The sequence below is a fragment of the Ixodes scapularis genome, unplaced genomic scaffold (genome assembly GCF_016920785.2).
Source record: "Ixodes scapularis isolate PalLabHiFi unplaced genomic scaffold, ASM1692078v2 ptg001158l_1___fragment_3__unscaffolded, whole genome shotgun sequence".
NCBI classification, from domain to species: domain Eukaryota; kingdom Metazoa; phylum Arthropoda; class Arachnida; order Ixodida; family Ixodidae; genus Ixodes; species Ixodes scapularis.
Genome location: NW_024610108.1, coordinates 1,385,890 through 1,452,386, shown reverse-complemented (window position 1 = coordinate 1,452,386; position 66,497 = coordinate 1,385,890). Strand labels below are relative to the sequence as shown.

The following is a 66,497-nucleotide window of genomic DNA, read 5'->3' as shown; positions in this document are numbered from 1 at the left end:
GCGTCCTCGTCCTTGAAGGAGGAGGGATCCCTTCATTTCTAAGCCGACAGTGTTGAAGCAGCTGCGCGCCCGCCAGACCGGTTATCGCCTGCTCCGCTCTCTGCGCGTAGTTGTGGGAGGGAGCGTGATCACGTGACTAAAGCCAAACGTGCGATTGGTTCACCGAACACCTTAGCTTCCTCTTCACTTTCAGCTTAGGAGTGACGCAGTCCAGCCCGCGAAGCACACACACACACACACAAACGCACGCACACAAAAGTGGGATCGCGTGAACCAAGGCCTAATGATAAGGTAGGGACTGGAAGACGGTGGGGACGGTCCCCATGTCCAACACGCGCATCCGCGAACTGCAAAGGGGCAGATGCGCTTCGCAATTTATGGAGTGTTTTTTTTTTCTTTTTTTCGGCAGAGATAGCTCTTTTCAAGAATGGCAAGATCAACATGTTCATATCAGGACACCGTGGTGTCAGCTTCTAAGTTGTTTGAGTGCATTTCATTGCTTAGCGGACATCTTTTTTATCGGGCGAAGCGGCTCGGCATCTCCTTTATCCACGCTACCCTTGCTGGAACCAACAAGAACGATGGTTTAATGCCAAGTGCGATCTTCAAAATGCGGATTGTCAAGACCTTGGATATTCACTCGGCAGCGCCTACACACCGGTGATCTTCCTTTGTTGTGGCCAACCATACATGTCACCACTGGCTTCCGCGGGCCGAAGACACGACGGACCGCTTTCTTTTCCACGTGAGTGACAGTGAGATGATCCTCTCCTTCCTCTTGACCATCGGGGACATGTGTTCTTGCTGCGCAGTGTACGTTTTGTCATGATCCGATGAGTTTGAACCGTGTCTAACTCTGGGCCGGGAATCTCCGACGAGTCCGCGTGTAGTCCACAGCGATCGGCCCGAAAGGTCCAGTACAGCGTTATTTGGAAGTGCTTTTTATTCTAATAGTAATAGTCAGAATGTCTCTGATTGGTTATTTTCGTGTTTGAAGTCATTTTTAATTCATGTTTTCTGTTAAAATATGGCTGTTTCTTGACGGTAGATCTGTGCTGTAGTAAAGTCCTCCCAGTATGTCCAAAGCCGAATTCCACGGGCCGCTGAGTAGTCCTTTGCCAAGATTCAGCTTGTCGGGTGGTTGTGGACTGTCAGCTATGTCGCCGCGCTATGCGAGTGTGTTTTCCAGTAATCGTCTTTACTCGACAATTTTTTTTTTATGTGAGTGATTTACTAATTTAAGCATCATGTTCCGCTCAACTGTCATATTTTGTTTGTATAAGAGTGGACTGATAATTTAGTAGCACATTTGACACTGGTGAGCTGAAGGGGAGGCCAGCGGTTTGATTTATAACTTGTAAATAACATGGATGTAATATGGGCACATTTATAACTATATGTTTCTGCAACGCAAACACCGCAATTCTTAAAACTGTTTCTTTTTTTTTTCTTTTCAAATCAACGTAGAAATATAGGTGTGAACTTAAATGTCGAGATTGCAATAAACACGTCTTAAGGCTAGATGAAGGCTTGAGGGACACTGTGATGTTGCAAGAGTAGGGCTAAGCAATTTATAGATTGACCTTTCTACTATTTAAAGAAAAAAAAAGCTCTAAATTCGACCTTGCAATGCATGTGCCTGCCCCCGCATTCAGAGTGGTGCAACCAGTTCATCCGCGTGCAATAAAAAACATAGAGCCCACATCTATAGTGCAGCAGCACGATACCCGTCAATCTTAATTTGTATGTTCTTGGTTTGGGCTACTTTTAAATTTCTTTTTCGTCTTGTTTTGTTTTGTCTAGAATTCGTGCATTTTAGCATGTATAATTGTTTTTTTTTATATTAAGGTTGAACGGTACTTTTTTGCGAATTGGCCCATTGTAGAGCTGTAGTTACAATATTTAATGAATGGCCTCCCCAAACTTAGATGTTACTTGCATTCGCTAGCTTCCTTTCTAAAGTTGTAAAATAAACTATAACATACGGCAGTCAGCACTGAAACCCAATAGGGTGTTCACACTAATTTATCTATAAAAATGTTCCTAACATATCGCATGCCACTTGGACAAATGCAGATGTTAAGAAATTGCATTCATCCCACCCCTCAGATTCTCGTCTATATAGAGCTATGTCTTTCACCGCTATGGGCAGAGGCCAGCTGATTTGATACAGTTTGGAAGGTGGAGAAATGATGTGCAGGGAAGCTAAACTCTGTCCCTCTCTCCCATATTGCCTGCTACAATTGTTCCAAAAGTCAGAGAGAAGGAGGGGGGGGGGGGGACTGCCCCCTCCCCTTGCCCCCTTCTTCCGATAGGGTACAAACTTGGGGATGCCATAAATAAATGCAACCTCTTATGGCTGCCATTGCGTACAAAGGGGGAAAAATAGAGAGAGAAAGGGATGTGGTTTATCTTTATCTTAGGTGTTCATATCAGAAGTGATACGAACGGTTTTGAATGATTCCGGCTGGGCGAGCTAGCAATGAGTGCTGCCTTAGTGTTCGGTTGGGACTCTTGTTCAATCGGCAGGAAAGCGAGTCCCAGCCAACTATTGGAGCGGATCCTATGAATGGCTCTTGGAATTTTCGCAAATGGTCCGTTGTCTCGCAAATGAGTGCACTGGTATTAGCTAAGGGAAATAACGAGCTGTTTCCTCTCTTTTAATATTGCTGACTCTACATTTAAGCATTCATTCTTCACAGGAGGAGGGACACGACCGACCAACCTATCTGGTGATGCGAATCGACGAAGAGGACTCAAGTGCCATAACTGTGGTCTTGGAGGATCACTCCTTTGAGGTGATTGATATTGTGGCTGGTGAAGCGCTCGTTCTTGCAGTGCACGGAGTCCACGACATTTTTTACCGTCAAAAAGCAAGCCAGTCGCTCGCAATGATTGGGCACTTCATTGGTTCGAAGTACAGAATAAAGTCCGTCCTGGCTTTAGACTTGATCACAAAGTTAAAAACTTGTTAGCCAGAGGAAATTTGTGCGCCACTTTTGCCTTTTTTGCCATGTTCTGAAATTAAAATCTTGGTTTAATAAACTCTATTCTACTGTTTTCTTTCTATGCTGACTTTTCATGAGATCGTATTGCCTGCCTTTGTGCAGGCTCATATGCTATATATTTCATGTCATTTTTGAGCTGCAGTTCCACATTTCCTTTTTTTTTTATTTTTTCAGCAAGCTTTTTTCCAACAAAGCCAATTTTACACTTCCGTTCTTCTAATTCTGTTTTCAAGTGTTTCCGTTACTTTTCACTGGGTTAACTTACACTCAACAGCACACTAAAAACAATATTTAACAGCATAATTGAGCGGAGTTTGTGTGACCCCTTCCTGAAGAGGGTGCTAATTCTCTTATACAGAGTTTAGGCAACACATCAAATGGTGCTGTACTTACTGTACACAATTCCTTCTGTAGAGTAATTACAGCCCCATTCTAAGTGTTGCCTGAACTCTGTATTAAAGCGTTAAGTACTCTCTAAGGCGGGGTCACACAAACTGCTCAAGTGTGCTGTTATGTGACATTAAATCTTGCTAGAGAGCATAGTTAACTCACTAATACAGACTCTAGGCAACACTTCTAACGGAGTTGTATTTACCCCACAAAAAGGTTATAACAGCTCTTCCTGGAGAGCGTGCTTAACTCTTAAATACAGAGTTCAGGCAACACTTCTAAAGGAGTTGTAGTTACTCTCCACAAACAAGTGAATTCAACTCTTCCGGGAGAATATGTTTAACTCTTGCATACAGAGCTTAGGCAACACTTCTAATGGAGTTGTAGTTACTCTAGACGATAGAGTGAGGGTAACTCTTCCTGGCGAGTACTCGTAACTCTTGAATACAGAGTACAGGCAACATTTTAACAGAGTTGTAGTTACTCTACACGAAGGAATGAAGGTAACTCTCCCTGGAGAGCATCCTTCACTCGTCAACATGGAGTTTTGGCAACACTTCTGATAGAGTTATTGTCACTCCACACAAAAGAGTGAAATGTACTCTCATCAAAGAGTTTAGGCAACACTTCTCATGGAGTTATAATTACTCTACACAAAGGAGTGGGGTTAACTCTTGCACTTACACATCAAAAGAGTAGCCCTTACTCTCTCAAAAGTATTAGAGTTACTCTCTGTGGAAGAGTTAAGTGAACACTTGTATGGAAGAGTTAAACATACTCTTGCCTCCGAAGAGTTATAGTTACTCTTTAAAAGAGTGGATTCTGTGACAAGCCACTTACACTCCAAAAAGGGTTAAATCGACACTTTTTTTTTTTAGAGTGTACCCAGAGAACACCTCCCAGTTTCAGCATGAATGCAATAAATCAATGCAGACTAGACCTTGTAAACTATAATCCACATGAAAATTAATGTTTGCCACATAGTCATGTATGAGTCAGTGGCTCAGATCTCTAAATACATTTGTATTGAGGAACATTCTTGAATAAAACTTCTGGGCTTCGAATTCAACAGTTTGTACTTCCGTAAAGAACACTGTATGGCACTGATTTTTTTTTGTGACACATCAGAAACAGCACAGCACTGTCATCCTCGCATACCTAACAAGAATTTGTATTTTTTTTAGCATGGCATGTGCTATTCTAACGCCCATAAAGCATCCTTTAACAAAATTTCCTTTGTAGAGCTTTTTATTGGTTCTTATTTAGCTCGCACGACAGATTCGGTACCTTGAATTCTCACTCGGCATCAACAGTTTTATATATTAATGTAATAGCGAAAGACAAGATGTATGGACTTGAGTACGGCTCAGCAAGCACAGATGTTGAAAAAAGTACTGAAGAAAACTCAAATGTCAAAATAAAAATAAGCTGGAATGTGGAATTATGGACATGGACATGAATACAGTTAGCAGATTCAATATGAAGAATATGTGTTAGACGCACGCTCAAAGAAACCTGTTGCATCTATATTCATTCAAATTACTTTGCAGAACTCAGCGCTGCAGTCTGAGGTGGGAGTTCGATGAATGAGTCTACTGAAAATGAGTGTAGACGGAAAAAGCAGTTTGCTCTGCGATAATGAACATTACATAAGTGACATGTCATTATTACTGTTACAGTGCCGAATGTTCCAAACTGTCAGTCGCATCATTCTGTGAGTTCCCTCCGTACATTACAGGGTTTGGCTCTCTCGAATGCTTTGCGAGAAAAATGATGAACTGGAAATATCTAGAGTAGTTCTAGAAAAACTATTTCCAGAATCTTATCTCAGCATCGCAAAGAATATAAAAAGTTTCTAAAGACAAGGTTAGTGCAGGAGTTGAATAAACTAAATACTTTGTTTTTCGAAACCATCCTGCCGTAGTAAACGTATGAAGTTCCCCTAGGTAGAGCTAGTCATTACGGATGATTGTGCCCATTGCGTACCATAAAAATTTAATTTGCGACCTACAATATTTACAAACTCAATTAACTCTGAATAAGTGGACCACTTGGCATTAAGGATTGGCCTCACCATGACTGTCTGCCAACATCTACATAATAATTTCCATGAACCTATGTATTTCAAGAAAATATTTGGTGCGAGCTGCTTAAAACACAATAGCACTTTTTAGCAAGTGCTGATTGTTGGGCAAGTTGGTACGGTACGTTAGAAAACATGATTGTGCTTTGAAGACGGGGACATAGGAAGGACAGACACCACAGAGTGCTAACTTTCAACTGATTTAATTCAAGAACCTCGGCGTAGAAACACACTGCGTCACCGCACCACATCTCAACCAATCCGTGGCCCTGCCACGGACCGCAAGTACGCCAACTCCTTATCCGCCAAGTCAATTGACGCCACACTGACACAACACGTGCCGGAACTATTTATAGCATCAGCCTCCATAATCTCTCTAACAGTCATATCTTTGTGCCTAGCAAGAACAGTAGACTGAGCAAATAATGGTTTGCACTCGCAGTCATGATCTGTCGTGTCACTGTCATGACTGCGGGTGCAAACCATTATTTGTTTCGTCTATTGTTCTTGAGAGGCACAAAGATAGGACTGTTAGCGAGATTATGGAGGCTGACACTATAAATAGTTCCGGCACAAGTTGTGTCAGTGTGGCGTCAATTGACTTGGCGGGTAAGGATTTGGCGTACTTGCGGTCCGTGGCAGGGCCACGGATTGGTTGAGATGTGGTGCGGCGACACAGTCCGTTTCTACGTTGAGGTTCTTGAATTAAATCAGTTGAAAGTTAGCGCTCTGTTGTGTCTGTCCTTCCTATGTCCCCGTCTTCCAAGCGCAATCATATTTTCTACCGCACTTTTTAACACTAATAGAAAGCCTGTAGTGGGCCACAACTTAAGCAGTTTTCACTTCATTATAAAGAGCAATTACACATATGTGAACCATGAATATAGGCCTGCACTGAATTTTTTTCTTAAGCTGAACGTGCTATGCTCTGTTTACTATATAAATCTTTGCAGAGCTGACAATGTGCAAGTTCCTGTTTTTTTATATTTCACATGTCCCGACTGGTGAGTGTGGTAGGGACATAAGATTGATGACACCAACGAAACACAATGATTATTTTAAGAATTTGTTTGGGTATAGCACGAGCAAGGAGATCTGCGGGAAGTTATTTCTGTGACACCGTCGAACCTACATCCGCGGGCTTTAAGTTCACATGTTAATCATGTCTGCAGACTCCTTTTTGTAATTGGAATTTCATCCAACCCAAGATTTGAATATGTTTTTTTTCATTTTAGGCTTAGTAGTGCTTTTGCTGTTCTATTAATAGGTAAGAAAAATGCTTATTTCAAGTGGCATACCTAACACCTGGTGGCACGAGGACTCCCCTGTCGTGACGCAGACCGAAAGTCACAGCCAGGGAGATACTGCGATGCTCTTGTTGCTAGGATTACCTCCCCCATGGTCCTGCCCAGACCACAGAAAAAGATTGAGTCCAAGCTTGTGGCCACTAGGATCTCCAGATCTTGAGGCACCCAAGTAGCTGAAAATAAAAACAAATCACAATCAAGTACTTGGCAGAGCTACATTAGAATGGCTAGCATATTCTTTCGTGATCAGCACATAGATCCTCTTATTTTAGTCATAGTCACCCCCCAGGACAAAGCTACGTAGGCGTTAAAATGATGGGTACCGAATTTAGGTGAATGATCAAATGCATTCATTTAACCCCCTTTCGCCCCAACCTGAGACTTCTGTCAAATATTCACATTCAACTGTAAAGACTACAAATAAAACTACTACTGCAATGCAAAGCCGTATAGTGGGAGAGTTTAGCCAGCGGGTGTGGCAACGAAGGCGCCGGAGAGGAGGAAAGGGAGGAGAACGCCGAAGGAGGGAGAGAGAAGGCAGCAGAGAAACAAAGAGGAGACGACCACCATTTTGACGCAAAGCTGTCTGCACGGAGCACTGTTGAGGCTACGTGTCGTCTGCTACGGGCTTATTTATTTTTTTTGCCTAAATAAAAGTGCGTTCAAACATGGAGGAACTTCTTTCTTTAGGTTTTTAAGCCACCGAGGAATAACACTATATCATTTTATTGCCAGAGCCTGCCAAATAAAAGGAAAGAACCGAAATTTGAATATCGATCCCATGCCGGGCGAATGAATGAAAATGGCGGCCCTCCCCGCTCAGCTGGGAGCAGCCTAGAGTTCACGCGCATGCGCTCACGCCTCTTGCTCTGTGCCGCGGGCTGATCAGCTCACTCGGAAGGGAGACGTTACGGCAGCGAAATCATAGACTGCCAGACTCTCCCCATATATGGCTCTGCTGCAATGGAAAGATTTTCCTACCCTCGTGCTCAGCGAGTGTCGACTGTGGATACAACTCTGGTTCATACACTCGCTGAACATGAGGGTAGAGTGTACCAGCAGAGGGCAGGTGTCTGTATACAAAGAGTTTAGTTGGCACACCAAGAGGCTAACGAATAAGAATGGGTACCACTCTGAGCAAAATGCCAAAAAAGCGTGGATCTCGGCTTGACACTAACAGCGGCACACAGTATCTATTTTAGTGACAAAGGGGTACTAAATCATTATTTTCAGCTTCCTAACTAAACTAAATATTCTTCCCGGCTTGCTTTTTAGGAAAATCTCCAAATTTACAAGAACTACTAAGACAACGTCTAAAAAAAAAAAAAAAGAAATGGCAAAACCAGCAATTGAATTCGCCTGCTCTCCAGTAGCAGGACATCTATGGCAGGCAGACCTGCAGAATGAGCAAGCAGTTTAAGAAACAGAGTATGTCCTATGTATAATTTTTTTTATGCTGCAAAGCAAGCGCTGGAAGGAGGTTTCACGACATTAACGAAATTTCTTGCAATCAGTTGAGAACAAATTAGAGCAGTGAACTTGTCCTTGCTTCTGGCATAACGTTTTAGTGTTGCCCATGGAAACTCACATAAATTTGAAAATAAAAACAAAAAAGACTAACCTTCATAAAAAAATCTAACTTTGGCAAAGAAAAGTTACCTTGGAAAAAATATGTACAATACAGTTGTACAGCGTGCATTTGTGTGCTTAACCAATTTTGAGGCAAATCGGCGACAATGAAAAGAAGACGTTTGAGTACAATTAAGGGAAAGACAGAAAGGATGCATACCTACAACAAAAACATTTAGAACGACCACGGGCAGGAAACTGGTGAGGCTCTCGGAGTGACTCCCTCATATGGGCCTGCGCAGACCACAGAACAAGATCGGTCAGAGCTTGCAGCCATAAGGTGCTTCATACCATGAAGTTACAGAAGCGGGTGCAATTGGAAGCAAAGTGCATTTCATTTCTCTGAAAAACGAAGAGTTTAATAGGTAGCTTGCATTCATAAGGTGATACAGTCATGAATGCACAGACTTTTCAATGCAGCGCTATATCACCAACTTGTTAACCATGCCGGGCAACACTAAAAACTGAGAGCATTATTTTAAACTATCTCGGCTTAAAGTTAACCACGACAGAAGCTTCAAGCCATCCTTGCAAATTCAGTGCACAAAGCAAGCCATGTGACCTTCTAGTTGGACGCCATGGTACGTCGAGCTTATAATCATGCGTCATGCTGTTTTTGCTGCAAAGGCTTGTAGTTTCAAAAGTGGTCCAGCTTAAAGAGACTAAAAGTATAGACGTTTATGAGTGGGGCCCTCATTTAGTCTGCAGCTACATTGCGAAATAGGACGTTCCAACCGGGATGTTTGCTGCCTGTAACCACACGACCAGCTTGTGCCCAGCGATTGTTCGAGCTGAATACATGTCCTCGACAGTGCCATTATTTGACAAGCATTTCTATGACTGTTAAACATGAGTGACTTACAGAGAGACTCCACCTCAACGACTAATGACTTGGGATACCTAACTGAATACTGATATATCAACTAAATGCAAAACAATTACCTGGCAAGCATTACATTTTTCAAGAGGCTGGGTCGACTCCGCATTAAGTTGAAGGAGTCGATGCGTAATAGGACAATACAAACAAAAATATGCCTTAGAATTCCTTTTGCACCCCCAAAATGATGTGTTTTTGAAGGTAAGGTACACAATGTTCTTGATTTAGAAAGTGCCTCAGCTGTACAAATGCATATGCAATAAGGGCACTTGCCAAGCCTATTCTACTCAGCTCTGTGCAGGTTAAGCTAAGTTAGAGTATAGAAGTACATGCTCACTGACACCATCAGAAAGGCAGGGAGAAGTCTCCGTTGTTCGACCTCCAGCCCGTCTGCTACCTTCGATGACGTTTCAGCGCCTGATGAGCCTGGAGCGAGCACATCTGTCTAAAGCGGGGTGAAAAGCACAAGCATGTGCTGGAGGACGCCCAGCCATTCTCTTTTTGTCATCGGCTATACTACATATTTTTAGTAAGACATATTTTTAAGTGAGGAAAAGTACTGCAAATATGCAGTCCACCTTAAAGATAACAACAGTTGCCATTCAGCATTTTCCAAATAAGTGCTCCCACGTACCGGAACATCTACACATGTGGTGCGTGAGTAGGTTCAGGACTGAGAGGCTAGAAAACGAAGCGCTCGCAAGGCTTGTCTGGCCCTTCCAACCATGCGGGTACATTCGTTGCAAGTTCCCGATTTGTAGACAAAATGATTTAGAATGAGCAAATCTTGTCTACGCCCGAGGTAGAACATTGAATTGCGATTCCCCCATATTGTGCGAACCATCCTTCAAACTGCGGTACCACCTGCAAATAAACTATGTTGTGCTGCGGCACGCGTCCATGCTGCCTGCTTCAGAGGAAAACCACTGCTCGTGTTGAAGACGACATCCCACAGTGGACAGGCAACAATTTTTAACGAACAAAAAAAAAATGATATCATTCAATAGACACAGATAGGCTCACAAAGTGTCGGCACCATGATTGTTGTTGTTGGTTTTACTCTTGCATACAAACAAAGGTGACTTCCTCTCTCCTCCATGGACAGTAAAACCCCCTTATCTTGGTGGCCCCTATTTCTTCTTGAATCGGTCACAGAGGACATAATCGCAGTCACTGAATTCCGCAAAATTAAAGGCTGCGAAAAGTAAAGGTTCGCCAACATTAAGGGGTTTACTGTTCTTCTGAGTGTCACATGATGCTAACATTTCAAGGAGGCTGAAGGTATTGGTTTAAGAAAAAATTGACCTATGAAAAAAATGCCCTTCTCCAGGTTAGGCACGCGAGGTTCTTTTGCACTACCTATAAGGTGGCAAGTTTATTTCGGCAGAGCTTTTGGTAAAACGGAGTCACAAAAGTAGCTATACTTGGCGTCAACTATTTTGTGCTGCATTATAAAGCCAGAGTAGATTCCACAGTGCGTGCTTCAGCAGAGCACTGTTTGTTGCGACAGCATATGTGGTTTAGTGTTGCATCCCATTTGCATAATCTAGAGAAACTAGCGCTGACAGAGTTGGAGCACTCCAAATATTAACAGCCGACTGTAGAAGCATTGAGAGATGCACACATGCGAACTGTGCATTTCTTAAAGGTGGGTCCGAGCAAAGGTAAAAACAATATCTATACTTACGGCGGCCATACTTGCCTTTCCTAAGCATGACCACTTTTCCCTCGGTAGCACCATCCAGTAAGAAGCACCAGCAACACGCCCATGAGACGCCGCCGCCTCCTGGATTGAATGACGACCCGCCTGAGGTCTTGGAAGGAGATCCGGAACACTGCTTTAGGCCAGATGTTGTATCTGGTGGGGCAGAGACTAAAAGCAAAAATTAACAAATTTATCTGAAGCGCTACATTCCTATAGGACAGCAGTATTTTTTTTAGGCCAGTGACTCGCTTTATTTAAACACAAATGGTTGGTTTATATGATGAACCATCAGCCCCTATTTTTCTTAAGTGTAACGCAGTGTCTAACGTTACGTCCGACGGAACCCGAAATAAAAATTAAAGTTACGCCCAACGTAACTGTCAAGCATTCGAGTTACGTCCGACGTAACCCAAAATAAAAATTAAAGTTACCGTATTTACTCGAAAATAGGTCGAACTCTATTTGTTGGACCCACCGAGAATAAAAAAAAAAATCAAATATAGGTCGACTTTTTTTTTATTTTTAAGAACAGGGGAAGTTTTGGGCAAAAGAAAGAAACCTTTATTTACATCACTTCACAGCTTGGTAGACATCCTCGCAAATCCGCCACAATACTTCACTGACACCGTTGTAAAATGACGACAAGAAACGAAAGAAGGTGCGAAGCGACGAAAGACAAACTACAAAGACGCAAACAAAGCCGCCGTGTCGCCATGAGCAACACGCGAGCCGAGACGCCTCAAGCAACTAACAAAAGTAACATCTTTTTTTTCTTTTTTTGTGCGCGTTTGCGAGGATGGAGGACAAAGTGCATGGCGCATCGCGTTCCTCTCCTTCCCCATTGCCCAGCAAGGGGAACGCTAGAGGTGCGATGGCGAAATCCAATGCCCCAAGAGGTGCGCGCGATAGCGGCATCGGCCACCGCTGTTGTTTTCGGTTGTTTAACAAAAGCTTTTGGAAACAAGAAGCGGCGCAGCTCTACGGCAACGCCGGCTCGGTGACTCGATAGCTCCATGCCTCGGGTACGGTCGCAAAATTTGGTCGCGAATGTAGGTCGAAATTCTTTAGTCACGATTTCCGAAAAAAAAAAAAATAAAAGAAAAGAAAAAAAAAGGTCGACATATATTTGAATAAACACGGTAGTCAGCTGCGCGACGAGACACACATTATGAAAGCGATTGGTGCGAGCGATCAAGGTGATGAGCGACGTTTTCTAGAAGCCCAGGAACCGAGCGGCGCAAGCAGCGAGAGTGAGAAATCTTCGTCGCTCGGCGCCGGCACTCGTAGCTTCTCGTCGTCGCTCGTCTCGTTGATCGCTATATTGCTTACATGCTGTTCAGAAAGGTGCTCTAAGTGGTTACTATTGCATTGGGACCAGCCTCGCATCCAACCGTAACCAGTCTTGACTTTTTTTTAAGCCGCCCAGGTAGAAGTTAACATCGTACATACATCGTTTTCAAACATGGCTCCTCGTTCATTGCTCGATTTACTTTTTCGTAAATGACAAACCGCAATGAAGCACAATTATTCTAGTTCAAAATTGTCACGAACACTTGGCACGCATGCTTACACTGTAGCGCACCTAACGTAATTTAAAAGTAGAACGAAAACGGGACGAGATTCGCTTACCGCTGCACGGAAACAGAGTCCTTCGGATCCTAGGCCTAACGGCCGAAATCGGAAGTCGCCTGCGGTCCGGCGATCGGACGAGTTGAGCCGGTAGCTGTGCTGACCCCGGCTGACCACGCCTGGTTGAACCATGAGAGGCGTCGTCGAGTTGAGAGCCAGAGACGCAGTAGAAACGGACCGTAAAACATCTGTCCCGTAAAACGCAGAAGGAGCCAGCGCCAAAACCGCTACGTCTGGCTGCGTCGCCATCTCCACGACGACCGGAAGCGTGTAAACCGGGACTGGCCGGGAAGTTAGAAAAGGCGCTGCAGCGGAAGCCACTGGGCGGAAGCTTTACGTTTCGGTTTCGCTTTTCTCCGACATCGGCCACGGTCGCGGGCTGGTATGTTTGCGGCTGGTTGCGACGACGCGAGGGGCCACGAAAAGACGCCCAGTTGGCCGAGTACGAATCACGGCCCACGATACGAGCAACGGGCCATTTGCCCCTGTCGACCGGCGATGCGGTATCCGCGGCTTAGTGTCACGATCGGTTTGTTGCCGTGCACGTTGACTCAAAGCTCGAAGTTATGCAGTTCCGTCAGTTCCGTTCCGGCACCAGCCGCACCACGTTTTCCGGTGCATCGCACGTGGAGGCCTTTCGACGCATTCAGTGAACGTAAAGATCGCGCCCGCTGTCTTCGGTGCTGTGGAAGAAGTTGGGAGACGGAAGAAGCATCAAAACCAAGGCGTTTAGGACTCCAGTCCGGGCCGCCGGTCCACTCTGAACGAGAGGCGACGTGTGTGTGCACGTTTTGAGGAAGCCTCCACGTTTCGCCGCGCCAGACCTCGCCGATCGCGACCAGACCCCGAGTCCGAGAGGCTCTTGCGCAGCCAGGAACGGCAGCGAGGTAGGAGCTGCTCGTTCTGCGCAACCATGCAGTGCTCTACAGTGATCGGAGCTCTCGGTGTCATGCGTGCTTGCACCGAAGCCTTTGTGACCCCTTCGGACGCGCAAGTCGTACTTCGCAAAGGTTTGGACGGGGCCGCCCTCACCGAGCAGCTCCGCTAAATTCCGCTTACTTATGATCGCAATAAAAGCTTGCGTTTGTTCTCGGGAAAAAAATTGCGGGACCGCTCTCCGCGCCGCCGACGAGGTTGGCCGCCACCATGTTCTCAGCTGTTCACTCGCTCCCGCAGCGAGCGCCTTCCGATAATCCTCCCCGTTCCAAAATGCGATGCGATCTTCGTTTACATGGGCTGAATGAATGCGCACTCGCCATCTCGATCCACCTCTGTCTAGCGACTTTAATGCGATGCGCTTTGCGCATTATGCCGTTTACATGACCGCATATTGAATGCGGCAACTGGATTCAATGCGACTAAGTCGCATTCTTGTAAACGCGGCTTATGTTATTTTTCGACATGTACGATGGATGTAACGATACCGGTGGTAAACGATGGACGTTTTTTTGGAAGATGGCGGTCGTCTTTCTGCATGTATGGTTTAGTTATACCGGTGGTCTTGTGGTATAGGCGTTTCGTTGGAAAGATGGCGGTCGCCTACGTCATCGGACGCAAAATCATACCAGCCATACCGAGTCATATCGGCGAGCAAACCGGCTGCCAGTATAGACAGACCCGGAGCCATAGCGGTGCCGGTATCTCCAGTTATGGAGAACGCAAAACCAAACTAGCTGCATGTATAATAACAATAAATTATGGTGGTGTCATACCAGGACTGTACAAGTAGCAGGTTTGTTTCTTGTACGTTTTTCCAATAGGGACCTGACCATATTGTAACCGAGAGATATCCCAGTTCATTTAAAAAGAAGTGCATCAATTTGTCTAACTGAACCTTGATTTGTAAAACGGCATCATAACAATAACATGCTAATAAGCATTTTTTTTGTGTGTGACATTTTTTTGTTGGTGTCTATTTTTTATGTTAAATTACTTTTTTCTCTTTTATTTTTGAATCCCCCCTGATGTAATGCGTCTTTGGATGCCTCTGATGCGAATAAAATTAAGTAAAACGAATGCCTCTGCATCATTTATCCAATTGTTACTTTAGGTCATTTCATCTGGTCCTACTACTTCGATTATTGTCATTTCATAGGGATTCTTTTTTTTTTATACAACTCCCATGTCGTTCAGAGATAATTACACCACCCAGTTTATCGCTTAAAAAGTAACACATCTGTCTCAAGACATCGCTTTCTTGTATTTCCCTACAATAATTGTAGGTTATAATAATTTTCCTGCGTTCCAAAATTGGTTCTTTCAATCACTCGGCGTTCACAGCTGTCATGTTAGCTCATAAAAAATAAATAGATCGAAAACCCGCGTTTCTACGACGTAAAAGCTACGCGCAAAGCCTTCAGCTCAGCTCTTTAGCGCGGCGCTCGTCAGCCTGCTGCCGTGACGTCACCGGAAGCGTGTGCTTTCCTTCCCCTCTAGGTGGTGTTGTACAGGCCCGCGTCCCCTCTCCCATTTTGAGTGTACGCAGGCTCTCCTCCTCCACCATTTCCGGGGAGAGGAGGAGAGCCCGCGCACACTCAGAATGGGAGAGGGAACGCGGGCCTGTACCTTCCCCTGCATCGCCATCCATCCATCCTCTGCTCCTTCCATAGAGATCATACATACTAACTCTAGAGGAAAAGGTTCTGGCTGCCGCAAGCGGCGGATCATGCAGGCAGACCCTCGGGGTCCCAAACACGGTTACATCATCAGAGCAGTTTCGTGAACTTCAACTATCCACGAACTTACCGGTGGAAAGATATTCGCGTTCCTTTCGAAGCTTTCTTTTTGCATAGCGCGCAGATGTACGGCCTCGCGTTAACGCTAAACTAAACCATATACCCGGCTTCGCCGGTGGGGCGCGGCTGGGCGCGGTTGAGGAATACGAAACTGCGCAACCACCAGATTTCTGAGATTTCGACAGAAAGGAAGTTAATGCAGCCTAATGACTTTATTGCTTTTTATAAGCGTTAGAATAGCTCATAATTTAGTTTACAACGTTAAATTATCCATAGTTTTGTTTAACCCGAGACTGGGGTATTTCGGAAAAGGGACGAGAAGAAAAGAGGCCACAAGGAGGCGACGTTTCAAACACAGCTAAGGATTTTATTCCATCGTATGCACTTTTATACACACCACGTCCACACACCACCAACCAAGTCAACCAATGACAACATACCACCCGGAATACACTAAGCCAAACATAGGCCCAAAACATTACAAACGAAAAATCTTTCAGCCAGACAAAAGGACAAGATAAGCCTCCGACCACACAAAGTCAACAAAGAACCGTTAAAAGTTTTTTTTTTTTTTTTTTAACCCCGCAAACACACGGAACCAAAGGGAAAGAGGGCATACAAGACCCAATTACACAAAGCCAAGCAACAAACCATTAAACTAGCCGGTACTTAGTCATCGCTGTTTATATTGCTGAGAGTTTTCACTCTTCGCGTTTTCCATGGCAACGTTGCTTTCTTTCTCTCGTGTTCTGGCGCTCTCTTTTGCGATCGTTCACTCGGGACCCCGGGTGTCGGCGCACGGGATTTGCCACTCCTCCTCACGCACCTTTACCCCCCTTGCTCCTTCGGAGCAGAGGATGGATGGATGGATGAATCCGGCTGAGCCCTTTGGATCGGGCGGTAGCTTACGCCACCTAGCCAATTTGTTTTATCATTTAAGCTTAGAATATTTAAATGTGAAATCTATATTCACTCCGTACTGCAAAGAAAGTGAGGCTATAAAAACCCCCTTGTCATCAGTTAATAAAAAATACCTAGTTTTCTCTGGCTTTCTGCCACCATTCACTTAATCTTTGCTTGGTAATCTCTACAGTCTTGAAATCCACTATCCCTTCGCTGTCTCTAAACCCAATGACTTTATTAAATCCATGTTGTCTTCGGTAGGCGTAGGGTGAAGCCCTTTACAGTAGAGTATCAAGTGCTCAGCCGTCTCGTCCTCCTCTCCACAAGCAGTGCACACTGTATCCATTTCCTGGTACTTCGATCTGTATGTTCTGGTTCGCAGAACACCTGTCCTCGCCTCAAACAACAATGAGCTTCCCCTAGAATTGTCATAAATGCTTTCTTTGGCAATAACTGTTTTGTTTAATCCATAGCTTTCCAGAGCCGTCTTTGTCTGCATTCCCTCTAGCCACCGATCACTTTCTGTGGCCTTAACTTTCTTCTCAACTGAGACTTGCCCTTCCGTATCTCCACCAAGGTATATGTATAGATGGTAGCGAAGCTTCCATAGAAGCCCATAGGCGCAAAGATGGCGGCTCATGGGGCGCAGCGCCATCTGTTAGTTGCGCGGCAGTGTCATTAGTCATGCTCGCCCGTGACGTACAGGAAGTGACGCTTTATTAAAAAGGAACAAAGAAACACGATATGACGCGTTTTCCTCAAGATTGTGACGTCACGATTGTTTTCGGCGCGAAATTTAAACGATTTTCGCCGGTGGCGCGAAATTTAAAGTTTTTCAGATGTTCTACATGCCTGCTACCGTCCTTCAAACATTGCTTCACGCCTAACTGCCTTGTTTGTATCAATCACTCCCATGTAATCCCTCTTCCAAAAGAACCAGTTTTTTATCAGTTCTGGGAACCACCAATAAGTTACTATCTTCTTCAACTAAGCAATGTGTTACAGCACGCCTATGAAGGCGTACTTATCATTGTAACAACGGCTTGTTCGCCAAGAAAGACAAGAAGGCACAAGCTTGGTTTACACACTTTATTATATACAAACTTACAACACCACCACTGAACACTTGAAGATAGATATGGCAATAAAAACGAAGTGAAATAGGGTCTCGACAACTCTATGCACGCACTTAATACTCTCAACGGGAGGCACGTTTACGCATTTATCTTGCACTGTTTACGTTGAGAGCTCGTAACTAGATTTAACTATATCAATCACAGGTGGAGGTGCGGAGCTATACATGTATTTTGCATTTGAATGTCCACATGAATTAATGTTTCAAGAGATTGAAAATTGAGACGTTTCGTTATAGCACATGCGCTCGTCACACAAACATTGTGCTCCACAGCTTGGCTGTTTATGTGAGGATTAGTACGCAGGAAACCGCCACAAAATGACAGGAAAGAAAGCATCAGAAAAAGGATAATAATTCGCTTTGTGGCAAATTGTTAGCACCATACTGACTCACTGATTTACCTTTCCTCGCAGTTTGATATACTTTTGTATACCTCACACAACCAAACATTAATCCAGGTTTATGTCTCAAGTCGTCGCACTGCACAAGGAAACATCGAGGTCAACGCTTGTTCTCACACACTCCTCAATAATGCACAAGGTGTGTAGGGTGTCTACCAACCTGGAAACTTAAAATATTTAAGTAAGGCGGATTATATTTAAAGAACAGGGTAATATAAAGGAAACCACAAAAGAGTTCCTAATTAGTAAAAATGATAAGCGAAAGTGGAACGGCAGCGTGCAACGAAGCCCGATGATTGCACAAGGATTTCACGGTGGTGCCGCTGCACTGAATAACGTTGCCCGACACGTCACTAGGCAGCGCAGGCCACTAGGCACTCCCTGAACCGAAGTAACGGTCAACATTTTATCGAAATAGAGAGGAAAACCTTGAGAAAATTGGGAAATTTGGAATAAGCGATTTGGTAGACACCCTGTCCCATCATTCAGTGAGCAACGTCATCTAGCACTATACAGCGAGCGTCGAATGAATCTAACATATTTTTGCTTAGAACGAAAAAATTAGTTTTGCATGCTGTGACACTGAAATTTTGATATTGATTCATTGAAAATTCAAGTTCATCTAGCTGAACCTATATGTTGATTGTAGCGTCTGAGCATGCGAAACAAACTTTTACACTTTATTTAAAGTATGCTAGATTCATTTGGTCATCGCAGTAGACAGTTTCGGCAAAGCGTGTGATAATTTAGAGGTATGTACTCGCACAATCCGGTGTGCCAGCGTGATCATTGAATGCAACACATAAGACAAACTAAAGGGACTTCCTGTGGGCATAAAGCAAGTGTTCTCATCTGCACAGCCTCTGGACTCGTTGCTGGGTTTTGCGTCTCACAGCTGCATCAAGGAGCCCAGTATTCTTTTTAGGGGCGAACCAATGAAGCCTCACCCTTGCAAACAAAGCAAATAAATCACCATAGACATCCTCACTGCAGAGTGTCAGCAGCTTTTAGACCTTCTCATGAAGAGTGATGCACAACGCCTTCCCAACGCCTTCTTTCAAAACAAGACTGTCAATTGACGCCACAAAAACCTTCTCACAAGCTTGAACGAAAGAAACAAAGCAAGGTGAAGTGACCGAGAGGCTTCCAAAGTCTCCTTCAGCCGTTCCTTTCACACTCAAATACAACAACACTTGGCTGTCATCAGAAAAAGTGTCATTCTTGATTTGCAATTCACATTGCTGAGTCACGTTTTGACATGTATGATATTTGACAAACCTTGTTACAAGCCATCCAGCAAAGTAAACCATGTTGTTAAGTGATAATAAAGTGGGATAACTACAGGATGTGAGGTCAGCTGCACATTGTGGAAGTGAGCTTCCTAGACTAAGTGAAGCTGAGGGAGCTGAGAAACCAACCGGAAGAGCCGCTAAAAGGGTTGCCATGTCCTCTTCGCAGTTGCTCTTGTCAGACAGTTTAAACAAGTTGCTAACTAGGAGATGCCTAAATGCTGCCTGAAACTGCCGGCAAGAGGAATTGGCGTTCGCACCAGACTTTGACCTTATTACGGAGAATGTGTTTTCGAGTGCATCTTGGTTGAGATGGCGAGTCAGAAGGTATCTGAAACCATACTCAGATGTCAGGTGCTCACAAATCAGCATAATAGACCGAATGGTCAAGGAGAAACCGCGAATGCAAGCAGGCTGCCGTGGGCACACAAGAACGGTAAGGCTTTCGAACATATGAAGGCATTCTTTCAGAAACTCCTTGTGAACAGAGCCTTCGTGAATTGCAGACACATATGCACTCTTCCCGCGTTTCTGTGAGCTGTTCAGGCTATCAAAAAGACGATCCATTTTTTTCAATAAACCGGGCCGTGTGGATAGCTTCAACTGGCAGTTGCTGGGAAGCTACCATGGCAAACATTGCAGCAGCACAGTGATTACTGAATATTTGCGCTGCTAGTTTCACTGACATTTTGGAGGCAAAATTAAAATTAAAATGCTTCTCACTGAGCCTTGGCATGGATCGGATTTCAGGCTGTTTGTCTTTTTCGTAAGCTTCCCCGAGGAAAGAGCTTCTCAACGTGTGGTCCCCAATTTGAAAATTGTACTTGAAGAACATATTTCGTAAGCACTTCAGCAGATGTGGAACATCAAATAAAGAAAAAGTGGCTTCTCATTCACATTTACGTAGGGCTTCTCAGATGTAACAAGGCCATTAAAAAGAGCAACATTTTGATTGTCTTGGTCACATACGACAGCTACTGGCTCCAGGCCGGCTTTCACAAGCAAATTGTGGCACTGGAAAAGAAGGTCACGCAAAATGTTGGCATGTGTTCCCCCATGAGCAAAAAAATAGACAAGTGGCTGCTTCCATGGCGTGCGAATGCCTTTAGCCATAAACACAAGAGCTTTGTTTGCAAGGTTATGGCCTCTTCCAGTGTTACGTTCTTCGAGCCCTTCAAACCTGTCCACAGAGGGGTTGTACGAGAGCTCTTTCGTGACGTGCATCTCGTCAAAGGCAATAATGCATGGCTTGTCTTCTGGTGAAAAAGTAGCTGCAGGTTTTTTGACTAGTTCGAAAACTTCTGGGTAAAAGCCAACCCTCAGGGGAACACGCTGAAGCCAAAGCTGTAACGACCTTACCTTAACAATTGCCTACAGTACCGGTAACCCTTAGGGCTTAAAAGTACAAGCCCAAGGCAAATTCTTTGTTCTGGCTGCACCACCGCCTGCCGAACCTGCTCGCATTGGTCATCTTCAGCTGAGCTTCCACAAGGGCAGCAACGGCTGGAGAGACAAGGCTACGTACACTTTCAACTATCTCAGTGACAGTCAGCATATGACGCCGTCGCTGCAGTCGTTGCTGGAGTCTCTTGTTATGTGTCCTAAGCTGTCGAAGTCTGGCCCTCAACACGTCCATCTTCCCCTTGCCCTCGGTGCGGGTGGCACAGGACCCTGCAAGGGGAAAGCAAAAGCAATTATGAAACATTTCGAGAAATAATGAAATAAACAATGTGCCGCCACTGCAGAAAATGTGGAAGTACAAGTCAACTTTGTGCATCATGACGGACACCTACGTTGGTGAGGAACCGCAGAAGTCGAAGACACCGACGCATCATAATCGGTAGGGGAAGGTTCAGGTACCCCCACATCGTTTCCTCCAGACGGCGGGCCATGTCCATCCATCGCGCCTTGCATCGAGTATGTGTGATCCACTACAAGAAACAAAACAAAGGAAACAAAGTGACAGAGTGGTTGCAAAAAGCTGAACCAGCTATGACTGGTCAAGTACTACGCAACAAAGTAATCTTCAAAGACTGTCCTAAACAACGCACACTATGAAAACTTACCATGAACTCTGGTTGGAGGGCTAGTCTTCGTGCCAGAGGTCAGAGCCGTGAGACTGCTCCCCACATCTGCAAAGCAATGACGAGGCAATTAAAAAATCTGTCAAAAACATCAGTCATTGTATTGTTTCAGGAAATTCCTGCGGCATGTGACAAGCTGTAGCCCGTTGCAACCTAAGAACGAAGGGCGAGGGTAGGACGGGCCGGGGAGGAGGAAGCAAACGGAACGCTGGAGAAGAGAGAGGAAAACCTCCCTCTCTCTTTAGCGTTCCGTCTGCTTCCTCCTCCCCGGCCCGTCTTACCCTCGCCCTTCGTTCTCAGGTTGCTGTGGACTATAGATTAAAATTATGGTCATACATGTTTTACATGTTTCCCAAAGATGGCTACTACACGACAGTCCGAAATATACAAGAAACAAGGTCTGCAACACTTCTCCGCCAATATGCAATTGCTTTTACCTTCTTCTGTAGTGTGGTGCGTGTGACACCGTGATGATGTGTGCCCATCGGTGCTACTGCTGCAGGCCAGTGTGGGCTCGCCCTCGCTAATCAATTGGCCAGGGCTGCTGCTCTGTACGGCATCTCCAGCACCTATGCAAAGTTAAGCACACACGTTATGTACACTGAAACAGTTCCCTGTATCTGCATGTAAAATACTTTCTGAATAAGCTTACTGTCTCAGTAATAATGAAAACAATATTTCGTGCTCACCCTCAGTGGTCAAATATGCTGGTATTGCATCACGACGCAGCCTTTCTCGGTAAAGAAATGCAGAGGGTTTGAAGTGCCTGGAGCATACCGCCCGTTCCCGCAGCTGCTGTGGCGTCTTGTTCCGTAGGCTTGTGTTCCGGCAGAACTCAACCCAGACCCTCCGCCTGAATGTGAAGCAGTGTATTACTTTACATACCCTTGGCTAAAGTGGACACTTAAGAAAGAAACAAGATTACACAATAATGTTCGCGATAAACTAGTGACATCATTGTACTTGGTCTCCCGTCTGGGTCCAGCGAACGCCACGAGCGCGGAGCACACCTCTGTGCCCGTGAGGTTAGATAGGTCCACAACGCAGACGATTACATTACTAGATTCCCGAGCACGACATCCACAGCAAGTAGACCTGATAATCGCCAGCATGTTAGAGGGACGACACCAAACACGTTTCAACCAGAAAGGACGTTTTAGTGTTATTCACACCATATTATAAAAGTTCGTTAAAACTGAAATGTTCAGTCATTGTTTCTTATTAGGTTTTTGGGGTCACGCAGTCGTTCAGCAGAGGTCAAGCAAAGCCGCCACTAATATCTAAGATTAGTTTCGTCTCGCGAAGCTTGGAACGGAGACTGGGCCCAAAAAAGCTCGATCAACGGGTGCTTATTACTAAATGAGCATGCATGAGGGCCCATAGAAGAGGTCAAGAGTTTACCAGACATCACCGGACAACGGACATCAGGACATCACACATATTTGCAGCGGACACAACTGCTACAAGCTTCACCTTGCAGCGTTTACAGGAAAACGATGAAGTGATGCCAGCGGTGCAGTCATCACTTGGGCATCGCGCTACCGCGCAGCGCCTCTTTACATGGGGCAGGCGCATCGTCCCGACGACAGAGCCTTGAACGCGCCCGTCGGGCGCTCGACGACAAAAGCAACAGAACGGCGCAATAGGATTCAACTAGTACAGACCGTTCGTGGGAAAACTTAAGACCGCGAAGTCGTTTTAAACGATTGCAAAGTGAATGTTCGACGGGAGCTACAGAAATATAGGCACACTGGCGAAAGCAAACAATGCAAACACGAGGCGTATCAGGACTGCGAACTTCTGCCGACGGCGAAAAATAGCGACGTTGTAGATGTCGCAACAAGTATGCACAACATAATACATATTGAACATAACCTGAAAAATTCACCACTCTAAACATGTTTAAACTAAGTTATTATTAACAAATAATACTTTGATTTAAAGTCAACTATATATAAGACACCGAAAGTGTGTCTTTAATATTTTATCAGCTTAGTGTTTGGCCGCGCAAAACATAGTCGTACTGCGGTAGCGCGGCCTCCAGGGTGATGACGCTGACGATTGGTTTTGGGCCGCTTTTTGCTCCACTTTCGCGACCTATATGAATTGACCTTGTCTCCACTATAGCCTAAAAACTTTCCTCTTAATTTCCTAGTGCGCTGTCTCCACTTTGTGTCTATACTCCTCGTGTATAAATAGCTGAACACCTTTTGTGCCCATTGTTATCCATCCATTTGCCTTAACCGATCCTCAAATTCTATCTTGCTCCCCGCTTCCCTGCTCTCAAAAGACGCCCATCCCATATCTCCTTGTACTCCCTGGTTTGGCGTTTTGCAATGTGCCCCCAAAGCCAGCCTACCTACTCCGCGCTGTTTTATCTCTAGTCTTGCATGCACTTCGGATTTCATGCATAGCACTGCGTTTCCAAAAGTCAAGCCAGGCACCATGACCCCTTTCCAAATCTCTCTCACCACCTCATACCAGTTGTAATTCCAAAGTGCTGTATTTTTCATTACAGCTGCATTTCTGTTGCCCTTGCCTATTATATACTTTTCATGCTCACTGAGATATTCTGCACCATCACATATCCATACTCCTGATACTTGTATTTACTAGCTCTCTCAACTGTAATATTCTGTATCTTCAGCCTCTCAACTTCATCATCGTTAAAAATCATGACTGCTGATTTTTCACTACTGAATTCTAAACCTAATTCCTCTCCTTCCCTACCACAGATGCTCATTAATTCCTGCAACTCTGTCCTGTTAGCCATTAGTACGATATCATCCACATACATCAATCCCGGTAAGGGTTGCTGAATTTTTTGGCCTAGCTTACTGTACGAAAGGTCGAATCCAATCCCACTCTTCTCTAGTTTATCCTCCAATCCTAACATAAACAACAAAGGCGATAACGGGCACCCCTGCTTAAGGCCTCGTCTTATCTCTATTTTCCCTGTCGCCTTTCCTTCCCATGTTATAATCACCTTATTATCTTTGTAAATGTTCCTTAATAGTGTTGTTAGTCCATCATCTAGGTTTAAGCTTTCCACTATGTTCCACAGGTTCCTTTGGCTCACATTGCCATAGGCACCCTTGATATCCAGAAATGCCAGCCAGAGCTGTCTGTTTTCTTTTCGCGGTCTTTCTATACACTGTGTTAGAGGAAATAAATTGTCCTCCAACTTTCTTTGTTTCCGAAACCCGTTCTGTAACTCGCCCAGTATGCCCTCGCAATCTACCCATTCCTCCAGCCTGTTCTTTATAATCTGCATTACCAACCTGTAAATAACTGGTGTCACAGTTATGGGACGATAATTCCTAACATCAGACTTATCTCCCTTTTCCTTGTATATCATACTCATCCTACTAAGCCTCCATTCATCTGGAATATTTCCTTTTGTTATCATGGTGCTCACTACCTCCCTTAGTTTTTCCTTAGATTTAGGACCCAAATTCTTCACCAGCTTGATTGGGATACCATCTGTGCCTGTCGACGTGCCACTTGCTCTTCGTTCCGCCTTTTCCCATTCTCTTTGTCCAAAATCCGCGATGTCACAAGCTGGACTTCTACCTCCTTCGGTTCTCCTGTATTCCACATGTACCCGTTCCCGACATTTCTCCTTCATCACTGCTCCTATATATCGTATTGCATCATCTCCCTCTAGTTGATCTCCCTGATGCGAGAGTACGAACCTCTGTCTAGCTTGCGTCGTTTCACCGCGTGAGTTCAAGTGCTCCCAAAACTTCTTGGCTGCGTTTCTATCTTTCTTACTTACATTACTCATCCATTCCTCACCTTTTCTCTGAATTTTTGCATTGATCAAACTGGAGGCCTCTCGGCGACATGTTCTAAAATTGTCCCATTTTCTTTTTAGTTCCGTTTCTGGCTCCCCACTACGCTTGGAATACATGTGTTCTCTAGAGGCATCCTGACGTTTTTGTATCGCTTGCTTCACTTCTTTGTCCCACCAGCTTTTTAGTCTATGTCCTTTATTCCCCTTTCGTTTACTCTGAACTTTGTCTAGCTCCAGAGCAAAAAGCCTAGTTAGGCTCTGATAGGTCCTATCTGTATAACGTTGCCCTGAAACTGCTTCCTCTATTCTTTCAGCAACTACTTCCTACTCTTTGACGCTGCAGAAAGTTTGCTTTGAATTATGTTGTCTAGTTTCAGCATTTACTTCTCTGGCAAAATTCAGCTTAATACGTTTGTGATGACTACCAAGACTTTTAGAACCTTCTTCATCTATTTTCATTACTTGTAACTTACCATATATTTTGTGTGACATGAGTACGTAATCTATAGTTGAATGTAGTGTGGGGGGCCGCGAGGCCCTGCCACGTTATTTAAAGTGAGGACATAGAACGAGACAAGCGAACGACGTGTCTGCCTGTGATGGCGGCTTCAGAGCATTCCCTTGCACGCGCTCTACGAGGCGCGTGCGCGTGCTGCGCCTCAAGCCATCTCTTTTATTTTCATGAGAAGAATGGATCTGTGGGTGCGTTGCACCCTACAGATATTTTCTTATATCCTGACCTAATGCAACTCGGTAGGGATGATTATCCCGTCACACTTCTGACCGGTATTACATAAAACTATGTCATTTTTTCCACCAGTTCTAGTAATATGCTTCCGGTCGAGTCCGTATACCCATCCAGACCCTCAGTATGGGCATTCATGTCTCCCATAATAATTATTTCAGAGCCTTCCCCTAGCTCACTAATGTCTCTTGATATGCAATCAATCATTTTTCTGTTTTCCTCTTTAGCACCTGTCCCTGTCCATAAGTAAACCACTCCAAGGACTGATGATTCCCCCGCGACTTTTCCTTTCAGCCACAAACGTTCGGCGCACTCCTTTCTGATCCTTTGAAAGTTCATATTCTTCTTAATAAATGCTGCAATTCCACCTGCCTTCCTAGTTCCCCCCATTCTGTTGCATTGTTCCCACACATAGTCAGGGTTGCAAGGTGGCTTCTCCATGTCGCTGAGATGTGTTTCCACAAACCCATACACCATTAAATCCTCCTTTCTTAGTTGCTCCTCTACCTGTTCCCATTTTAACCTATTTCTACCACCCTGCATGTTAATATATCGAATGTCTGATTGTGCTCTTTGTTTATACCTGTTCTTACGTTTTCTCCTCTTTTTAAACCTGGGTGCCTCTCCTGACTTTGTTGGGTTTTCAGTTGCTTGAGTGCCCCCAGGGCCCTCGGTCCCCCCAAAAAAGCAGTCACCATGCGGCCCATCCTATCCCCCACCCTGTAACCCGTGGCCTCACTGCAGTGAATGCCATCTGCAAAAGGGCGGGAGCCAGCCTCGTACACTTCCCTGTTTACTTCCATTACGTCTTACCGAAGCTGTCGACTCATACATACCCTTAATTACTCTGTTGGCTTTGACAACCCTCCTCTCCGTTACCCCAGACTGCCCCCGAACTTCTGGAATGGTGCACACAACCACGTGCACATTCTTAGACACGTCCCTCAGCTTACGTATTCCCACGTTTAGCTGCTTTCCGAGGCTCTGGCTCCTACCCTTGAGCACATCATTAAGCCCCGCATGAACTATTACTAGGTTCCTCCCCTCCCGGTTATCCCATACCCCCTCACGTGCTGCGGTCATAGCATCCACCATACACTTCCCTGGCTGGACCTCTACGGTTACCCTCTGGTCTCCCTTAACCCTGTTATGTACACCCCTCTTAACCCGTGCTACGTTAGAGCTCCCCACTACCAGTACACTAGATCCCCCTGGTACCTGCGTGCCCTTGTCCTGCGACTTATCTCGTGTTACCTGACTGCCCGACGCCTGCTGCTCGAAGGCGCCATTGAGCTGAGTGTCACTCAGCTCTCCAGCGTCGTCGAGCCCGCCAGCCAGCAGGCTGGACTCCCGACCACCAGTGACCCCAGGCTGCAGACTGGCGGTTCGTCCCGCTAGAACTGACGCTCCCTCCTTTCTTCCCTCGCTACTCTCACTCGCTCGAATTAACCCTTCCAGGCGCTCTACCCTACTGTCACACTCCCTCTTACGCTCCTTACTTCCCCCAGCTCTTCCGCCTGCTTCTCGAGGCCGACCCGCTGCTCCCTCTCATGAGTAAGCTGCCTAGTCAGTTCCTCAATCTGGGCCTCGAGACCCAACCGCTTCTCTTCTTCTACCTTAAGCTGGGCCTCAATCTCCCGAACTCTACCATCCCATTCCCCAGTAACCTGCTCAAGCTTCACACAAAGCCGACACTCAAAACTCATCACCGCCGCCGCCGCCTCTAGACTCCCGAAACCCGTCTCGTCCAGGTAACACCACCTCCCACACCCCTCGCACTGCACCAACTCGTCCCCACCCTTGTCATGTCGACCCAAATCTAGACCCATGTCCAGACCGGGAACAAACCGTCCCTTCCTGCCAAAAATTCAAACAGAGCCTACTTTGCGAAACTAACTTCAACTGCTGCTGTTCAAACCGGTTCAAACCTAATACTGCTACCGCATAGTCACGTCCAATCAACTCTAAAAAAAAAAAGAGAGAAAAATTACTCAGCCTGACCCTGCCATCTGGAGGCAAGCCATTTAACCTTCTTTAACGCTACGCGATAAACAGCGGCTCCGAGTTTGTTCTTTTAATAATAATAATAAAAATTTTTATTTGCACAGATTACGTTATAGTCTCGCGGATTGGTTTTCGATTGCTCCGTGATGTGCGGTTGACGAAAGAATTGTGACTCGAAGAACAGCAAAAGTAAGACGTAAAGGGCGCGAAGTAGCTGGGTACCGCAGTCCAGCAGTGAAGCCGAACACTCACGAGACAATGACCTAATGCAACTCGGTAGGGACGATTATCCAAAGTACTTTCGAGATGCACGGTTGGACGAACAGATCTAGAGTGGCGTCAGGACGGTCGAATGCGAATGCGGGCTCTAAATGAGGTCATTGCCACACTTGTATTATAAGAAAAGTCCGCACGATCGGCAACTCGCCCTTCCAGCAGTGAAGCCGAACACTCACGAGACACTGACCTCATGCAACTCGGTAGGGACGATTATCCTAAGCACCTTCGGGATCTACGGTTGGACGAACAGATCTAGAGCGGCTTCAGGACGATCGGATATGAATGCAGGCTCTAAATAAGGTCACTGCCGCACTTGTATTACAATAAAAGTCCACACGATCGGCAACTCGCCTGCTCCAGCTGTGAAGCCGAACACTCGCGAGACACTGACCCAATGCAACTCGGTAGGGACGATTATCCAAAGCACTCTTCGGATCCGCGGATGGACGAACAGATCTAGAGCGGCTTCAGGACGGTCCAGTACGAATGCGGTCTCTAAATTAGGTCATTGCCACACTTGTCTGACGAGAAAAGTCCACACGATTGGCAACTCGAGTGCTCCAGCTGTGAAGCCGAACACTCGCGAGACACTGACCTAATGCAACTCGGTAGGGACGATTATCCAAAGCACTCTTCGGATCCGCGGTTGGACGAACAGATCTAGAGCGGCTTCAGGACGGTCCAGTACGAATGCGGTCTCTAAATTAGGTCATTGCCACACTTGTCTGACGAGAAAAGTCCACACGATCGGCAACTCGCCTGCTCCAGCTGTGAAGCCGAACACTCGCGAGACACTGACCTAATGCAACTCGGTAGGGAAGATTATCCAAAGCACTCTTCGGATCCGCGGTTGGACGAACAGATCTAGAGCGGCTTCAGGACGATCGGATATGAATGCAGGCCCTAAATAAGGTCACTGCCGCACTTGTATTACAATAAAAGTCCACACGATCGGCAACTCGCCTGCTCCAGCTGTGAAGCCGAACACTCGCGAGACACTGACCAAATGCAACTCGGTAGGGATGATTATCCAAAGTACTTTCGGGATGCACGGATGGACGAACAGATCTAGAGTGGCTTTAGGACGGTCGGATCCGAATGCGGTCTCTAAATTAGGTCATTGCCACACTTGTCTGACGAGAAAAGTCCACGCGATTGGCAACTCGCCTGCTCGAGCTGTGAAGCCGAACACTCGCGAGACACTGACTTAATGCAACTCGGTAGGGACGATTATCCAAAGCACTCTTCGGATCCGCGGTTGGACGAACAGATCTAGAGCGGCTTCAGGACGGTCGGATCCGAATGCGGTCTCTAAATTAGGTCATTGCCACACTTGTCTGACGAGAAAAGTCCACTCGATCGGCAACTCGCCTGCTCCACCTGTGAAGCCGAACACTCGCGAGACACTGACCTAATGCAACTCGGTAGGGACGATTATCCAAAGCACTCTTCGGATCCGTGGTTGGACGAACAGATTTAGAGCGGCTTCAGGACGGTCGGATCCGAATGCGGTCTCTAAATTAGGTCATTGCCACACTTGTCTCACGAGAAAAGTCCACGCGATTGGCAACTCGCCTGCTCCAGCTGTGAAGCCGAACACTCGCGAGACACTGACCTAATGCAACTCGGTAGGGACGATTATCCAAAGCACTCTTCGGATCCGCGGTTGGACGAACAGATCTAGAGCGGCTTCAGGACGGTCGGATCCGAATGCGGTCTCTAAATTAGGTCATTGCCACACTTGTCTGACGAGAAAAGTCCACACGATCGGCAACTCGCCTGCTCCAGCTGTGAAGCCGAACACTCGCGAGACACTGACCTAATGCAACTCGGTGGGGAAGATTATCCAAAGCACTCTTCGGATCCGCGGTTGGACGAACAGATCTAGAGCGGCTTCAGGGCGGTCGGATCCGAATGCGGTCTCTAAATTAGGTCATTGCCACACTTGTCTGACGAGAAAAGTCCAGACGATCGGCAACTCGCCTGCTCCAGCTGTGAAGCCGAACACTCGCGAGACACTGACCTAATGCAACTCGGTAGGGACGATTATCCAAAGCACGCTTCGGATCCGCGGTTGGACGAACAGATCTAGAGCGGCTTCAGGACGGTCGGATCCGAATGCGGTCTCTAAATTAGGTCATTGCCACACTTGTCTGACGAGAAAAGTCCACACGATCGGCAACTCGCCTGCTCCAGCTGTGAAGCCGAACACTCACGAGACACTGACCTAATGCAACTCGGTAGGGACGATTATCCAAAGCACTCTTCGGATCCGCGGTTGGACGAACAGATCTAGAGCGGCTTCAGGACGGTCGGATCCGAATGCGGTCTCTAAATTAGGTCATTGCCACACTTGTCTGACGAGAAAAGTCCACACGATCGGCAACTCGCCTGCTCCAGCTGTGAAGCCGAACACTCGCGAGACACTGAGCTAATGCAACTCGGTAGGGACGATTATCCAAAGCACTCTTCGGATCCGCGGTTAGACGAACAGATCTAGAGCGGCTTCAGGACGGTCGGATCCGAATGCGGTCTCCAAATTAGGTCATTGCCACACTTGTCTGACGAGAAAAGTCCACAAGATCGGCAACTCGCCTGCTCCAGCTGTGAAGCCGAACACTCGCGAGACACTGACCTAATGCAACTCGGTAGGGAAGATTATCCAAAGCACTCTTCGGATCCGCGGTTAGACGAACAGATCTAGAGCGGCTTCAGGACGGTCGAATCCGAATGCGGTCTCTAAATTAGGTCATTGCCACACTTGTCTGACGAGAAAAGTCCACACGATCGGCAACTCGCCTGCTCCAGCTGTGAAGCCGAACACTCACGAGACACTGACCTAATGCAACTCGGTAGGGACGATTATCCAAAGCACTCTTCGGATCCGCGGTTGGACGAACAGATCTAGAGCGGCTTCAGGACGGTCGGATTTGAATGCGGTCTCTAAATTAGGTCATTGCCACACTTGTCTGGCGAGAAAAGTCCACACGATCGGCAACTCGCCTGCTCCAGCTGTGAAGCCGAACACTCGCGAGACACTGACCTAATGCAACTCGGTAAGGACGATTATCCAAAGCACTCTTCGGATCCGCGGTTGGACGAACAGATCTAGAGCGGCTTCAGGACGGTCGGATCCGAATGCGGTCTCTAAATTAGGTCATTGCCACACTTGTCTGACGAGAAAAGTCCACACGATTGGCAACTCGCCTGCTCCAGCTGTGAAGCCGAACACTCGCGAGACACTGACCTAATGCAACTCGGTAGGGACGATTATCCAAAGCACTCTTCGGATCCGCGGTTGGACGAACAGATCTAGAGCGGCTTCAGGACGGTCCAGTACGAATGCGGTCTCTAAATTAGGTCATTGCCACACTTGTCTGACGAGAAAAGTCCACACGATCGGCAACTCGCCTGCTCCAGCTGTGAAGCCGAACACTCGCGAGACACTGACCTAATGCAACTCGGTAGGGACGATTATCCAAAGCACTCTTCGGATCCGCGGTTGGACGAACAGATCTAGAGCGGCTTCAGGACGGTCGGATCCGAATGCGGGATCTAAATGAGGTCATTGCCACACTTGTCTGACGAGAAAAGTCCACACGATTGGCAACTCGCCTGCTCCAGCTGTGAAGCCGAACACTCGCGAGAGACTGACCTAATGCAACTCGGTAGGGACGATTATCCAAAGCACTCTTCGGATCCGCGGTTGGACGAACAGATCTAGAGCGGCTTTAGGACGGTCGGATCCGAATGCGGGATCTAAATGAGGTCATTGCCACACTTGTCTGACGAGAAAAGTCCACACGATCGGCAACTCGCCTGCTCCAGCTGTGAAGCCGAACACTCGCGAGACACTGACCTAATGCAACTCGGTAGGGACGATTATCCAAAGCATTCTTCGGATCCGCGGTTGGACGAACAGATCTAGAGCGGCTTCAGGACGGTCGGATCCGAATGCGGGATCTAAATGAGGTCATTGCCACACTTGTCTGACGAGAAAAGTCCACACGATTGGCAACTCGCCTGCTCCAGCTGTGAAGCCGAACACTCGCGAGACACTGACCTAATGCAACTCGGTAGGGACGATTATCCAAAGCACTCTTCGGATCCGCGGTTGGACGAACAGATCTAGAGCGGCTTTAGGACGGTCGGATCCGAATGCGGGATCTAAATGAGGTCATTGCCACACTTGTCTGACGAGAAAAGTCCACACGATTGGCAACTCGCCTGCTCCAGCTGTGAAGCCGAACACTCGCGAGACACTGACCTAATGCAACTCGGTAGGGACGATTATCCAAAGCACTCTTCGGATCCGCGGTTGGACGAAGAGATCTAGAGCGGCTTCAGGACGGTGCAGTACGAATGCGGTCTCTAAATTAGGTCATTGCCACACTTGTCTGACGAGAAAAGTCCACACGATCGGCAACTCGCCTGCTCCAGCTTTGAAGCCGAACACTCGCGAGACACTGACCTAATGCAACTCGGTAGAGACGATTATCCAAAGCACTTTCGGGATGCACGTTGGACGAACAGATCTAGAGTGGCTTTAGGACGGTCGGATCCGAATGCGGGATCTAAATGAGGTCATTGCCACACTTGTCTGACGAGAAAAGTCCACACGATCGGCAACTCGCCTGCTCCAGCTGTGAAGCCGAACACTCGCGAGACACTGACCAAATGCAACTCGGTAGGGACAATTATCCAAAGTACTTTCGGGATGCACGGGTGGACGAACAGATCTAGAGTGGCTTTAGGACGGTCGGATCCGAATGCGGGATCTAAATGAGGTCATTGCCACACTTGTCTGACGAGAAAAGTCCACACGATCGGCAACTCGCCTGCTCCAGCTGTGAAGCCGAACACTCGCGAGACACTGACCTAATGCAACTCGGTAGGGACGATTATCCAAAGCACTCCTCGGATCCGCGGTTGGACGAACAGATCTAGAGCGGCTTTAGGACGGTCGGATCCGAATGCGGGATCTAAATGAGGTCATTGCCACACTTGTCTGACGAGAAAAGTCCACGCGATTGGCAACTCGCCTGCTCCAGCTGTGAAGCCGAACACTCGCGAGACACTGACCTAATGCAACTCGGTAGGGACGATTATCCAAAGTACTTTCGGGATCCGCGGTTGGACGAACAGATCTAGAGTGGCTTTAGGACGGTCGGATCCGAATGCGGGATATAAATGAGGTCATTGCCACACTTGTCTGACGAGAAAAGTCCACACGATCGGCAACTCGCCTGCTCCAGCTGTGAAGCCGAACACTCACGAGGCACTGACCTCATGCAACTCGGTAGGGACGATTATCCAAAGTACTTTCGGGATCCGCGGTTGGACGAACAGATCTAGAGTGGCTTTAGGACGGTCGGATCCGAATGCGGGATCTAAATGAGGTCATTGCCACACTTGTCTGACGAGAAAAGTCCACACGATCGGCAACTCGCCTGCTCCAGCTGTGAAGCCGAACACTCACGAGACACTGACCTAATGCAACTCGGTAGGGACGATTATCCAAAGCATTCCTCGGATCCGCGGTTGGACGAACAGATCTAGAGCGGCTTTAGGACGGTCGGATCCGAATGCGGGATCTAAATGAGGTCATTGCCACACTTGTCTGACGAGAAAAGTCCACGCGATTGGCAACTCGCCTGCTCCAGCTGTGAAGCCGAACACTCGCGAGACACTGACCTAATGCAACTCGGTAGGGACGATTATCCAAAGTACTTTCGGGATCCGCGGTTGGACGAACAGATCTAGAGTGGCTTTAGGACGGTCGGATCCGAATGCGGGATCTAAATGAGGTCATTGCCACACTTGTCTGACGAGAAAAGTCCACACGATCGGCAACTCGCCTGCTCCAGCTGTGAAGCCGAACACTCACGAGGCACTGACCTCATGCAACTCGGTAGGGACGATTATCCAAAGTACTTTCGGGATCCGCGGTTGGACGAACAGATCTAGAGTGGCTTTAGGACGGTCGGATCCGAATGCGGGATCTAAATGAGGTCATTGCCACACTTGTCTGACGAGAAAAGTCCACACGATCGGCAACTCGCCTGCTCCAGCTGTGAAGCCGAACACTCACGAGGCACTGACCTCATGCAACTCGGTAGGGACGATTATCCAAAGTACTTTCGGGATCCGCGGTTGGACGAACAGATCTAGAGTGGCTTTAGGACGGTCGGATCCGAATGCGGGATCTAAATGAGGTCATTGCCACACTTGTCTGACGAGAAAAGTCCACACGATCGGCAACTCGCCTGCTCCAGCTGTGAAGCCGAACACTCGCGAGACACTGACCTAATGCAACTCGGTAGGGACGATTATCCAAAGCACTCCTCGGATCCGCGGTTGGACGGACAGATCTAGAGCGGCTTCAGGACGGTCGGATCCGAATGCGGGATCTAAATGAGGTCATTGCCACACTTGTCTGACGAGAAAAGTCCACGCGATTGGCAACTCGCCTGCTCCAGCTGTGAAGCCGAACACTCGCGAGACACTGACCTAATGCAACTCGGTAGGGACGATTATCCAAAGCACTCTTCGGATCCGCGGTTGGACGAACAGATATAGAGCGACTTTAGGACGGTCGGATCCGAATGCGGGATCTAAATGAGGTCATTGCCACACTTGTCTGACGAGAAAAGTCCACGCGATTGGCAACTCGCCTGCTCCAGCTGTGAAGCCGAACACTCGCGAGACACTGACCTAATGCAACTCGGTAGGGACGATTATTCAAAGTACTTTCGGGATCCGCGGTTGGACGAACAGATCTAGAGTGGCTTTAGGACGGTCGGATCCGAATGCGGGATCTAAATGAGGTCATTGCCACACTTGTCTGACGAGAAAAGTCCACGCGATTGGCAACTCGCCTGCTCCAGCTGTGAAGCCGAACACTCGCGAGACACTGACCTAATGCAACTCGGTAGGGACGATTATCCAAAGCACTCCTCGGATCCGCGGTTGGACGAACAGATCTAGAGTGGCTTTAGGACGGTCGGATCCGAATGCGGGATCTAAATGAGGTCATTGCCACACTTGTCTGACGAGAAAAGTCCACGCGATTGGCAACTCGCCTGCTCCAGCTGTGAAGCCGAACACTCGCGAGACACTGACCTAATGCAACTCGGTAGGGACGATTATCCAAAGCACTCCTCGGATCCGCGGTTGGACGAACAGATCTAGAGTGGCTTTAGGACGGTCGGATCCGAATGCGGGATCTAAATGAGGTCATTGCCACACTTGTCTGACGAGAAAAGTCCACGCGATTGGCAACTCGCCTGCTCCAGCTGTGAAGCCGAACACTCGCGAGACACTGACCTAATGCAACTCGGTAGGGACGATTATCCAAAGCACTCTTCGGATCCGCGGTTGGACGAACAGATCTAGAGCGGCTTCAGGACGGTCGGATCCGAATGCGGGATCTAAATGAGGTCATTGCCACACTTGTCTGACGAGAAAAGTCCACACGATTGGCAACTCGCCTGCTCCAGCTGTGAAGCCGAACACTCGCGAGAGACTGACCTAATGCAACTCGGTAGGGACGATTATCCAAAGCACTCTTCGGATCCGCGGTTGGACGAACAGATCTAGAGCGGCTTTAGGACGGTCGGATCCGAATGCGGGATCTAAATGAGGTCATTGCCACACTTGTCTGACGAGAAAAGTCCACACGATCGGCAACTCGCCTGCTCCAGCTGTGAAGCCGAACACTCGCGAGACACTGACCTAATGCAACTCGGTAGGGACGATTATCCAAAGCATTCTTCGGATCCGCGGTTGGACGAACAGATCTAGAGCGGCTTCAGGACGGTCGGATCCGAATGCGGGATCTAAATGAGGTCATTGCCACACTTGTCTGACGAGAAAAGTCCACACGATTGGCAACTCGCCTGCTCCAGCTGTGAAGCCGAACACTCGCGAGACACTGACCTAATGCAACTCGGTAGGGACGATTATCCAAAGCACTCTTCGGATCCGCGGTTGGACGAACAGATCTAGAGCGGCTTTAGGACGGTCGGATCCGAATGCGGGATCTAAATGAGGTCATTGCCACACTTGTCTGACGAGAAAAGTCCACACGATTGGCAACTCGCCTGCTCCAGCTGTGAAGCCGAACACTCGCGAGACACTGACCTAATGCAACTCGGTAGGGACGATTATCCAAAGCACTCTTCGGATCCGCGGTTGGACGAAGAGATCTAGAGCGGCTTCAGGACGGTGCAGTACGAATGCGGTCTCTAAATTAGGTCATTGCCACACTTGTCTGACGAGAAAAGTCCACACGATCGGCAACTCGCCTGCTCCAGCTTTGAAGCCGAACACTCGCGAGACACTGACCTAATGCAACTCGGTAGAGACGATTATCCAAAGCACTTTCGGGATGCACGTTGGACGAACAGATCTAGAGTGGCTTTAGGACGGTCGGATCCGAATGCGGGATCTAAATGAGGTCATTGCCACACTTGTCTGACGAGAAAAGTCCACACGATCGGCAACTCGCCTGCTCCAGCTGTGAAGCCGAACACTCGCGAGACACTGACCAAATGCAACTCGGTAGGGACAATTATCCAAAGTACTTTCGGGATGCACGGGTGGACGAACAGATCTAGAGTGGCTTTAGGACGGTCGGATCCGAATGCGGGATCTAAATGAGGTCATTGCCACACTTGTCTGACGAGAAAAGTCCACACGATCGGCAACTCGCCTGCTCCAGCTGTGAAGCCGAACACTCGCGAGACACTGACCTAATGCAACTCGGTAGGGACGATTATCCAAAGCACTCCTCGGATCCGCGGTTGGACGAACAGATCTAGAGCGGCTTTAGGACGGTCGGATCCGAATGCGGTATCTAAATGAGGTCATTGCCACACTTGTCTGACGAGAAAAGTCCACGCGATTGGCAACTCGCCTGCTCCAGCTGTGAAGCCGAACACTCGCGAGACACTGACCTAATGCAACTCGGTAGGGACGATTATCCAAAGTACTTTCGGGATCCGCGGTTGGACGAACAGATCTAGAGTGGCTTTAGGACGGTCGGATCCGAATGCGGGATATAAATGAGGTCATTGCCACACTTGTCTGACGAGAAAAGTCCACACGATCGGCAACTCGCCTGCTCCAGCTGTGAAGCCGAACACTCACGAGGCACTGACCTCATGCAACTCGGTAGGGACGATTATCCAAAGTACTTTCGGGATCCGCGGTTGGACGAACAGATCTAGAGTGGCTTTAGGACGGTCGGATCCGAATGCGGGATCTAAATGAGGTCATTGCCACACTTGTCTGACGAGAAAAGTCCACACGATCGGCAACTCGCCTGCTCCAGCTGTGAAGCCGAACACTCACGAGACACTGACCTAATGCAACTCGGTAGGGACGATTATCCAAAGCATTCCTCGGATCCGCGGTTGGACGAACAGATCTAGAGCGGCTTTAGGACGGTCGGATCCGAATGCGGGATCTAAATGAGGTCATTGCCACACTTGTCTGACGAGAAAAGTCCACGCGATTGGCAACTCGCCTGCTCCAGCTGTGAAGCCGAACACTCGCGAGACACTGACCTAATGCAACTCGGTAGGGACGATTATCCAAAGTACTTTCGGGATCCGCGGTTGGACGAACAGATCTAGAGTGGCTTTAGGACGGTCGGATCCGAATGCGGGATCTAAATGAGGTCATTGCCACACTTGTCTGACGAGAAAAGTCCACACGATCGGCAACTCGCCTGCTCCAGCTGTGAAGCCGAACACTCACGAGGCACTGACCTCATGCAACTCGGTAGGGACGATTATCCAAAGTACTTTCGGGATCCGCGGTTGGACGAACATATCTAGAGTGGCTTTAGGACGGTCGGATCCGAATGCGGGATCTAAATGAGGTCATTGCCACACTTGTCTGACGAGAAAAGTCCACACGATCGGCAACTCGCCTGCTCCAGCTGTGAAGCCGAACACTCACGAGGCACTGACCTCATGCAACTCGGTAGGGACGATTATCCAAAGTACTTTCGGGATCCGCGGTTGGACGAACAGATCTAGAGTGGCTTTAGGACGGTCGGATCCGAATGCGGGATCTAAATGAGGTCATTGCCACACTTGTCTGACGAGAAAAGTCCACACGATCGGCAACTCGCCTGCTCCAGCTGTGAAGCCGAACACTCGCGAGACACTGACCTAATGCAACTCGGTAGGGACGATTATCCAAAGCACTCCTCGGATCCGCGGTTGGACGGACAGATCTAGAGCGGCTTCAGGACGGTCGGATCCGAATGCGGGATCTAAATGAGGTCATTGCCACACTTGTCTGACGAGAAAAGTCCACGCGATTGGCAACTCGCCTGCTCCAGCTGTGAAGCCGAACACTCGCGAGACACTGACCTAATGCAACTCGGTAGGGACGATTATCCAAAGCACTCTTCGGATCCGCGGTTGGACGAACAGATATAGAGCGACTTTAGGACGGTCGGATCCGAATGCGGGATCTAAATGAGGTCATTGCCACACTTGTCTGACGAGAAAAGTCCACGCGATTGGCAACTCGCCTGCTCCAGCTGTGAAGCCGAACACTCGCGAGACACTGACCTAATGCAACTCGGTAGGGACGATTATTCAAAGTACTTTCGGGATCCGCGGTTGGACGAACAGATCTAGAGTGGCTTTAGGACGGTCGGATCCGAATGCGGGATCTAAATGAGGTCATTGCCACACTTGTCTGACGAGAAAAGTCCACGCGATTGGCAACTCGCCTGCTCCAGCTGTGAAGCCGAACACTCGCGAGACACTGACCTAATGCAACTCGGTAGGGACGATTATCCAAAGCACTCCTCGGATCCGCGGTTGGACGAACAGATCTAGAGTGGCTTTAGGACGGTCGGATCCGAATGCGGGATCTAAATGAGGTCATTGCCACACTTGTCTGACGAGAAAAGTCCACGCGATTGGCAACTCGCCTGCTCCAGCTGTGAAGCCGAACACTCGCGAGACACTGACCTAATGCAACTCGGTAGGGACGATTATCCAAAGCACTCTTCGGATCCGCGGTTGGACGAACAGATCTAGAGCGGCTTCGCAACGGTCGGATCCGAATGCGGTCTCTAAATCAGGTCATTGCCACACTTGTATGACGAGAAAAGTCCACGCGATTGGCAACTCACCCGCTCCAGCTGTGAAGCCGAACACTGACGAGACACTGACCAAATGCAACTCAGTAGGGACGGTTATCCAAAGCACTCCTCGGATCCGCGGTTGGACGAACAGATCTAGAGTGGCTTTAGGACGGTCGGATCCGAATGCGGGATCTAAATGAGGTCATTGCCACACTTGTCTGACGAGAAAAGTCCACGCGATTGGCAACTCGCCTGCTCCAGCTGTGAAGCCGAACACTCGCGAGACACTGACCTAATGCAACTCGGTAGGGACGATTATCCAAAGCACTCTTCGGATCCGCGGTTGGACGAACAGATCTAGAGCGGCTTCATAACGGTCGGATCCGAATGCGGTCTCTAAATAAGGTCATTGCCACACTTGTATGACGAGAAAAGTCCACGCGATTGGCAACTCACCCGCTCCAGCTGTGAAGCCGAACACTGACGAGACACTGACCAAATGCAACTCAGTAGGGACGATTATCCAAAGTACTTTCGGGATGCACGGGTGGACGAACAGATCTAGAGTGGCTTTAGGACGGTCGGATCCGAATGCGGGATCTAAATGAGGTCATATCCACACTTGTCTGACGAGAAAACTCCACACGATCGGCAACTCGCCTGCTCCAGCTGTGAAGCCGAACACTCGCGAGACACTGACCTAATGCAACTCGGTACGGACGATTATCCAAAGCACTCCTCGGATCTGCGGTTGGACGAACAGATCTAGAGCGGCTTTAGGACGGTCGGATCCGAATGCGGGATCTAAATGAGGTCATTGCCACACTTGTCTGACGAGAAAAGTCCACACAATCGGCAACTCGCCTGCTCCAGCTGTGAAGCCGAACACTTACGAGACACTGACCTCATGCAACTCGGTAGGGACGATTATCCAAAGCACTCCTCGGATCCGCGGTTGGAGGAACAGATCTAGAGCGGCTTCAGGACGGTCGGATCCGAATGCGGTCTCTAAATTAGGTCATTGCCACACTTGTATGACGAGAAAAGTCCACGCGATTGGCAACTCACCCGCTCCAGCTGTGAAGCCGAACACTCACGAGACACTGACCAAATGCAACTCAGTAGGGATGATTATCCAAAGTACTTTCGGGATGCACGGGTGGACGAACAGATCTAGAGTGGCTTTAGGACGGTCGGATCCGAATGCGGGATCTAAATTAGGTCATTGCCACACTTGTCTGACGAGAAAAGTCCACACGATCGGCAACTCGCCTGCTCCAGCTGTGAAGCCGAACACTCGCGAGACACTGACCTAATGCAACTCGGTAGGGACGATTATCCAAAGCACTCTTCGGATCCGCGGTTGGACGAACAGATCTAGAGCGGCTTCAGGACGGTCGGATCCGAATGCGGGATCTAAATGAGGTCATTGCCACACTTGTCTGACGAGAAAAGTCCACACGATTGGCAACTCGCCTGCTCCAGCTGTGAAGCCGAACACTCGCGAGACACTGACCTAATGCAACTCGGTAGGGACGATTATCCAAAGCACTCTTCGGATCCGCGGTTGGACGAACAGATCTAGAGCGGCTTTAGGACGGTCGGATCCGAATGCGGGATCTAAATGAGGTCATTGCCACACTTGTCTGACGAGAAAAGTCCACACGATCGGCAACTCGCCTGCTCCAGCTGTGAAGCCGAACACTCGCGAGACACTGACCTAATGCAACTCGGTAGGGACGATTATCCAAAGCACTCTTCGGATCCGCGGTTGGACGAACAGATCTAGAGCGGCTTCAGGACGGTCGGATCCGAATGCGGGATCTAAATGAGGTCATTGCCACACTTGTCTGACGAGGAAAGTCCACACGATTGGCAATTCGCCTGCTCCAGCTGTGAAGCCGAACACTCGCGAGACACTGACCTAATGCAACTCGGTAGGGACGATTATCCAAAGCACTCTTCGGATCCGCGGTTGGACGAACAGATCTAGAGCGGCTTTAGGACGGTCGGATCCGAATGCGGGATCTAAATGAGGTCATTGCCACACTTGTCTGACGAGAAAAGTCCACACGATTGGCAACTCGCCTGCTCCAGCTGTGAAGCCGAACACTCGCGAGACACTGACCTAATGCAACTCGGTAGGGACGATTATCCAAAGCACTCCTCGGATCCGCGGTTGGACGAACAGATCTAGAGCGGCTTTAGGACGGTCGGATCCGAATGCGGGATCTAAATGAGGTCATTGCCACACTTGTCTGACGAGAAAAGTCCACACGATTGGCAACTCGCCTGCTCCAGCTGTGAAGCCGAACACTCGCGAGACACTGACCTAATGCAACTCGGTAGGGACGATTATCCAAAGCACTCTTCGGATCCGCGGTTGGACGAACAGATCTAGAGCGGCTTTAGGACGGTCGGATCCGAATGCGGGATCTAAATGAGGTCATTGCCACACTTGTCTGACGAGAAAAGTCCACACGATTGGCAACTCGCCTGCTCCATCTGTGAAGCCGAACACTCGCGAGACACTGACCTAATGCAACTCGGTAGGGACGATTATCCAAAGCACTCTTCGGATCCGCGGTTGGACGAACAGATCTAGAGTGGCTTTAGGACGGTCGGATCCGAATGCGGGATCTAAATGAGGTCATTGCCACACTTGTCTGACGAGGAAAGTCCACACGATTGGCAATTCGCCTGCTCCAGCTGTGAAGCCGAACACTCGCGAGACACTGACCTAATGCAACTCGGTAGGGACGATTATCCAAAGCACTCTTCGGATCCGCGGTTGGACGAACAGATCTAGAGCGGCTTTAGGACGGTCGGATCCGAATGCGGGATCTAAATGAGGTCATTGCCACACTTGTCTGACGAGAAAAGTCCACACGATTGGCAACTCGCCTGCTCCAGCTGTGAAGCCGAACACTCGCGAGACACTGACCTAATGCAACTCGGTAGGGACGATTATCCAAAGCACTCCTCGGATCCGCGGTTGGACGAACAGATCTAGAGTGGCTTTAGGACGGTCGGATCCGAATGCGGGATCTAAATGAGGTCATTGCCACACTTGTCTGACGAGGAAAGTCCACACGATTGGCAATTCGCCTGCTCCAGCTGTGAAGCCGAACACTCGCGAGACACTGACCTAATGCAACTCGGTAGGGACGATTATCCAAAGCACTCTTCGGATCCGCGGTTGGACGAACAGATCTAGAGCGGCTTTAGGACGGTCGGATCCGAATGCGGGATCTAAATGAGGTCATTGCCACACTTGTCTGACGAGAAAAGTCCACACGATTGGCAACTCGCCTGCTCCAGCTGTGAAGCCGAACACTCGCGAGACACTGACCTAATGCAACTCGGTAGGGACGATTATCCAAAGCACTCTTCGGATCCGCGGTTGGACGAACAGATCTAGAGCGGCTTTAGGACGGTCGGATCCGAATGCGGGATCTAAATGAGGTCATTGCCACACTTGTCTGACGAGAAAAGTCCACACGATTGGCAACTCGCCTGCTCCAGCTGTGAAGCCGAACACTCGCGAGACACTGACCTAATGCAACTCGGTAGGGACGATTATCCAAAGCACTCTTCGGATCCGCGGTTGGACGAACAGATCTAGAGCGGCTTTAGGACGGTCGGATCCGAATGCGGGATCTAAATGAGGTCATTGCCACACTTGTCTGACGAGAAAAGTCCACACGATTGGCAACTCGCCTGCTCCAGCTGTGAAGCCGAACACTCGCGAGACACTGACCTAATGCAACTCGGTAGGGACGATTATCCAAAGCACTCTTCGGATCCGCGGTTGGACGAACAGATCTAGAGCGGCTTTAGGACGGTCGGATCCGAATGCGGGATCTAAATGAGGTCATTGCCACACTTGTCTGACGAGGAAAGTCCACACGATTGGCAATTCGCCTGCTCCAGCTGTGAATCCGAACACTCGCGAGACACTGACCTAATGCAACTCGGTAGGGACGATTATCCAAAGCACTCTTCGGATCCGCGGTTGGACGAACAGATCTAGAGCGGCTTTAGGACGGTCGGATCCGAATGCGGGATCTAAATGAGGTCATTGCCACACTTGTCTGACGAGAAAAGTCCACACGATTGGCAACTCGCCTGCTCCAGCTGTGAAGCCGAACACTCGCGAGACACTGACCTAATGCAACTCGGTAGGGACGATTATCCAAAGCACTCCTCGGATCCGCGGTTGGACGAACAGATCTAGAGTGGCTTTAGGACGGTCGGATCCGAATGCGGGATCTAAATGAGGTCATTGCCACACTTGTCTGACGAGGAAAGTCCACACGATTGGCAATTCGCCTGCTCCAGCTGTGAAGCCGAACACTCGCGAGACACTGACCTAATGCAACTCGGTAGGGACGATTATCCAAAGCACTCTTCGGATCCGCGGTTGGACGAACAGATCTAGAGCGGCTTTAGGACGGTCGGATCCGAATGCGGGATCTAAATGAGGTCATTGCCACACTTGTCTGACGAGAATAGTCCACACGATTGGCAACTCGCCTGCTCCAGCTGGGAAGCCGAACACTCGCGAGACACTGACCTAATGCAACTCGGTAGGGACGATTATCCAAAGCACTCTTCGGATCCGCGGTTGGACGAACAGATCTAGAGCGGCTTTAGGACGGTCGGATCCGAATGCGGGATCTAAATGAGGTCATTGCCACACTTGTCTGACGAGAAAAGTCCACACGATTGGCAACTCGCCTGCTCCAGCTGTGAAGCCGAACACTCGCGAGACACTGACCTAATGCAACTCGGTAGGGACGATTATCCAAAGCACTCTTCGGATCCGCGGTTGGACGAACAGATCTAGAGCGGCTTCAGGACGGTCCAGTACGAATGCGGTCTCTAAATTAGGTCATTGCCACACTTGTCTGACGAGAAAAGTCCACACGATCGGCAACTCGCCTGCTCCAGCTTTGAAGCGGAACACTCGCGAGACACTGACCTAATGCAACTCGGTAGGGACGATTATCCAAAGCACTTTCGGGATGCACGGGTGGACGAACAGATCTAGAGTGGCTTTAGGACGGTCGGATCCGAATGCGGGATCTAAATGAGGTCATTGCCACACTTGTCTGACGAGAAAAGTCCACACGATCGGCAACTCGCCTGCTCCAGCTGTGAAGCCGAACACTCGCGAGACACTGACCAAATGCAACTCGGTAGGGACAATTATCCAAAGTACTTTCGGGATGCACGGGTGGACGAACAGATCTAGAGTGGCTTTAGGACGGTCGGATCCGAATGCGGGATCTAAATGAGGTCATTGCCACACTTGTCTGACGAGAAAAGTCCACACGATCGGCAACTCGCCTGCTCCAGCTGTGAAGCCGAACACTCGCGAGACACTGACCAAATGCAACTCGGTAGGGACAATTATCCAAAGTACTTTCGGGATGCACGGGTGGACGAACAGATCTAGAGTGGCTTTAGGACGGTCGGATCCGAATGCGGGATCTAAATGAGGTCATTGCCACACTTGTCTGACGAGAAAAGTCCACACGATCGGCAACTCGCCTGCTCCAGCTGTGAAGCCGAACACTCGCGAGACACTGACCTAATGCAACTCGGTAGGGACGATTATCCAAAGCACTCCTCGGATCCGCGGTTGGACGAACAGATCTAGAGCGGCTTTAGGACGGTCGGATCCGAATGCGGGATCTAAATGAGGTCATTGCCACACTTGTCTGACGAGAAAAGACCACGCGATTGGCAACTCGCCTGCTCCAGCTGTGAAGCCGAACACTCGCGAGACACTGACCTAATGCAACTCGGTAGGGACGATTATCCAAAGTACTTTCGGGATCCGCGGTTGGACGAACAGATCTAGAGCGGCTTTAGGACGGTCGGATCCGAATGCGGGATCTAAATGAGGTCATTGCCACACTTGTCTGACGAGAAAAGACCACGCGATTGGCAACTCGCCTGCTCCAGCATTGAAGCCGAACACTCGCGAGACACTGACCTAATGCAACTCGGTAGGGACGATTATCCAAAGTACTTTCGGGATCCGCGGTTGGACGAACAGATCTAGAGTGGCTTTAGGACGGTCGGATCCGAATGCGGGATCTAAATGAGGTCATTGCCACACTTGTCTGACGAGAAAAGTCCACACGATCGGCAACTCGTCTGCTCCAGCTGTGAAGCCGAACACTCACGAGGCACTGACCTCATGCAACTCGGTAGGGACGATTATCCAAAGTACTTTCGGGATGCACGGGTGGACGAACAGATCTAGAGCGGCTTTAGGACGGTCGGATCCGAATGCGGGATCTAAATGAGGTCATTGCCACACTTGTCTGACGAGAAAAGTCCACACGATCGGCAACTCGCCTGCTCCAGCTGTGAAGCCGAACACTCACGAGGCACTGACCTCATGCAACTCGGTAGGGACGATTATCCAAAGTACTTTCGGGATCCGCGGTTGGACGAACAGATCTAGAGTGGCTTTAGGACGGTCGGATCCGAATGCGGGATCTAAATGAGGTCATTGCCACACTTGTCTGACGAGAAAAGTCCACACGATCGGCAACTCGCCTGCTCCAGCTGTGAAGCCGAACACTCGCGAGACACTGACCTAATGCAACTCGGTAGGGACGATTATCCAAAGCACTCCTCGGATCCGCGGTTGGACGAACAGATCTAGAGCGGCTTTAGGACGGTCGGATCCGAATGCGGGATCTAAATGAGGTCATTGCCACACTTGTCTGACGAGAAAAGTCCACACGATCGGCAACTCGCCTGCTCCAGCTGTGAAGCCGAACACTCACGAGGCACTGACCTCATGCAACTCGGTAGGGACGATTATCCAAAGTACTTTCGGGATGCACGGGTGGACGAACAGATCTAGAGCGGCTTTAGGACGGTCGGATCCGAATGCGGGATCTAAATGAGGTCATTGCCACACTTGTCTGACGAGAAAAGTCCACGCGATTGGCAACTCGCCTGCTCCAGCTGTGAAGCCGAACACTCGCGAGACACTGACCTAATGCAACTCGGTAGGGACGATTATCCAAAGCACTCTTCGGATCCGCGGTTGGACGAACAGATCTAGAGCGGCTTTATAACGGTCGGATCCGAATGCGGTCTCTAAATAAGGTCATTGCCACACTTGTATGACGAGAAAAGTCCACGCGATTGGCAACTCACCCGCTCCAGCTGTGAAGCCGAACACTGACGAGACACTGACCAAATGCAACTCAGTAGGGACGATTATCCAAAGTACTTTCGGGATGCACGGGTGGACGAACAGATCTAGAGTGGCTTTAGGACGGTCGGATCCGAATGCGGGATCTAAATGAGGTCATTGCCACACTTGTCTGACGAGAAAAGTCCACACGATTGGCAATTCGCCTGCTCCAGCTGTGAAGCCGAACACTCGCGAGACACTGACCTAATGCAACTCGGTAGGGACGATTATCCAAAGCACTCTTCGGATCCGCGGTTGGACGAACAGATCTAGAGCGGCTTTAGGACGGTCGGATCCGAATGCGGGATCTAAATGAGGTCATTGCCACCCTTGTCTGACGAGAAAAGTCCACACGATTGGCAACTCGCCTGCTCCAGCTGTGAAGCCGAACACTCGCGAGACACTGACCTAATGCAACTCGGTAGGGACGATTATCCAAAGCACTCTTCGGATCCGCGGTTGGACGAACAGATCTAGAGCGGCTTCAGGACGGTCCAGTACGAATGCGGTCTCTAAATTAGGTCATTGCCACACTTGTCTGACGAGAAAAGTCCACACGATCGGCAACTCGCCTGCTCCAGCTTTGAAGCGGAACACTCGCGAGACACTGACCTAATGCAACTCGGTAGGGACGATTATCCAAAGCACTTTCGGGATGCACGGGTGGACGAACAGATCTAGAGTGGCTTTAGGACGGTCGGATCCGAATGCGGGATCTAAATGAGGTCATTGCCACACTTGTCTGACGAGAAAAGTCCACACGATCGGCAACTCGCCTGCTCCAGCTGTGAAGCCGAACACTCGCGAGACACTGACCAAATGCAACTCGGTAGGGACAATTATCCAAAGTACTTTCGGGATGCACGGGTGGACGAACAGATCTAGAGTGGCTTTAGGACGGTCGGATCCGAATGCGGGATCTAAATGAGGTCATTGCCACACTTGTCTGACGAGAAAAGTCCACACGATCGGCAACTCGCCTGCTCCAGCTGTGAAGCCGAACGCTCGCGAGACACTGACCTAATGCAACTCGGTAGGGACAATTATCCAAAGTACTTTCGGGATGCACGGGTGGACGAACAGATCTAGAGTGGCTTTAGGACGGTCGGATCCGAATGCGGGATCTAAATGAGGTCACTGCCACACTTGTCTGACGAGAAAAGTCCACACGATCGGCAACTCGCCTGCTCCAGCTGTGAAGCCGAACACTCGCGAGACACTGACCAAATGCAACTCGGTAGGGACAATTATCCAAAGTACTTTCGGGATGCACGGGTGGACGAACAGATCTAGAGTGGCTTTAGGACGGTCGGATCCGAATGCGGGATCTAAATGAGGTCATTGCCACACTTGTCTGACGAGAAAAGTCCACACGATCGGCAACTCGCCTGCTCCAGCTGTGAAGCCGAACACTCGCGAGACACTGACCTAATGCAACTCGGTAGGGACGATTATCCAAAGCACTCCTCGGATCCGCGGTTGGACGAACAGATCTAGAGCGGCTTTAGGACGGTCGGATCCGAATGCGGGATATAAATGAGGTCATTGCCACACTTGTCTGACGAGAAAAGACCACGCGATTGGCAACTCGCCTGCTCCAGCTGTGAAGCCGAACACTCGCGAGACACTGACCTAATGCAACTCGGTAGGGACGATTATCCAAAGTACTTTTGGGATCCGCGGTTGGACGAACAGATCTAGAGCGGCTTTAGGACGGTCGGATCCGAATGCGGGATCTAAATGAGGTCATTGCCACACTTGTCTGACGAGAAAAGACCACGCGATTGGCAACTCGCCTGCTCCAGCTGTGAAGCCGAACACTCGCGAGACACTGACCTAATGCAACTCGGTAGGGACGATTATCCAAAGCACTCCTCGGATCCGCGGTTGGACGAACAGATCTAGAGCGGCTTTAGGACGGTCGGATCCGAATGCGGGATCTAAATGAGGTCATTGCCACACTTGTCTGACGAGAAAAGTCCACACGATCGGCAACTCGCCTGCTCCAGCTGTGAAGCCGAACACTCTCGAGACACTGACCTAATGCAACTCGGTAGGGACGATTATCCAAAGCACTCCTCGGATCCGCGGTTGGACGAACAGATCTAGAGCGGCTTTAGGACGGTCGGATCCGAATGCGGGATCTAAATGAGGTCATTGCCACACTTGTCTGACGAGAAAAGACCACGCGATTGGCAACTCGCCTGCTCCAGCTGTGAAGCCGAACACTCGCGAGACACTGACCTAATGCAACTCGGTAGGGACGATTATCCAAAGCACTCTTCGGATCCGCGGTTGGACGAACAGATCTAGAGCGGCTTCAGGACGGTCCAGTACGAATGCGGTCTCTAAATTAGGTCATTGCCACACTTGTCTGACGAGAAAAGTCCACACGATCGGCAACTCGCCTGCTCCAGCTTTGAAGCGGAACACTCGCGAGACACTGACCTAATGCAACTCGGTAGGGACGATTATCCAAAGCACTTTCGGGATGCACGGGTGGACGAACAGATCTAGAGTGGCTTTAGGACGGTCGGATCCGAATGCGGGATCTAAATGAGGTCATTGCCACACTTGTCTGACGAGAAAAGTCCACACGATCGGCAACTCGCCTGCTCCAGCTGTGAAGCCGAACACTCGCGAGACACTGACCAAATGCAACTCGGTAGGGACAATTATCCAAAGTACTTTCGGGATGCACGGGTGGACGAACAGATCTAGAGTGGCTTTAGGACGGTCGGATCCGAATGCGGGATCTAAATGAGGTCATTGCCACACTTGTCTGACGAGAAAAGTCCACACGATCGGCAACTCGCCTGCTCCAGCTGTGAAGCCGAACGCTCGCGAGACACTGACCTAATGCAACTCGGTAGGGACAATTATCCAAAGTACTTTCGGGATGCACGGGTGGACGAACAGATCTAGAGTGGCTTTAGGACGGTCGGATCCGAATGCGGGATCTAAATGAGGTCACTGCCACACTTGTCTGACGAGAAAAGTCCACACGATCGGCAACTCGCCTGCTCCAGCTGTGAAGCCGAACACTCGCGAGACACTGACCAAATGCAACTCGGTAGGGACAATTATCCAAAGTACTTTCGGGATGCACGGGTGGACGAACAGATCTAGAGTGGCTTTAGGACGGTCGGATCCGAATGCGGGATCTAAATGAGGTCATTGCCACACTTGTCTGACGAGAAAAGTCCACACGATCGGCAACTCGCCTGCTCCAGCTGTGAAGCCGAACACTCGCGAGACACTGACCTAATGCAACTCGGTAGGGACGATTATCCAAAGCACTCCTCGGATCCGCGGTTGGACGAACAGATCTAGAGCGGCTTTAGGACGGTCGGATCCGAATGCGGGATATAAATGAGGTCATTGCCACACTTGTCTGACGAGAAAAGACCACGCGATTGGCAACTCGCCTGCTCCAGCTGTGAAGCCGAACACTCGCGAGACACTGACCTAATGCAACTCGGTAGGGACGATTATCCAAAGTACTTTTGGGATCCGCGGTTGGACGAACAGATCTAGAGCGGCTTTAGGACGGTCGGATCCGAATGCGGGATCTAAATGAGGTCATTGCCACACTTGTCTGACGAGAAAAGACCACGCGATTGGCAACTCGCCTGCTCCAGCTGTGAAGCCGAACACTCGCGAGACACTGACCTAATGCAACTCGGTAGGGACGATTACCCAAAGCACTCCTCGGATCCGCGGTTGGACGAACAGATCTAGAGCGGCTTTAGGACGGTCGGATCCGAATGCGGGATCTAAATGAGGTCATTGCCACACTTGTCTGACGAGAAAAGTCCACACGATCGGCAACTCGCCTGCTCCAGCTGTGAAGCCGAACACTCTCGAGACACTGACCTAATGCAACTCGGTAGGGACGATTATCCAAAGCACTCCTCGGATCCGCGGTTGGACGAACAGATCTAGAGCGGCTTTAGGACGGTCGGATCCGAATGCGGGATCTAAATGAGGTCATTGCCACACTTGTCTGACGAGAAAAGTCCACACGATCGGCAACTCGCCTGCTCCAGCTGTGAAGCCGAACACTCTCGAGACACTGACCTAATGCAACTCGGTAGGGACGATTATCCAAAGCACTCCTCGGATCCGCGGTTGGACGAACAGATCTAGAGCGGCTTTAGGACGGTCGGATCCGAATGCGGGATCTAAATGAGGTCATTGCCACACTTGTCTGACGAGAAAAGTCCACACGATCGGCAACTCGCCTGCTCCAGCTGTGAAGCCGAACACTCTCGAGACACTGACCTAATGCAACTCGGTAGGGACGATTATCCAAAGCACTCCTCGGATCCGCGGTTGGACGAACAGATCTAGAGCGGCTTTAGGACGGTCGGATCCGAATGCGGGATCTAAATGAGGTCATTGCCACACTTGTCTGACGAGAAAAGACCACGCGATTGGCAACTCGCCTGCTCCAGCTGTGAAGCCGAACACTCGCGAGACACTGACCTAATGCAACTCGGTAGGGACGATTATCCAAAGTACTTTCGGGATCCGCGGTTGGACGAACAGATCTAGAGCGGCTTTAGGACGGTCGGATCCGAATGCGGGATCTAAATGAGGTCATTGCCACACTTGTCTGACGAGAAAAGACCACGCGATTGGCAACTCGCCTGCTCCAGCTGTGAAGCCGAACACTCGCGAGACACTGACCTAATGCAACTCGGTAGGGACGATTATCCAAAGTACTTTCGGGATCCGCGGTTGGACGAACAGATCTAGAGTGGCTTTAGGACGGTCGGATCCGAATGCGGGATCTAAATGAGGTCATTGCCACACTTGTCTGACGAGAAAAGTCCACACGATCGGCAACTCGTCTGCTCCAGCTGTGAAGCCGAACACTCACGAGGCACTGACCTCATGCAACTCGGTAGGGACGATTATCCAAAGTACTTTCGGGATGCACGGGTGGACGAACAGATCTAGAGCGGCTTTAGGACGGTCGGATCCGAATGCGGGATCTAAATGAGGTCATTGCCACACTTGTCTGACGAGAAAAGTCCACACGATCGGCAACTCGCCTGCTCCAGCTGTGAAGCCGAACACTCACGAGGCACTGACCTCATGCAACTCGGTAGGGACGATTATCCAAAGTACTTTCGGGATCCGCGGTTGGACGAACAGATCTAGAGTGGCTTTAGGACGGTCGGATCCGAATGCGGGATCTAAATGAGGTCATTGCCACACTTGTCTGACGAGAAAAGTCCACACGATCGGCAACTCGCCTGCTCCAGCTGTGAAGCCGAACACTCGCGAGACACTGACCTAATGCAACTCGGTAGGGACGATTATCCAAAGCACTCCTCGGATCCGCGGTTGGACGAACAGATCTAGAGCGGCTTTAGGACGGTCGGATCCGAATGCGGGATCTAAATGAGGTCATTGCCACACTTGTCTGACGAGAAAAGTCCACACGATCGGCAACTCGCCTGCTCCAGCTGTGAAGCCGAACACTCACGAGGCACTGACCTCATGCAACTCGGTAGGGACGATTATCCAAAGTACTTTCGGGATGCACGGGTGGACGAACAGATCTAGAGCGGCTTTAGGACGGTCGGATCCGAATGCGGGATCTAAATGAGGTCATTGCCACACTTGTCTGACGAGAAAAGTCCACGCGATTGGCAACTCGCCTGCTCCAGCTGTGAAGCCGAACACTCGCGAGACACTGACCTAATGCAACTCGGTAGGGACGATTATCCAAAGCACTCTTCGGATCCGCGGTTGGACGAACAGATCTAGAGCGGCTTCATAACGGTCGGATCCGAATGCGGTCTCTAAATTAGGTCATTGCCACACTTGTATGACGAGAAAAGTCCACGCGATTGGCAACTCACCCGCTCCAGCTGTGAAGCTGAACACTGACGAGACACTGACCAAATGCAACTCAGTAGGGACGATTATCCAAAGCACTCCTCGGATCCGCGGTTGGACGAACAGATCTAGAGTGGCTTTAGGACGGTCGGATCCGAATGCGGGATCTAAATGAGGTCATTGCCACACTTGTCTGACGAGAAAAGTCCACGCGATTGGCAACTCGCCTGCTCCAGCTGTGAAGCCGAACACTCGCGAGACACTGACCTAATGCAACTCGGTAGGGACGATTATCCAAAGCACTCTTCGGATCCGCGGTTGGACGAACAGATCTAGAGCGGCTTTATAACGGTCGGATCCGAATGCGGTCTCTAAATAAGGTCATTGCCACACTTGTATGACGAGAAAAGTCCACGCGATTGGCAACTCACCCGCTCCAGCTGTGAAGCCGAACACTGACGAGACACTGACCAAATGCAACTCAGTAGGGACGATTATCCAAAGTACTTTCGGGATGCACGGGTGGACGAACAGATCTAGAGTGGCTTTAGGACGGTCGGATCCGAATGCGGGATCTAAATGAGGTCATATCCACACTTGTCTGACGAGAAAAGTCCACACGATCGGCAACTTGCCTGCTCCAGCTGTGAAGCCGAACACTCGCGAGACACTGACCTAATGCAACTCGGTAGGGACGATTATCCAAAGCACTCCTCGGATCCGCGGTTGGACGAACAGATCTAGAGCGGCTTTAGGACGGTCGGATCCGAATGCGGGATCTAAATGAGGTCATTGCCACACTCGTCTGACGAGAAAAGTCCACACAATCGGCAACTCGCCTGCTCCAGCTGTGAAGCCGAACACTTACGAGACACTGACCTCATGCAACTCGGTAGGGACGATTATCCAAAGCACTCCTCGGATCCGCGGTTGGACGAACAGATCTAGAGCGGCTTCAGGACGGTCGGATCCGAATGCGGTCTCTAAATTAGGTCATTGCCACACTTGTATGACGAGAAAAGTCCACGCGATTGGCAACTCGCCCGCTCCAGCTGTGAAGCCGAACACTCACGAGACACTGACCAAATGCAACTCAGTAGGGATGATTATCCAAAGTACTTTCGGGATGCACGGGTGCACGAACAGATCTAGAGTGGCTTTAGGACGGTCGGATCCGAATGCGGGATCTAAATTAGGTCATTGCCACACTTGTCTGACGAGAAAAGTCCACACGATCGGCAACTCGCCTGCTCCAGCTGTGAAGCCGAACACTCGCGAGACACTGACCTAATGCAACTCGGTAGGGACGATTATCCAAACCACTCTTCGGATATGCGGTTGGACGAACAGATCTAGAGCGGCTTCAGGACGGTCGGATCCGAATGCGGGATCTAAATGAGGTCATTGCCACACTTGTCTGACGAGAAAAGTCCACACGATTGGCAACTCGCCTGCTCCAGCTGTGAAGCCGAACACTCGCGAGACACCGACCTAATGCAACTCGGTAGGGACGATTATCCAAAGCACTCTTCGGATCCGCGGTTGGACGAACAGATCTTGAGCGGCTTTAGGACGGTCGGATCCGAATGCGGGATCTAAATGAGGTCATTGCCACACTTGTCTGACGAGAAAAGTCCACACGATCGGCAACTCGCCTGCTCCAGCTGTGAAGCCGAACACTCGCGAGACACTGACCTAATGCAACTCGGTAGGGACGATTATCCAAAGCACTCTTCGGATCCGCGGTTGGACGAACAGATCTAGAGCGGCTTCAGGACGGTCGGATCCGAATGCGGGATCTAAATGAGGTCATTGCCACACTTGTCTGACGAGAAAAGTCCACACGATTGGCAATTCGCCTGCTCCAGCTGTGAAGCCGAACACTCGCGAGACACTGACCTAATGCAACTCGGTAGGGACGATTATCCAAAGCACTCTTCGGATCCGCGGTTGGACGAACAGATCTAGAGCGGCTTTAGGACGGTCGGATCCGAATGCGGGATCTAAATGAGGTCATTGCCACCCTTGTCTGACGAGAAAAGTCCACACGATTGGCAACTCGCCTGCTCCAGCTGTGAAGCCGAACACTCGCGAGACACTGACCTAATGCAACTCGGTAGGGACGATTATCCAAAGCACTCTTCGGATCCGCGGTTGGACGAACAGATCTAGAGCGGCTTCAGGACGGTCCAGTACGAATGCGGTCTCTAAATTAGGTCATTGCCACACTTGTCTGACGAGAAAAGTCCACACGATCGGCAACTCGCCTGCTCCAGCTTTGAAGCGGAACACTCGCGAGACACTGACCTAATGCAACTCGGTAGGGACGATTATCCAAAGCACTTTCGGGATGCACGGGTGGACGAACAGATCTAGAGTGGCTTTAGGACGGTCGGATCCGAATGCGGGATCTAAATGAGGTCATTGCCACACTTGTCTGACGAGAAAAGTCCACACGATCGGCAACTCGCCTGCTCCAGCTGTGAAGCCGAACACTCGCGAGACACTGACCAAATGCAACTCGGTAGGGACAATTATCCAAAGTACTTTCGGGATGCACGGGTGGACGAACAGATCTAGAGTGGCTTTAGGACGGTCGGATCCGAATGCGGGATCTAAATGAGGTCATTGCCACACTTGTCTGACGAGAAAAGTCCACACGATCGGCAACTCGCCTGCTCCAGCTGTGAAGCCGAACACTCGCGAGACACTGACCTAATGCAACTCGGTAGGGACGATTATCCAAAGCACTCCTCGGATCCGCGGTTGGACGAACAGATCTAGAGCGGCTTTAGGACGGTCGGATCCGAATGCGGGATCTAAATGAGGTCATTGCCACACATGTCTGACGAGAAAAGTCCACGCGATTGGCAACTCGCCTGCTCCAGCTGTGAAGCCGAACACTCGCGAGACACTGATCTAATGCAACTCGGTAGGGACGATTATCCAAAGTACTTTCGGGATCCGCGGTTGGACGAACAGATCTAGAGTGGCTTTAGGACGGTCGGATCCGAATGCGGGATATAATGAGGTCATTGCCACACTTGTCTGACGAGAAAAGTCCACACGATCGGCAACTCGCCTGCTCCAGCTGTGAAGCCGAACACTCACGAGGCACTGACCTCATGCAACTCGGTAGGGACGATTATCCAAAGTACTTTCGGGATCCGCGGTTGGACGAACAGATCTAGAGTGGCTTTAGGACGGTCGGATCCGAATGCGGGATCTAAATGAGGTCATTGCAACACTTGTCTGACGAGAAAAGTCCACACGATCGGCAACTCGCCTGCTCCAGCTGTGAAGCCGAACACTCACGAGACACTGACCTAATGCAACTCGGTAGGGACGATTATCCAAAGCACTCCTCGGATCCGCGGTTGGACGAACAGATCTAGAGCGGCTTTAGGACGGTCGGATCCGAATGCGGGATCTAAATGAGGTCATTGCCACACTTGTCTGACGAGAAAAGACCACGCGATTGGCAACTCGCCCGCTCCAGCTGTGAAGCCGAACACTCGCGAGACACTGACCTAATGCAACCAGGTAGGGACGATTATCCAAAGTACTTTCGGGATCCGCGGTTGGACGAACAGATCTAGAGTGGCTTTAGGACGGTCGGATCCGAATGCGGGATCTAAATGAGGTCATTGCCACACTTGTCTGACGAGAAAAGTCCACACGATCGGCAACTCGCCTGCTCCAGCTGTGAAGCCGAACACTCACGAGGCACTGACCTCATGCAACTCGGTAGGGACGATTATCCAAAGTACTTTCGGGATGCACGGGTGGACGAACAGATCTAGAGCGGCTTTAGGACGGTCGGATCCGAATGCGGGATCTAAATGAGGTCATTGCCACACTTGTCTGACGAGAAAAGTCCACGCGATTGGCAACTCGCCTGCTCCAGCTGTGAAGCCGAACACTCGCGAGACACTGACCTAATGCAACTCGGTAGGGACGATTATCCAAAGCACTCTTCGGATCCGCGGTTGGACGAACAGATCTAGAGCGGCTTTAGGACGGTCGGATCCGAATGCGGGATCTAAATGAGGTCATTGCCACACTTGTCTGACGAGAAAAGTCCACACGATCGGCAACTCGCCTGCTCCAGCTGTGAAGCCGAACACTCACGAGGCACTGACCTCATGCAACTCGGTAGGGACGATTATCCAAAGTACTTTCGGGATCCGCGGTTGGACGAACAGATCTAGAGTGGCTTTAGGACGGTCGGATCCGAATGCGGGATCTAAATGAGGTCATTGCCACACTTGTCTGACGAGAAAAGTCCACACGATCGGCAACTCGCCTGCTCCAGCTGTGAAGCCAAACACTCGCGAGACACTGACCTAATGCAACTCGGTAGGGACGATTATCCAAAGCACTCCTCGGATCCGCGGTTGGACGAACAGATCTAGAGTGGCTTTAGGACGGTCGGATCCGAATGCGGGATCTAAATGAGGTCATTGCCACACTTGTCTGACGAGAAAAGTCCACACGATCGGCAACTCGCCTGCTCCAGCTGTGAAGCCGAACACTCACGAGGCACTGACCTCATGCAACTCGGTAGGGACGATTATCCAAAGTACTTTCGGGATCCGCGGTTGGACGAACACATCTAGAGTGGCTTTAGGACGGTCGGATCCGAATGCGGGATCTAAATGAGGTCATTGCCACACTTGTCTGACGAGAAAAGTCCACACGATCGGCAACTCGCCTGCTCCAGCTGTGAAGCCGAACACTCGCGAGACACTGACCTAATGCAACTCGGTAGGGACGATTATCCAAAGCACTCCTCGGATCCGCGGTTGGACGAACAGATCTAGAGTGGCTTTAGGACGGTCGGATCCGAATGCGGGATCTAAATGAGGTCATTGCCACACTTGTCTGACGAGAAAAGTCCACGCTATCGGCAACTCGCCTGCTCCAGCTGTGAAGCCGAACACTCACGAGGCACTGACCTCATGCAACTCGGTAGGGACGATTATCCAAAGTACTTTCGGGATGCACGGGTGGACGAACAGATCTAGAGCGGCTTTAGGACGGTGGGATCCGAATGCGGGATCTAAATGAGGTCATTGCCACACTTGTCTGACGAGAAAAGTCCACGCGATTGGCAACTCGCCTGCTCCAGCTGTGAAGCCGAACACTCGCGAGACACTGACCTAATGCAACTCGGTAGGGACGATTATCCAAAGCACTCTTCGGATCCGCGGTTGGACGAACAGATCTAGAGCGGCTTTAGGACGGTCGGATCCGAATGCGGGATCTAAATGAGGTCATTGCCACACTTGTCTGACGAGAAAAGTCCACGCGATTGGCAACTCGCCTGCTCCAGCTGTGAAGCCGAACACTCGCGAGACACTGACCTAATGCAACTCGGTAGGGACGATTATCCAAAGTACTTTCGGGATCCGCGGTTGGACGAACAGATCTAGAGTGGCTTTAGGACGGTCGGATCCGAATGCGGGATCTAAATGAGGTCATTGCCACACTTGTCTGACGAGAAAAGTCCACGCGATTGGCAACTCGCCTGCTCCAGCTGTGAAGCCGAACACTCGCGAGACACTGACCTAATGCAACTCGGTAGGGACGATTATCCAAAGCACTCCTCGGATCCGCGGTTGGACGAACAGATCTAGAGTGGCTTTAGGACGGTCGGATCCGAATGCGGGATCTAAATGAGGTCATTGCCACACTTGTCTGACGAGAAAAGTCCACGCGATTGGCAACTCGCCTGCTCCAGCTGTGAAGCCGAACACTCGCGAGACACTGACCTAATGCAACTCGGTAGGGACGATTATCCAAAGCACTCTTCGGATCCGCGGTTGGACGAACAGATCTAGAGCGGCTTCATAACGGTCGGATCCGAATGCGGTCTCTAAATTAGGTCATTGCCACACTTGTATGACGAGAAAAGTCCACGCGATTGGCAACTCACCCGCTCCAGCTGTGAAGCCGAACACTGACGAGACACTGACCAAATGCAACTCAGTAGGGACGATTATCCAAAGCACTCCTCGGATCCGCGGTTGGACGAACAGATCTAGAGTGGCTTTAGGACGGTCGGATCCGAATGCGGGATCTAAATGAGGTCATATCCACACTTGTCTGACGAGAAAAGTCCACACGATCGGCAACTCGCCTGCTCCAGCTGTGAAGCCGAACACTCGCGAGACACTGACCTAATGCAACTCGGTAGGGACGATTATCCAAAGCACTCCTCGGATCCGCGGTTGGACGAACAGATCTAGAGCGGCTTTAGGACGGTCGGATCCGAATGCGGGATCTAAATGGGGTCATTGCCACACTTGTCTGACGAGAAAATTCCACACAATCGGCAACTCGCCTGCTCCAGCTGTGAAGCCGAACACTTGCGAGACACTGACCTCATGCAACTCGGTAGGGACGATTATCCAAAGCACTCCTCGGATCCGCGGTTGGACGAACAGATCTAGAGCGGCTTCAGGACGGTCGGATCCGAATGCGGTCTCTAAATTAGGTCATTGCCACACTTGTATGACGAGAAAAGTCCACGCGATTGGCAACTCACCCGCTCCAGCTGTGAAGCCGAACACTCACGAGACACTGACCAAATGCAACTCAGTAGGGATGATTATCCAAAGTACTTTCGGGATGCACGGGTGGACGAACAGATCTAGAGTGGCTTTAGGACGGTCGGATCCGAATGCGGGATCTAAATGAGGTCATTGCCACACTTGTCTGACGAGAAAAGTCCACACAATCGGCAACTCGCCTGCTCCAGCTGTGAAGCCGAACACTTACGAGACACTGACCTCATGCAACTCGGTAGGGACGAGTATCCAAAGCACTCCTCGGATCCGCGGTTGGACGAACAGATCTAGAGCGGCTTCAGGACGGTCGGATCCGAATGCGGTCTCTAAATTAGGTCATTGCCACACTTGTCTGACGAGAAAAGTCCACGCGATTGGCAACTCGCCTGCTCCAGCTGTGAAGCCGAACACTCGCGAGACACTGACCTAATGCAACTCGGTAGGGACGATTATCCAAAGCACTCTTCGGATCCGCGGTTGGACGAACAGATCTAGAGCGGCTTCAGGACGGTCGGATCCGAATGCGGTCTCTAAATTAGGTCATTGCCACACTTGTATGACGAGAAAGGTCCACGCGATTGGCAACTCGCCTGCTCCAGCTGTGAAGCCGAACACTCGCGAGACACTGACCTAATGCAACTCGGTAGGGACGATTATCCAAAGCACTCTTCGGATCCGCGGTTGGACGAACAGATCTGGAGCGGCTTCAGGACGGTCGGATCCGAATGCGGTCTCTAAATTAGGTCATTGCCACACTTGTATGACGAGAAAAGTCCACGCGATTGGCAACTCGCCTGCTGCAGCTGTGAAGCCGAACACTCACGAGACACTGACCTCATGCAACTCGGAAGGGACGACTATCCAAAGTACTTTCGGGATGCACGGGTGAACGAACAGATCAAGAGTGGCTTTAGGACGGTCGGATCCGAATGCGGGATCTAAATGAGGTCATTGCCACACTTGTCTGACGAGAAAAGTCCACGCGATTGGCAACTCACCTGCTCGAGCTGTGAAGCCGAACACTCGCGAGACACTGACCTAATGCAACTCGGTAGGGACGATTATCCAAAGCACCCTTCGGATCCGCGGTTGGACGAACAGATCTAGAGCGGCTTCAGGACGGTCGGATCCGAATGCGGTCTCGAAATTAGGTCATTGCCACACTTGTATGACGAGAAAAGTCCACGCGATTGGCAACTCGCCTGCTCCAGCTGTGAAGCCGAACACTCGCGAGACACTGACCTAATGCAACTCGGTAGGGACGATTATCCAAAGCACTCTTCGGATCCGCGGTTGGACGAACAGATCTAGAGCGGCTTCAGGACGGTCGGATCCGAATGCGGTCTCTAAATTAGGTCATTGCCACACTTGTATGACGAGAAAAGTCCACGCGATTGGCAACTCGCCTGCTCCAGCTGTGAAGCCGAACACTCACGAGACACTGACCTCATGCAACTCGGAAGGGACGATTATCCAAAGTACTTTCGGGATGCACGGGTGGACGAACAGATCTAGAGTGGCTTTAGGACGGTCGGATCCGAATGGGGGATCTAAATGAGGTCATTGCCACACTTGTCTGACGAGAAAAGTCCACGCGATTGGCAACTCGCCTGCTCCAGCTGTGAAGCCTAACACTCGCGAGACACTGACCTAATGCAACTCGGTAGGGACGATTATCCAAAGTACTTTCGGGATGCACGGGTGGACGAACAGATCTAGAGTGGCTTTAGGACGGTCGGATCCGAATGCGGGATCTAAATGAGGTCATTGCCACACTTGTCTGACGAGAAAAGTCCACGCGATTGGCAACTCGCCTGCTCCAGCTGTGAAGCCGAACACTCACGAGACACTGACCTCATGCAACTCGGAAGGGACGATTATCCAAAGTACTTTCGGGATGCACGGGTGGACGAACAGATCTAGAGTGGCTTTAGGACGGTCGGATCCGAATGCGGGATCTAAATGAGGTCATATCCACACTTGTCTGACGAGAAAAGTCCACACGATCGGCAACTCGCCTGCTCCAGCTGTGAAGCCGAACACTCGCGAGACACTGACCTAATGCAACTCGGTAGGGACGATTATCCAAAGCACTCCTCGGATCCGCGGTTGGACGAACAGATCTAGAGCGGCTTTAGGACGGTCGGATCCGAATGCGGGATCTAAATGAGGTCATTGCCACACTTGTCTGACGAGAAAATTCCACACAATCGGCAACTCGCCTGCTCCAGCTGTGAAGCCGAACACTTACGAGACACTGACCTCATGCAACTCGGTAGGGACGATTATCCAAAGCACTCCTCGGATCCGCGGTTGGACGAACAGATCTAGAGCGGCTTCAGGACGGTCGGATCCGAATGCGGTCTCTAAATTAGGTCATTGCCACACTTGTATGACGAGAAAAGTCCACGCGATTGGCAACTCACCCGCTCCAGCTGTGAAGCCGAACACTCACGAGACACTGAACAAATGCAACTCAGTAGGGATGATTATCCAAAGTACTTTCGGGATGCACGGGTGGACGAACAGATCTAGAGTGGCTTTAGGACGGTCGGATCCGAATGCGGGATCTAAATGAGGTCATTGCCACACTTGTCTGACGAGAAAAGTCCACACAATCGGCAACTCGCCTGCTCCAGCTGTGAAGCCGAACACTTACGAGACACTGACCTCATGCAACTCGGTAGGGACGAGTATCCAAAGCACTCCTCGGATCCGCGGTTGGACGAACAGATCTAGAGCGGCTTCAGGACGGTCGGATCCGAATGCGGTCTCTAAATTAGGTCATTGCCACACTTGTCTGACGAGAAAAGTCCACGCGATTGGCAACTCGCCTGCTCCAGCTGTGAAGCCGAACACTCGCGAGACACTGACCTAATGCAACTCGGTAGGGACGATTATCCAAAGCACTCTTCGGATCCGCGGTTGGACGAACAGATCTAGAGCGGCTTCAGGACGGTCGGATCCGAATGCGGTCTCGAAATTAGGTCATTGCCACACTTGTATGACGAGAAAAGTCCACGCGATTGGCAACTCGCCTGCTCCAGCTGTGAAGCCGAACACTCGCGAGACACTGACCTAATGCAACTCGGTAGGGACGATTATCCAAAGCACTCTCAGGATCCGCGGTTGGACGAACAGATCTAGAGCGGCTTCAGGACGGTCGGATCCGAATGCGGTCTCTAAATTAGGTCATTGCCACACTTGTATGACGAGAAAAGTCCACGCGATTGGCAACTCGCCTGCTCCAGCTGTGAAGCCGAACACTCACGAGACACTGACCTCATGCAACTCGGAAGGGACGATTATCCAAAGTACTTTCGGGATGCACGGGTGGACGAACAGATCTAGAGTGGCTTTAGGACGGTCGGATCCGAATGGGGGATCTAAATGAGGTCATTGCCACACTTGTCTGACGAGAAAAGTCCACGCGATTGGCAACTCGCCTGCTCCAGCTGTGAAGCCGAACACTCGCGAGACACTGACCTAATGCAACTCGGTAGGGACGATTATCCAAAGTACTTTCGGGATGCACGGGTGGCCGAACAGATCTAGAGTGGCTTTAGGACGGTCGGATCCGAATGCGGGATCTAAATGAGGTCATTGCCACACTTGTCTGACGAGAAAAGTCCACGCGATGGCAACTCGCCTGCTCCAGCTGTGAAGCCGAACACTCACGAGACACTGACCTCATGCAACTCGGAAGGGACGATTATCCAAAGTACTTTCGGGATGCACGGGTGGACGAACAGATCTAGAGTGGCTTTAGGACGGTCGGATCCGAATGCGGGATCTAAATGAGGTCATTGCCACACTTGTCTGACGAGAAAAGTCCACGCGATTGGCAACTCGCCTGCTCCAGCTGTGAAGCCGAACACTCGCGAGACACTGACCTAATGCAACTCGGTAGGGACGATTATCCAAAGTACTTTCGGGATGCACGGGTGGACGAACAGATCTAGAGTGGCTTTAGGACGGTCGGATCCGAATGGGGGATCTAAATGAGGTCATTGCCACACTTGTATGACGAGAAAAGTCCACGCGATTGGCAACTCGCCTGCTCCAGCTGTGAAGCCGAACACTCACGAGACACTGACCTCATGCAACTCGGAAGGGACGATTATCCAAAGTACTTTCGGGATGCACGGGTGGACGAACAGATCTAGAGTGGCTTTAGGACGGTCGGATCCGAATGCGGGATCTAAATGAGGTCATTGCCACACTTGTCTGACGAGAAAAGTCCACGCGATTGGCAACTCGCCTGCTCCAGCTGTGAAGCCGAACACTCGCGAGACACTGACCTAATGCAACTCGGTAGGGACGATTATCCAAAGCACTCTTCGGATCCGAGGTTGGACGAACAGATCTAGAGCGGCTTCAGGACGGTCGGATCCGAATGCGGGATCTAAATGAGGTCATTGCCACACTTGTCTGACGAGAAAAGTCCACGCGATTGGCAACTCGCCTGCTCCAGCTGTGAAGCCGAACACTCGCGAGACACTGACCTAATGCAACTCGGAAGGGACGATTATCCAAAGTACTTTCGGGATGCACGGGTGGACGAACAGATCTAGAGTGGCTTCAGGACGGTCGGATCCGAATGCGGGATCTAAATGAGGTCATTGCCACACTTGTCTGACGAGAAAAGTCCACGCGATTGGCAACTCGCCTGCTCCAGCTGTGAAGCCGAACACTCGCGAGACACTGACCTAATGCAACTCGGTAGGGACGATTATCCAAAGCACTCTTCGGATCCGAGGTTGGACGAACAGATCTAGAGCGGCTTCAGGACGGTCGGATCCGAATGCGGGATCTAAATGAGGTCATTGCCACACTTGTCTGACGAGAAAAGTCCACGCGATTGGCAACTCGCCTGCTCCAGCTGTGAAGCCGAACACTCGCGAGACACTGACCTAATGCAACTCGGAAGGGACGATTATCCAAAGTACTTTCGGGATGCACGGGTGGACGAACAGATCTAGAGTGGCTTTAGGACGGTCGGATCCGAATGCGGGATCTAAATGAGGTCATTGCCACACTTGTCTGACGAGAAAAGTCCACGCGATTGGCAACTCGCCTGCTCCAGCTGTGAAGCCGAACACTCGCGAGACACTGACCTAATGCAACTCGGTAGGGACGATTATCCAAAGCACTCTTCGGATCCGAGGTTGGACGAACAGATCTAGAGCGGCTTCAGGACGGTCGGATCCGAATGCGGGATCTAAATGAGGTCATTGCCACACTTGTCTGACGAGAAAAGTCCACGCGATTGGCAACTCGCCTGCTCCAGCTGTGAAGCCGAACACTCGCGAGACACTGACCTAATGCAACTCGGAAGGGACGATTATCCAAAGTACTTTCGGGATGCACGGGTGGACGAACAGATCTAGAGTGGCTTCAGGACGGTCGGATCCGAATGCGGGATCTAAATGAGGTCATTGCCACACTTGTCTGACGAGAAAAGTCCACGCGATTGGCAACTCGCCTGCTCCAGCTGTGAAGCCGAACACTCGCGAGACACTGACCTAATGCAACTCGGTAGGGACGATTATCCAAAGCACTCTTCGGATCCGAGGTTGGACGAACAGATCTAGAGTGGCTTCAGGACGGTCGGATCCGAATGCGGGATCTAAATGAGGTCATTGCCACACTTGTCTGACGAGAAAAGTCCACGCGATTGGCAACTCGCCTGCTCCAGCTGTGAAGCCGAACACTCGCGAGACACTGACCTAATGCAACTCGGAAGGGACGATTATCCAAAGTACTTTCGGGATGCACGGGTGGACGAACAGATCTAGAGTGGCTTCAGGACGGTCGGATCCGAATGCGGGATCTAAATGAGGTCATTGCCACACTTGTCTGACGAGAAAAGTGCACGCGATTGGCAACTCGCCTGCTCCAGCTGTGAAGCCGAACACTCGCGAGACACTGACCTAATGCAACTCGGTAGGGATGATTATCCAAAGTACTTTCGGGATGCACGGATGGACGAACAGATCTAGAGTGGCTTTAGGACGGTCGGATCCGAATGCGGGATCTAAATGAGGTCATTGCCACACTTGTCTGACGAGAAAAGTGCACGCGATTGGCAACTCGCCTGCTCCAGCTGTGAAGCCGAACACTCGCGAGACACTGACCTAATGCAACTCGGAAGGGACGATTATCCAAAGTACTTTCGGGATGCACGGGTGGACGAACAGATCTAGAGTGGCTTCAGGACGGTCGGATCCGAATGCGGGATCTAAATGAGGTCATTGCCACACTTGTCTGACGAGAAAAGTCCACGCGATTGGCAACTCGCCTGCTCCAGCTGTGAAGCCGAACACTCGCGAGACACTGACCTCATGCAACTCGGTAGGGACGAGTATCCAAAGCACTCCTCGGATCCGCGGTTGGACGAACAGATCTAGAGCGGCTTCAGGACGGTCGGATCCGAATGCGGTCTCTAAATTAGGTCATTGCCACACTTGTATGACGAGAAAGGTCCACGCGATTGGCAACTCGCCTGCTCCAGCTGTGAAGCCGAACACTCGCGAGACACTGACCTAATGCAACTCGGTAGGGACGATTATCCAAAGTACTTTCGGGATGCACGGGTGGACGAACAGATCTAGAGTGGCTTCAGGACGGTCGGATCCGAATGCGGTCTCTAAATTAGGTCATTGCCACACTTGTATGACGAGAAAGGTCCACGCGATTGGCAACTCGCCTGCTCCAGCTGTGAAGCCGAACACTCGCGAGACACTGACCTAATGCAACTCGGAAGGGACGATTATCCAAAGTACTTTCGGGATGCACGGGTGGACGAACAGATCTAGAGTGGCTTCAGGACGGTCGGATCCGAATGCGGTCTCTAAATTAGGTCATTGCCACACTTGTATGACGAGAAAGGTCCACGCGATTGGCAACTCGCCTGCTCCAGCTGTGAAGCCGAACACTCGCGAGACACTGACCTAATGCAACTCGGAAGGGACGATTATCCAAAGTACTTTCGGGATGCACGGGTGGACGAACAGATCTAGAGTGGCTTCAGGACGGTCGGATCCGAATGCGGGATCTAAATGAGGTCATTGCCACACTTGTCTGACGAGAAAAGTCCACGCGATTGGCAACTCGCCTGCTCCAGCTGTGAAGCCGAACACTCGCGAGACACTGACCTAATGCAACTCGGTAGGGACGATTATCCAAAGTACTTTCGGGATGCACGGGTGGACGAACAGATCTAGAGTGGCTTCAGGACGGTCGGATCCGAATGCGGTCTCTAAATTAGGTCATTGCCACACTTGTATGACGAGAAAGGTCCACGCGATTGGCAACTCGCCTGCTCCAGCTGTGAAGCCGAACACTCGCGAGACACTGACCTAATGCAACTCGGTAGGGACGATTATCCAAAGTACTTTCGGGATGCACGGGTGGACGAACAGATCTAGAGTGGCTTCAGGACGGTCGGATCCGAATGCGGTCTCTAAATTAGGTCATTGCCACACTTGTATGACGAGAAAGGTCCACGCGATTGGCAACTCGCCTGCTCCAGCTGTGAAGCCGAACACTCGCGAGACACTGACCTAATGCAACTCGGAAGGGACGATTATCCAAAGTACTTTCGGGATGCACGGGTGGACGAACAGATCTAGAGTGGCTTCAGGACGGTCGGATCCGAATGCGGGATCTAAATGAGGTCATTGCCACACTTGTCTGACGAGAAAAGTCCACGCGATTGGCAACTCGCCTG

At 49.9% G+C, this 66,497-nt stretch overlaps 1 protein-coding gene across 2 annotated transcripts; it reads right to left on the bottom strand.

Annotated features, from left to right (window-relative positions):
• Positions 1-17,384: 17,384 nt before the first annotated feature.
• On the bottom strand, positions 17,385-23,413 carry LOC120847054. Of its 2 annotated transcripts, XM_040218995.3 has the most exons (6): positions 22,840-23,413; positions 21,865-22,028; positions 21,613-21,744; positions 21,158-21,223; positions 20,885-21,022; positions 19,682-20,762 (listed from the first exon to the last, which is right to left on the bottom strand). In XM_040218995.3, exons 1-6 carry the CDS (start codon positions 23,073-23,075, stop codon positions 20,488-20,490), a joined length of 1,011 nt encoding a protein of 336 aa, XP_040074929.1. In that variant the 5' UTR covers positions 23,076-23,413; the 3' UTR covers positions 19,682-20,487. The 2 variants fall into 2 exon arrangements, with proteins under 2 accessions (XP_042144061.1, XP_040074929.1); XM_042288127.1 differs by having other exon boundaries at positions 17,385-20,762; positions 21,865-23,413.
• Positions 23,414-66,497: the final 43,084 nt, after the last annotated feature.

Excerpts from the sequence above, each read along its gene's own strand:
- LOC120847054 (XM_040218995.3), bottom strand. The coding sequence starts at position 23,075 with ATGTTTAGAGTGGTGAATTTTTCAGGTTATGTTCAATATGTATTATGT. Across the intron at positions 21,745-21,864 it reads AGCATATTTGACCACTGAGG|GTGCTGGAGATGCCGTACAG; the intron begins GTGAGCACGAAA and ends AACTTTGCATAG. Across the intron at positions 21,023-21,157 it reads CCCTCCAACCAGAGTTCATG|TGGATCACACATACTCGATG; the intron begins GTAAGTTTTCAT and ends TGTTTCTTGTAG.